This window comes from Chroicocephalus ridibundus, chromosome 7 (assembly GCF_963924245.1).
Source record: "Chroicocephalus ridibundus chromosome 7, bChrRid1.1, whole genome shotgun sequence".
NCBI classification, from domain to species: domain Eukaryota; kingdom Metazoa; phylum Chordata; class Aves; order Charadriiformes; family Laridae; genus Chroicocephalus; species Chroicocephalus ridibundus.
The window spans coordinates 25,339,727-25,411,815 of NC_086290.1; the positions used below are offsets into that span (position 1 = coordinate 25,339,727).

Consider the following 72,089-nt stretch of genomic DNA (forward strand, 5'->3'; position numbering starts at 1 on the left):
GAAAGAGAATTCAAAATATTCTCCAGTATTTTACTGGCCCATGCAAACATGTTCCGTTATCTGATCAGTAGTATAAACAAGACCAAGAAAACACCTTTAGGTAAACAGAGAGGGTTTGTTCTGCCCTGAACACAGCATTTAAGGAATTATCCACAATTCTTTATCCACACTTACTTCTGTGACTGCTCATCCTGCATGATTCTCCCTGAGAAAAACGCTCACTGTTTACATTACTGAGAATGGGCTCTAGCTTACAAATTGCAATGATTTACTTAGCCTCTGACAGCCTTTGCCACATTTGCTGTCTGTGGACTGCTGTCCAAAGATAACTTTAGGCACTAGGCCAGGTTTTACGGCATGCTTGTAAGTTCATCAGGCATCATGACAGTCACATACAGGCATAAAAGATGAAGCCAATCCAGAGCCATCATAAGAAATGGCAACAACTTAATAAATACCCAATTTACTGCTTGTAAGCACTGCTTTAAAGTAGTACCGACTCACAACTGAGAGGCCATTATAAATTGGTTTTAAGCACGCCAATTCATAAGTGGGACTCCCAAAGTATTACAAAATTGAGTAGCATGAGCTACTATTTGGTGCTTCTCGGGGAGAGGCCTACAAGTAGTGAGAAAGCAAAAACTGCCAGCAACCTGTATTTGTAGAAGAACTGCAAAGACAGACAAGCTGTTAGTTTGCCTCATTAGCCACCACTCCCTGGCCAGAACACAAAAAGCCATTCGTTTTTTGGCACAAGATGGAGGTACAAACCAGATGAAGCAGTCTAATCCTGAACTACCACTTTGGTTTTATGTATTATTGGTGCTGTTACTGCTCAGAAAATTGCCTCTGGAGGCAGACTGAATCAACGTTTTCTGTATTTCAATGCAACATCAAAAAAAAAAAAAAAAGCCCTTAATTCATTATGGTATCTTCATCTCTCTAATAGGAGGCTCCATGCAATCCAACAAAGCATTGAATGGATTAATGTGATAGAAATAACAAAATGGTTTCTGCTCTAGCAGACGCCATTGGATCTCCATCCCTGCCATCAGGTCATGGACAAGTCACAGACACAAGGCACGTTTAAAGGAAATCAAGCAATATTCAAGAGTTGATTTCATAAGATAAATGCGTCAGGCAAATATAAATATCCACGACAAAAGAAGCAAATGATACAGGGCCAGATCCACTATTGCACTGTATTGTATACAATCTTGAATTACAGGATTCAACATCTACACTGCAGTAAATTTATCAGAAAAGCTTATAATCACTCTTAACTGCATTTTTTGTTAATGTTCCGGATACTTCTACCTAAGTAGGACAAGAAACTATTAAATACTACTGTTTGGTACTTCACGTGTTGCATTAGCATTCTAACAGCCAGTAAAGTGATTTAGTGTGACATACGGTCCAAGTACTTTTTAAACCAATAAAGACATGTATTGTGTTCATTGCTGACCGATTGCGAGTATATCTGTAAAGACAGAAGCCCTACTTTTTCCTCTCCTTTTTCCTGAGCGCTGAAACAAACTATCCCTGCCTTCTTTTTTCTCCTTTGCACACCGTGACACAGGTGCCCCTTTCCAGATCATCACACAGCTGAGGAGAGACAAGGTGCACTAGTACGAAGGCCCACAGCTGTTAAATCACAGTTTAAGCCCCCCAGGTGAGGCTCTGCCCACACACCAGCCAGCAGCTGTGCTAATAAAGCCAGTGCTTCTGTAGGTTTCTGCTACCTCCCGTTTTAGCCCCACAGCCAAGCAGCCAAGTCCCCACTGCCATCATGGAATGGTTTAGGTTGGAAGGGACCTTAAAGATCATCTAGTTCCACCCTCCCCTGCCCTGGGCAGGGACACCTCCAGGGATGGGGCAGCCACAACCTCCCCAGGCAACCTGTTCCAGTGCCTCACCACCCTCACAGTAAAGAATTTCTTCCTAATATCCAATCTAAACCTCCCCTCTTTCAGTTTGAAGCCATTACCCCTCGTCCTATCACTACATGCCCTTGTAAAAAGTCCCTCTTCAGCTTTCCTGCAGGCCCCCTGCAGGTACTGGTAGGCCACAATAAGGTCTCCCCGGAGCCTTCTCTTCTCCAGGCTGAACAACCCCAACTCTCTCAGCCTGTCCTCGCAGGAGGGGTGCTCCAGCCCTCTGAGCATCTTTGTGCCCCTCCTCTGGACCCGCTCCAACAGGTCCATGTCCTTCTGCTGTTGGGGACCCCAGAGCCGGACGCAGTACTCCGGGGGGGTCTCACCGGAGGGGGCCCCCGCTCCTCACAGGCCTCCGCCCGCCTGGCCCGGACCCAGACGGGGACCGCGGCGAGGGCAAGCGCGCTGTTCACCGAGCGGGCCGACCCCAGGCCGCCCTTCCCCGCCGCAGTGCCAACACCGATGCGGGGGCACCTTTCGGCCTCGCTGCCGGAGCGCACACGCCGCCCGCGGCAGGGCCCCTGCCGTCCCAGCCACCGCCGCCCGCCCCCTCACACCCACCGCTGCCCCCGCTCCCCTCACGGCTTCCCGCCCCGCGGGCTAGCGAACACCACCCCCCGTAAGCGACACCACCGTACCTGTCCGAGGCTGGGCTCCTCCGGGAAGCGAGCGGGCACCCGAGGCATAGTGGCAGCGGAGGGGCCGCCTCAGGGGCTCCGACCCCGCCGGCGGGGGCCGGGCTGCTCCGGGCACCCCCCGCCCCTCTCCTTCGGAGCCGCCCTCTCCTCCGCCCCGTCGCCGCTGCGTGGGGCTGGGACGGGAGGAGACACCCACCCCTTCGGGCACCTCCTCCCGGCCGCGCGGCGAAGGAGGCCGCGGCCTGGGCAGGGGCCGGGGGAGCTGGCGTGGCGGGAAATGGCGGCCGGACCGGGCCGGGCTGAGGCGAGCTGAGGAGCGGGGGGACGACGAGGGCCGCGGCCATGAGGCTGCTGCGCGCCCTGCTGCGCGGCGCCTCCGCGGGCAGCGCCTCCCCAGTCAGCATCCCGCAGCAGGTGGACTTCTACTCCCGCTTCTCCCCTTCGCCGCTCTCCATGAAGCAGTTCCTGGACTTCGGTGAGTCCCTGCCGCCCCCGCCGCCCTGCCCGCAGGCGCTTGTGAGGAGCGGGGCGGCTCCGGCGCGGCCATGAGCTTTTCTCCCCCCCTTCCCCGTGTTAGCGCTGCCGCGCTCCCCCGCTGTTGCTTATCACTTCTTAACGCTGTCCCTTTCGGCAGAAAAACGCTCTGCTTCCTTCCGGGAGAAGGGCAGCCCGATCGGCTCCTTCCCCGGAGACGGGAACTGTGGCAAGGTTGAAATTCAGCCGAAAAAAACTCCCCGTGTGTTTGGCATCACAGAAGTAGTTTGTTTTGTTCTGCAAAGCCTGCGGTGTCGGGGGAGGGCGGGGACGGTTCTGACAACCGGTGCTGTTGTCGGAAAGGTGAGAGCTGTCAATCCTTTTGCAAGCTGGCAGCACGCAGCCTGCTGAGGCATAGCCGACGGGAGAAACGCTTAACCTCAGCCGGCCCCGAGGAGCTGAAACGGCCATCGCTCCCCCCCAGCCCCATGTCTGTGCCCTGCAAAAACACCTTACCCGAATGTCGTTGCTTTAGAAGATGTGCGAGAGGAGGAGCAGGACGCAAACACCAAGAGCCATGCCGGAGGACTGGGAATCTAGCCTTCAAAATGAGTAAATCGGTAACAGGATACTCCCTCGGTCCTGTGCTCCGCACCAAAGCCACTGGCAGGGCGGCCGGGTTTGGCTGACTGCTTGGAAACAAAAGGGATCGCAGGAATTGTTCTGTTCGGCTTCAAAGCAAAGACTACACAGAGGAGGGTCTTGTAAATCACACCGAGAAACCCTTTCAAAGCCTGGGGATGGAGCATAATACATTCTGTTTCTCTACCCAAGTCACTCTCGTGCATAAATGTTTACATAAATGTTGTATATAAGCATTTAACTAGTTAATAGTGGTATTGCTTTTTACATTTTTGTAAGTAAAACGCAACTGAGAACTAATCCCAGAACCCCAGACTTCGTATAAGGAGGAAGACTTCCAAAGAAAAGTTTTTCTTAACTATCCACTGTCACTTCCTCCATCTACTCAATGTTTTATACATTTCAATAAAATGTATCCGTTATTTAAAACCCCAGATTTGTACAGGAACCCCACCATATGTTCTGTTGCTACCATGCTTTTATGCAAAGAATCTTGCAATTCAGAGTTTGTTTTGACCTGCACTATTTTGCCACTAAAATACCAACAAAATAATGTTTACCTTAATATCAGTGTTTGTTTTCGAGGCACAGTATTTCCTCACCAAAAGTTAGGCTACTTTTTTGCTGTTAGTACCTGAACATAAGGTAAGGTAATATTGAAAAATTTCTTTTTCCCCCTCTCTTTTGCTTAAGGATTTAATAACTGATAGTAAAAACTAATAATAAAGGCAAAAAGAGTAGAGTGCAACACTGAGACAGTATTTGTCCGTAAGACATTCTGTAGCTATTATAATATGATAGTGTTTTCAGTGGGGGTTTTTTTGTCTCCTTTCTCTAGAGTGAGAGCAGCCAAAGAGGAAATCATAAAATCTAGTAATACTAACTTTTAAAAAAAAAGTCTGCTTCTAGTTCCTTCAGGTTTTGATTTAGCAAATGAAATATTCCGTAAGCAAATATAGGTCTGGATCATACACATCAGTCATATCTTGGGTTATAAGCGCATAGTATTTTATGTAGGAGTTTTATCCATCCTTTGCCTAGATCAACCATAGCTGCACAGGGAAACAAAGTCATTTGCCCATTCACTGAAGTCTTGCTTACCCTAATTTGACCCAGGCTTGGTCAAATATGGAGGCCTCCAGATAAAAAATTAATTGGTGGAATGTCATTTGCTGAGTATATGAGGCATTTGAAGATTATCTTTACATTCTAATACCTTCAGTCTGACTTGTTTATGGAATTTTACCTGAGAAAAGGGAAAGGCCAGTAACAGTCATGCCTGAAACACAATCTCACTAGGGAGAAGAATGAAAGGTTTCTGGGCAGAGGTATGTAGACAATGCACAATACTGGTAAGTGTCACTGGGGAGGAATTCCTTGTAAGCTGTTCATTTTTTTATTAAGTTAACTGGCATTCTCTTATCAGTGTAATTTATGACTTACCAGAGTCTGGATACATTAAACTAAACTACTCCATTTCGATTTGGTGAAGACTTTTCATGTTTAAGACACTTCTAGTGTCCTCTTTTTCCACGTCCCTTCCTTTAATCTTCTTCCCAAACTCCCCCTTGCCAAATGGAAGGAGTGAACTGAGCAGAAACACCAGAGTTAATTTTTAGGAGTTACCTGTTGTGAAACACCAAGCCTGAGGTATGTACTCACTGGAGCAGATGAACAGGTTAGGAAGTTCAGATGCTGTTCACATGACACTCTTGAAGTCTAGAAAGAAGTCTGGCCGAGGATAAAGTACATCATTTCTTAGCCTCTTCCCTACTGCCCACCCTCCTTTCTCACCTGGTAAAAAGAGCATTGTGGGAATAAATTTAGGTCTTGATATTAATAACCACATTTAATTGCCACCCACACAGATGACACCTGTCCTTATAAAAGGACACGCCAGTTATCAACAGGTGCAGTAATTTAACTTCTAGCTTTTAAAAATGTAAAAATTTTAAAAAGTAAATGTATGGGAGAACTACTACCGTAATGACTAAGCACAGCAGCTGTCCTACTTTCATTTCTCTCTCAGTATTCATGTGAGTTCATTCATCTGTCTTCTGTTCCTCTGAGACAGTGAATTTAAACTACAACAGATCTAGCTGAAAATGAGATAAATATTACAAAATTTACTTTCTGAAAGTGTTCCAATATGAGTTATGGTAATTCAGTAAGATCAGTGATCAAGCAGGCCGTATGGGACCGTGATACTTTCTCAGGCATCCTTCCTATAGGTTCTTGTGCTGGTTTCATTTGCCTCTCGGACATGCTCGGAATGACATACTGTTTGATCAGTGCAAGTTACAGTCGATGTTTGCTGCAAATAAAGTGAACAATTTGCATGGATAGAAGCAATATTTAAAGTTGAATGCTATGTGTTTGCAACTATTGCACTAGTTACTCTTTATGTATTGAAGATTCTTGTTACTGCAACAGGGATGGTAGGTTTCAATATGAGTTTACATTTTGAAATATAAATGGGCCTCTGCCATGAAAGAAACATTGGCTTACCAGACTTGCCAAGTCAACTTTAAAGCAAAACCACAGACCTCTTATGCAAGAAAGTAAGAGTATGTGTAGTTCTGTACCATAAGTACTGACTTTATTCTGATGTTGTCATATATTTATTTTGGTCTTAGGATCTGAAAATGCTTGTGAAAAGACTTCATTTATGTTTCTGCGACAGGAGTTGCCTGTGAGATTGGCAAACATAATGAAGGAAATAAGCCTGCTTCCAGACAACCTCCTAAGAACACCTTCAGTTCAGCTGGTGCAGAGCTGGTAAGAACAGTGTCATTTCGTACCTTTAAGGGTGACCTTCTGCATGTACACAAGTTGGAGGAACTCATTCTTTTCTATAGAAAGAACATTTCATGTGCTTGTTGCATGAACATCACTTATTTAGACTAAATACCCCAATGTGACATAAATCAGAAACTAACCTTACAGACTTGGAAAAAACCTTTAGGCGCAATTAGAGAACTCACAAGGGAATTAAAAATGATTAAATATTGCAAATAGTCACGTATGAGAATTCAGTAAAACCAAAAATACACCAGAACAATGGTTGACAGGAAGCTTAGCTAAAATGAAGAAGTTAGTTGAAGAAACCAACAGAAGCAGGCAAATGCACAAAATGCTTGCAAAATATAGTAGAAACCATTTAAAAGACAGGTTATTGCAGACTGAGAGTAAAGGTGTAGAAAATATGAAGAAAGAGCAATAGGAAGCTCCCAAAGCCAAAATACGTAAAATAACAGAAAGAACATGAGGCTAATAAAATAAAAAAGACATCCTTTGAAAAGTTAAATTTGCTTTCAAGTAAGGAACTTACACATAAGCATAAACTTTGTACGGTGAAAGCAAAACAGAGAGATTGCTTGGCAACTGCTAAAGGCACGTGGCTATCTGGAAAGGCTTTTAAAGAGAATGGAGAATCTGCCAGTGAGTAAGTGGGATTGATTAGATGACTGAATATAAAAAGAGCTATCAATCAAGATGAAGGCTCTTAATGAAACAGGAATGCTTAAATTCTCATGATACTAAATGACATTGATCAAATGGGAAATTAATTCCACTTGGCCAAATGCAAAGTAGAGCACAGAGAGGAACCTCCTCTCCCTGTATCCTTGCGTGCTTACAATGGAAAAAGAAATTTTGATGCTACTGGGGATATTTTTCTGAATATGTCATTTGATGGGCAAGAAGGCAAATAGTGTTAGGAACTAAGTAACAAATGGGGAGGAATATAATTGTACCACTGTGTTAGCCCGTTATTCCTCTGAATTGCGTGCACTTTCAGTTGCTCCATCCTGAACAGAAAAGACCAAGAGGGATAATCAGAGGGTTGGAACAATTTCTACGTGAGGAGAAACCAAATAGAATTCTTCAGCTTGGAAAATACACATTTAAGGAAAGAGATGGCAGAAATACTTAAATCGTGAACAAGCTGGGAAGATTTTCTAATAACAGGAACTCACTGGGGCTGCAAATAAGTGATCACCTACTGGGTTTAAAACACAAGGAAGATCTTTTATGCATTCTAATTAAATTGGGGAATTCATTGCTCTGGAGATTTTGGAATGAAACATTATGAATAGATTCAAAAGGATCTAACAAAATTCACAGGGGTTATGACAGTGGGATATATCAAATACAATGATTTGGAAACAACCAACCTTGGAAGACCATAAATTGCTAACCAAAGGTATCTGGGGAGGCATATTAGAATTGGTCTTTTTCATGTTTCTTTCGTTTAAAGGTATGTCCAAAGCCTTCAGGAGATCCTTGACTTTAAGGACAAAAGCTCAGAAGATTCAGGGGCTGTTCATAGGTAAGGATTTGCTGTCACATCTGTTGATATTCTGTTAATATTATGTAGAAGGACTAGCAAGAGAATAATAGCTTAAGAAAAATTTAATCTATCTGTAATCTTTATGTAAGAATCGCAGTAACGTAACCCCATGTCCCTAAAAGGAGGGTACATTAAAACATGAAACAAAGCACTTTTATGTTGTAGCATCCTGGTCAAGGCTTTTTTTGTTACACTGAAGAAGCTATGAATATGTTAAAACTTGATGAAATGTTTACCAGTTCCTTATTTGTAATGTTGGAACAGATGTATGGAACTTTTCACCTGTAGAGTAGGTTTGGCTGAGCATAACTGCCTTTTGACAGGCATGGGATGATCTGTATGAAAGTGGTTGGCACAGTTTTCTCTTTTTCTTGGCAGTAATAAAGATAATTAATAATAATTTTATAAATAATCAATAGTGGTTGATTACTGATTGTTTCAATGCTAGTTGCTTGAAATATGCTGTAAAGACTGACCTATCTTCTTATTGCTGTAGGCAGACCTGTGATATTTCTGTACATAACTGTCTTCACGTTTGTAGGCAGATACTCTGTTTGCCAGAGTATTAAATTCATTTGAAAGTGAAATACTAAAAATGTGTTAATTTTAGTTTTACAGATACTGTGATAAAAATCCGGAATCGACACAATGATGTAATTCCTACGATGGCTCAAGGAGTAATAGAGTACAAGGAAAGCTTTGGCATTGATCCAGTGACCTCACAGAATGTGCAGTATTTTTTAGACCGTTTCTACATGAGTCGCATTTCAATTAGAATGCTCCTTAATCAACACTGTAAGTGCTATTGTTGAAAGGAGGGGAAATGACACCTGTATTATGTCGGTATATTTTCCTTTATTTTTAAGTGCTTAATATGTACTTAAGTCCTTCTTAGGAGTACGCCATTTGCCTTGCTATTTATAAACTCATTCTTGATACAATTCTTAAAATATTTATTAGTAGTAGGTTTTCAAGTAGGGTGAAGATTGGAATTATATATTGCCTATAAATTTCTGTTTAGCAAAACTGAAGACACCATCTAAAAATGTAAAATTATATTGGGTATTAAATAGTATTTTCTTTTTTGGCAGCGTTACTGTTTGGTGGGAAAATTAATCCAGCTCATCCAAAACATATTGGAAGCATTGATCCTACCTGCAATGTTGTTGAAGTTATTAAAGGTAAATTCATCAGATAAGAACAAGAATCCTGAAAACTTACAGGAATGTCTATACCGAGAGCCAATACATGTATTGATATTCATGTTTTGTTCTTTCCTACCTGGAGCCAAAGTTTCATTTAAAGTGTAATACAGTTTTGTCACTTTTCCCTATAAACCCAGTTTTTATGAGAAAATACAAAATCTCCCTGACAGTGCACAGTGTTTTCAATTTTTGTTTTTCTTTTTGGCGAACTGAAAAGGGGAAAAAAAAAGTGGAGGAGGAAATCTAACTTTCTGTGTTTTTATTATAGATGGCTATGAAAGTGCCAAGAGTCTTTGTGATTTATATTACATGAGCTCTCCCGAACTCATCCTTGAAGAGCTGAATGGTAAGCGAATATGGGATGAGGCACTCTTGAATTTAGCGATGACTCCTTCTAAAGTCACTGGTGGTGAAATGTTCTCCTTCTGCTTTTCATATAGTTAACGTGTTCTCTCTATCTACTGTGATAAATAATTATTTGGGGTGGTTTTTTTTGGTTTTAAATTTGGCAGAAGGCTTTCTCTATTCCCCCCTTTAATTAGAAAACTGAAACCAGTAGAAAAGTTTTTGGCAGTATTGATATAGCAGATTCTAGCAGCCTCCTTCCCTCCCTAAGGTTTCTTGTATGTCTTCACCCTACACTGTCTATTGCATCTCACCCTCTCTGCACTTCTTGTGGCACTTCTAAGATTTATATTAAACATTCAGTTCTTATTTCTCTTGCTTATTCAGCTATTATGTTCTTGTAGTTGTAGATCAATATAGTACACTCAAGTTGTGGTAAAAGTTATTTGAACCCCTTGGTTGTGACTTGAAAAAACACTTTACAGCTGTGTTGCTATGAATGGAGAGGTCAGCTGTTGTCCTCATAGTCCTGCTGAATGCTAAAGAGCCTTTCGGACACAACTCACTGGCATACTTTTAAAGACACCAAATGCCAAGTTCGGACAGACCTACAAAAACAAGCAATCAGAATTGCTTCTACAAGTAATTGTGAAAGCCAAAGTGCAGCCACAGTAACTTGGCCTATGAAGCTAAAGGCAAAGAAAGTGTGGCCTTGACTACACATTCCGTATCTTTCCTTCCTGCTGTACAAAACCTGGCATTCTGTATCTAGGTTAAAAGGTTTACCTCTCTCCATCTTTGGAGAAACTAAAATAGTTCAGTTTTTATAAAGTTTTTATAGAGGGGTGACCTTTGCTCAATGGATTGTGAAGGTGAGTTAAACCTGATCCAGGCCAAAAGCACATTCCTTGCCCATGGCTGAGAGTGGAGACCATTAATTAAACCATAGATATGGGATCTGGGCGTGGAGGCATGGAGGGAAGTGGTTACCCTGAGGAGGGGAACCCGACATATTTCAGAGTGTGATTTTTATTTTTTCCTCCTGCCCCTCTTTTATTTTTACTGGGTGGGTAATTTGTTCTAGATATTTTGACATCACTAATCTTCAACATTTGTGTTCATAAAGCACTGCACTGGTCACTAACACAGTCTGGTGCGAAATTATTAATTTGTTGAACTCAAAGAACCTTAAGAACAACCTTTCCTTAATTTTTGATATAATGAACACGCTCCCATGATATATTTTCTATAATTTATTCTTTAAAAAAAGTTTGAAAACTATACCAGTTTTATAGACAGAATTGCCTATATAATTTTTGTTAAGGTTTCTTGTTAGAAATCAGCTCATTTCTAAATAAATCCAAGAATAAGCTGTGCTGTAGTTACTATTTGGTGCATTGCAGGACTGTAAGATAATTCAGGTTGGGAGGGACCTCAGGAGGTTTGTAGCCTGACCTCATGCTTCAAGCAGGGACAGCCACAAGGTCAGACCAGGTTGCTCAGGATTTTATCCAGTTTGGTCTTACAAATCCTCCAAGGATGACAACTACGTAGCATCTCTGGGCAGGCTGTTTCAATGTTTAATTGTCATGGTGAAAATGTTTTTGTCTCTATCCAGTCTGGACCTCTCTTACTTCATCTTTAACTCACTGTTTCTTGTTCTCCCACCACCTGAAGATCCTAATCCTATCTTCACGATAAACTCCTCATAGATATTAGACAGCAATTACTATGTGCCCTAACCAGTGATGCCACAGTGGGTTTTAAGATTAATTTCTGAAGCAGCAAGCACCTTTGAAAAACTTGAGTATGACTTACACATTAACATACAACTTCTCAGAGGAGATTTCTGTTCAAACTTTCCTTCTCTTGTAAATTCTCTCAACAACACGAAAATACATTTTGAATTACTGCAGGAATGAATAAAAGATACTGAGTTTGCTATTTAATCATTTACACTCTCTCTTCTCCAGCTAAATCAACAGGACAGCCCATGCAAGTGGTGTATGTGCCATCACATCTCTATCACATGGTTTTCGAGCTTTTCAAGGTCTGTGCACTTACCATTACACAATTCTTTTATACACCTTTGTTTAGTGAGATTGTATTTGTTTGCCTTTTGAACCAATTCTAGGTAGCAGCATGTTTTTGCAAGTGCAAACCTGTCGCTATTTGACTGCAAGAAGATACCTAAATTGTACTCTTTAGACAAACAGTAACTGCATGGAAAACCAACAGCTTTGGAAGATGTATCTCCTTTGCCTAGCCACTGAATACGTCTGACATCTTCGGAGTAGACAGCTTTGTAAAAATATCTTAAAATGTATAAAGACATTACTTAATAAAAGCGAGTGAGAATAAGATGATACACAATTCTGGGGACATCTTCAAACCTGGTATAATGTGTAATGGGTCTTATAGAGCTTTCCTCAAGTTCTAGTCCTAGACTTTTTCTTGATCCTTGTGTCATATTGCATGTACTATGCATTATAAATAAACTATGAACAAATAAAACTGCACATTAAGATACTCTTTGTTCTCAAAAAATAAATATTTGAAGTCTGCGTAGTCTAATATAAATACTGATACTGAATATACTGGAAATACTAAAAATCCCTATTCTAAACCCATATACATTTATCCTGATTTTGAAATATGTGATAAAAATAACTTTCCTAAATTGATGTTTTAAGATAATATACCGAAGTGGTAAGAACGGGATTTAAGTTGTACTTGAAAATTGCAGAATGCAATGAGAGCCACCATGGAACATAACGCTGATCGATGCATTTATCCGCCAATTCATGTACACGTCACGTTGGGAAATGAGGATTTAACTGTGAAGGTACCCACTTTTTCCATTCTTTTGAGAGTTATTTTGATTGTTGGTTTTTTTTCCTTGTCATAGGGAGCATATTACTAACTTTAGCTGGTGATCAGGTTCCAACAATAGATTGCATTTGATGATGTAGTATATAAGGAACAAGACCATTATGGAATTTCACATACTGCCTCAGTAGGAAATGCATAGAGTTTGCACAGTCACACTGAAGGCTCTGCAATAGAATTCTCTGCTATTGTCACACTCCTGTCTTGCCCAGCTTATAAGCAACCATGACTAAAAATGAAGTAGCATCTTTATACGATTATAATATCAGCATTTTCTGTGTGACAATGACAGAGCTGTACAGTTGTGAAACAACTGATTAAAGCAAAATAAGCATTGTATTTTATTTATTCCATGCAAATCGAACCTCCCTGAAGTACAGTTTGCAGAGTAATTTCTTCTTTTTCTGTACAACATCCATGTTGTATGTCAGAAACCAACTACAAGCACTGGCTTTTTCATAGGTCTAACTAAACCATAGTAAAAAACTTTTCTGACTTACTCCTTCCGTAATAGTTTTAACAGATTGTATTTAACTGGCAGTATTCCTAAGGAATAAAGAAAAAAATACACAGATCCTGGCACTTGCTAAAAGGTATAGATGCTGCCTTTGGACAAAATTAAGTTATGAGCAAGATAAAAGCAATGCACAATTTAAGTAGAATTTTCTCGCTTCCAAGAAATTATGAATACTTCTTATGGTAGTATTTTATTTAAACGGTTTGGATAAGGGATGAAAGGAAATGATTCCTCTCTCTGATCATCGCTGTAGCTGAGGTATGAGAATTTAAGAAAATTCGTTAATTTAATAGGGACAACTTATATAGTGTGCTTTACCTGAACTTTCTCTGGATCATTGTTTGAGAGAAGCTGTCTTTTATAAAAATGTATTCAGGGACATAATGCTACGTGTTCCTTCTTGTTCCAGATGAGTGATCGTGGTGGAGGTGTTCCTATGAGGAAAATCGACAGACTGTTTAACTACATGTATTCAACAGCACCACGTCCACGTGTTGAGACGTCACGAGCTACACCTTTGGTATGCAAATCTTTTATACCTTCTCATCTTGGATATGTTTAATTGTCACGAAAGAAACCACTCAGCCAAAGCTATGAAGTACTGATTTTATAGATACAAAGAGTATCACCATTTCTATCTTATAGCTTAACTCACATATTTTTCTGGAAATAACTGGAAAATTGCATAAAATTCTGAAATACTAAAAATTATTTAAACTTGTTCAAGATTCTCTTTTTGTCTACCAAATAAAAAGATCAGCTACATCAAGCAGAACACTTAGCTATGCTGCGTGCACTGCAGTAAGGACAGGACTCTGAATTCTTGTTGTGGCCACGCCACTGAATGAAAGGAAAAATAATTACAGCCATGATTTCGGACCAAGTTCATGGTTTCATTTGTACTGTTTAGTGAGTTGTACCATCCCCCAGCAAGGATGAAGGTATGCAGATGTGACAGGGCATATAAAAAATCTACTTTGGTCTTTTAAGAACTTAATATATGCACAAGAAATAAAGCCTTAGGTCTCAGTAAGAAGCTGTGAACAGCTTTCCTGTATTCATTCTCTCACATTGCATCATTCAGTATGGTTTTTTTAAATGTATATAGTGTTCTCCATCTAGATGACTGCAACTCATTAAACACTAGATCTTTACAAGAAAAGTGCTGTGTATGTTCACTGAGAGATAAGCTCTAAAATGTCATAGATTAAAAAAAATATATACTTAACACTTCAGGGCTATGTCCTGCTACTGCAGACAGGGCCTGACAGAATTTTAGCGTAAGCTACAAATTCATAGATGCTGCTTCTTGGATCTTTTTTATATATATACTGATGATGAAACGTATCTGACTTAAGTACTCAGTGTTCTTAAGATTAGCAGCTCCATGAGGCATAAGACAGACTCAGTACGGTTTTCTCTAATGGTGTTATCATTTCTTGAAAAAGCTCCCATAATACAAGAATTGTTACCTAGCAGCCCTGTCTGACAAAGGAATAAAACTGTTTTCTCACAATCATCCATGCATTCTTCAGTTTCTGGGGTGTATATTAGTTCTGCGGGGCATAATAGTTTAACATTTCAACTCCTTCCCTTACTGTCAAACATGATGCTTACTTACCTATTAAGTTAAAACAGAAAACACCAGTGATTGCTGCAATTAATGAAAATGCACTTTTTCTCCTGGATCAGGCTGGATTTGGTTATGGCTTACCTATTTCACGCCTGTATGCACAGTACTTCCAAGGAGACCTGAAACTGTATTCCTTAGAAGGCTATGGTACAGATGCAGTTATTTACATAAAGGTAGGATTTAACACTTTACCATTTTAAATTTACGCACAACTCTACCTGCTAATGGAACTCCTTGTTCTGTTACTGTTAACTTTGATTAAAAAGAATAGTCAGCTACAGTCTTCTCCACTTACAGGCCTTATCAACAGAATCAATTGAAAGACTTCCTGTATATAACAAAGCAGCCTGGAAACATTATAAAGCAAACCACGAAGCAGATGATTGGTGCGTGCCAAGCAGTGAGCCAAAGGACATGACCACTTTCCGCAGTATATAGCGTTTTCCTCAACAGTTCATAAGAAGTAGGTATGACGGTAAAGGGAATTTAAAAGACCTGGCTTACACCAAGATGCTGAGCCACATTTGATATGTGAAAATAAGTGGAGTAACAGTGGTGTAACTCTTTTTTGGAATAAAAAAACCCCACAAACAAAACCCAGGAAAAACCCCAAACTGTACACACTTTTAAATTCTAAGCGAGAAGGTCACACTTAATTTGTTCCACTTTCTATTTATGACTACTTTCAGTAGCTAAATCAACGGAGCAGTTAATTTCAGGTTTTATAGGGACCAATATAATCTCTTTCGTATCTGGTGAGAAATGTATTAATTCATGTAACTACAAAATTGTTTTAATAGAAGAACTATTGAAAGAGCTCACCAGAGCATTTTTTCATTATAGAATATTAATAAAAAACTCATGCAAGAAATACTGAGGAGTTCAGTGCTGTACCTTTGCACCTGTATGGCACTTTCTCTTCTTTTATCTTAAGCATGCTGAAGCCTAATTTTGCAAAGTTAGATATGTCGCCTACACACCTTGCCTACATCAAGGTTTTCTGCAGCTGTAGAAATCACACTTAGGTCTGTAGGGATAAAAAAAAAAAAAAAAAGGCAAAAAAAACCCAATTAAAACAAAATTCTAGCTGCTACCACTGGTATAATGTATCTCAGGTATGTGGTATCAGTCATATTTCTTTGGTTGTAATGTGAATATTTAATACATGTGAAAAACATACCTTGCCACGATCATTGTGAATTAGCAAATAATGTTGGCTTGTGTACAGTAAAGATACGCTATCTTGCATTTGCTTTTCTTTCTGTAGGTAATACCAAAACGCAGTATCACTGTTCTAGCCCTAGTTAAGATCTCAGACTCTGGGGTACGTCAGGTTACAGCTGTAAATGGAAACTATTTTAATAAACAGATTTTTTAAAAATTTGCTCTCAGTAGGGCACCTCTATTACTTTGACAACAGAAACTGCCTTCTCAGGAGTATTTACGAAAAAGTGGAATTAACAGTTTTTGAAAATACCTTTATATTTGTGGTGTGCTTCTGGCCTCGTTTATGTAATAACTGGAAGTCACACTGTAGCGTAAATAAGGTAAGCAGATGCTGTTTATCAGTCAAAGGCAAACTGTCAAACCATTCTGGGGAAGACAGAGAGGGGAATGGATATTACATTTCAGGTACAAAATCCTTCTTTTATTAAAGGATTCAATTTCTTTTAGCGCCTATTGTGCCAGCTTTGTTCAAATCGTATACACCTATGTTGTACCTCGATCCCTGTCATTCCTGAACATTTTAGGAATGATGCACTTAAAGACGCTAAAAGCTAATCCTTTTCTCAGTTAATTCAGTGCATGTAATTCTGTGATTTTTGCTGTGCAGCAGACATGCATAATCCCTCTCAGAAAGAATAAGCCTGAATTTCGCTAGTTTATTAGCTCTGCACAGAGCAGAAGGTGACACCACAAGTGAAGGCAAGAGCTGGTATGTTAGAAATTGAAGTCATGCTCTTCTAGTTGTAGCTGAGCCAGATGAAAGGTTATTAATTACCTGCTACCTCCCCCCAGCCTACTTACGCCAAACACTAAAATGGTTTTATACCCTGGTCAAGCTAATGTAGGTCACTTTAATGGGAGTGATTTACAGAATGGGCTACATACACAGACCGACACTGAGGGAGGATTAGTCTAGTTTAATTGCCGCCAGAACAGTACAGGTACCTGCTCCACCCAAGCCTGTGGGCACTTTGAGAGGTCCCTGTTTTTCTTTACGAGGATGTGAGGTGGTGACTGGCAACCTTTCAATCTGCCTGGCTACAAGCGAGGAGAAGCTGTAACTGTTCTCTTCCTTCGACCCTGGAAAGAGGATGTATGTGAGAAATTCCACACATTGCCAAACAGGGCCTGTGCAGAAGTTAGAGGGGACGCCTGCAGCTATTGCTTTTGCTAAGCTAAAGCTGAAAGTTACAGCAAGGGATTTTAAAAACCTCAACGCTCAACTGTTCATTCTAGCTTTTATGCTAAGTTTTAAATATTTAACAAGCTTAGTTGAACTGATTTTCGTAATATCTGAGAACTACAAGAGATGTTTCTGATGAAAAGCTAGCACAGCTTGTTTTTTAGAAAGTCTATTGAAGTATTTTGCGTGGTATTATTGAAATAAAATCTCTTTCATGCTCTCAGCTAGCTACTGATTGAATTCCAATTATTAGAACAACTTCCTGTGTACTTATATTTGTATCTTCTCACCTGCCACCCCAAATGATTGTGGTGAAAACAGAATTGTTGGGTTTTTTTACTTTTTTTTTTTTTACTTTATGATGTTTAACCCTACATAGATTACTTCTGATTTAAATAGAAGTTCAGAAGCTAATTTTTATGTTTAATATTTTCATTACTGTAGCAAAATCACTGCTAGCACACTGGTTAAGTTGAAGTGAATCACTGTAGAAAATCAGTATAACAGCTCAGCTATCAAAATGCTGAGATTAATAGTTTTGTATGCAAATGAGCTCAGTCTTGCACTGTAAAATTAATCTTGGTTTGTGTTAATTTAATTTTTTGAAGAATCACTACATTTATTCATTAAAGCTATTTTAAAAAATTAAGCTTTCAGTTGGGTGATTGTGTGGCTTGGTACTAAGCTAGTTGCATGGAGCGAGCCTTCGCGTGTCGCATCTGACAGATGTTAAATGCTCCGGTCTGTGATAATCAATGTTCTTATGCTCAGGTGCAGGGTGAGTTTAGCATCCCTGCTGCGGCCCCTGTTTAACTACAACAGCTCTGCACACAGGCAAACCTTTGAAAACATTATTTCCTGAGAAACAAGCTCTTCACAGGGTGCGATGTACAGTTCAGTATGCTTAAAGGAAATAAGGTAATACATCATTATATCAATATTCTCTGTTCTAGCTGAAAGCACTTAATTGAAACATAAACTTCCTTGACCGAATTAATCAAAGGGTGGTTTTACGTATGTGATCCTCAGCATTTGATCATTCCGTACTTCTAATTCCATTCTCTTTTATCAGTAGGGCAGCATTCCTCTCCGGCTCAGGGTCTGCAAGTTTGGAATGCAAACTCAAAGCTACTGGAAACAAAGTAGATAAGTTAAATCTTGACCAAATAATTGTTTCTTAATGCACAAACCTGAAAACAGAACCTCTTTTAAAAAGTAATTATTACCAAGATTTTCAAACTTTATTTTGGAAATGCATAGTGTGCAGAAGCATTTCCACACAGCCCTTTTGATGAAATTCATAAGACATTTATACAAAAAAAAATAACAACTGTGAAACATCAACAGTGAAGTTCATTCATTTAATTAAAATGAAAAACAGTCCATAGATTTAAAGGAGAACTTGGTCCACATAAAGGAATTAATGTAAGTTTTGTTCTAGCCCATTCTATGGTGGAATTGATATTTAAGCTAGTCTATGTTTCTAGAATAATCTAATTAAAGGAAGTGCTGTTGTAGTATCTCTAGAAAATAGTATGTAAATATACAAAACACCAATTCATGTTCTAAACTATTCTGAGAATCAAATCCTCCTTTAAAGAGAAATAATCTGTAGTCTACAATCAGAACATTTAAATACAATGCCGAAACCCAGTGCTTCAGTGATAATTTTTCCTTCAGCTCTTACCTCTGTATTTTAAGTTTGAAAAACAGTATAGTTTAAAATTAGCAAATATATAAATTTGGTCCGCAAAAATCTTGTAGCAGGTAGAAAAGAGAAATACATGTATTGCAAATTGATCTTATTCATAGCATAAATCTATAAAACTATGCATTATTTAGGAAAAATAGGTTAAAAAGATCTTATTTATAGGTTTAAACCTTGTCCCAACACCATACAGGTAGTGTACAGAAAACTTAATATGCTTAGTGTATGGAGTTTGTGAAAACCACGTAATATTTCTTGTTATTTTCTCAGTAAATTGCAACACATAGAATTCAAAAACAATGTGCTACTACAGTGAACTTTGAACGAAAATCCCAGAAATACAAGAATTTAAACAAAATAATCCATAAATTTGAAATACATGCTTTCTTTTTAAATTAATTTGACATTACCGTTTTCTTAAACTTAATTTTTACTATACATCTTTAGTGGCAACAGATAAACAGACTGTCACAGACTGAATTTGTTGGCAGGATTTTTCTATTGTCCCTCTATCAGATTCAGCTCTATCAAATGCTAGTTGACTAATGTTGGAATGATTTTTAATACAGTATTTACTTTTCGCAAACATCAATTTCAATGAAGAGGGCATATGAGGTCTCAGAAGCACAAATATTACTTAAGGCAGAAAGTTAAATTATTGTCTATTAGCACAGGCAGAGTGAACTAGGAATAAAAAAAACCTGAAAATTATTTCATTTTATTGGGTTGTAATGGGGAGGGACAATAATTAAAAAGTAAAAAACCACCTATGTTAAACTGTTGCACTTTCCCTCCTCCCTCAATTGTACAATTATATACAAATCCGCTGAACTTCCTCAAGATGAAGCAAATCTGTGCTAAAATAAAACAGGGTGATTTTAGCAGCTTGATTCGAGAGTGGCTACCACTCTGCCAGTCTTGCGAACTTCTCTCTCCTTCTTTTGAACCTTTTCCTTCTGCTTTTCCAGTTTTTCTTGTGTTTTTCTAATATCCTTAATTTTTTTCTTTATTGTTGATCGGTCATTTTGACTGGAAACTCCCAAAGCCTTTGAGGGGGGAGGAAAAAAGAAAATACCTCATAATTAATTTTCCCAATAGCACTGTCAACAGTGCTTGCGCATGAACAGTTAAAGGAAGCGTTACTCAGTTTGCTGCAAGATAGCCTGTTTACTTGAAAAATAAAGACTAAAGTCCTCAAGAGCATTGTAAATTATCATCTGGCTAACAAGGAAGTAAAGAAACAAGGGGCTACTCTTGTGAAATAACGGCTTCTCCTTGCGTTTTACAAACTCATAGGCACCTGAGAATTTCCAGCAAATAGCATAATAAGTAGCAGTCTCAAAATATTTTTCTAGCTCTTTTTATACAGGAGGATTTCATATTCGGTAACTACTTTTTAATTTTTAATAGTAAGGATTTTAAAGTGTATTATTTAAAGTGTATTCAGTAAGGAAACCGGACACTTGGATTTTTGATCAGCAGGTGGCAGTACCCGATTCCAAGTTCCAGACAGCGCTCGCTCATCCTCTGTGGAACTCCCAGGGGCATTAGGTGGGAATTAAGCTTTAAGCATCAACATCCAAAGTTCCCCAAATAGAGACAGTCATTTGACAGACCAGTAACAGGTATTTCCTCTGCACCCAAGGAAATATTTATTTAACAAAATACAGGACATTCAGTGCTGCACGTCTACTCTAAAATGCAGGTATATTTTGGAGACTGAAGTTAAGACGCTTTCTTTTCCCTCCCCAAACCACCTAGATCCTGCTATTGATCACGAACAATAATTTGCCTTATGCCAGACCAGACGCGTGAACCTCGTTTTTGTCACACATCTTGCCTGTCCAAAATGCAATCTGGTAATCTAATGAGAAAGAAAAACAGAGGAGTTTTCTAGCACTGTAAGGGATACACACCATGCAGCTTCCACAACTAAAATGGCAAGAAAAGACTCAAAGGAAAGATTTAGAACAGATTTTTTCCAGCAGGAGTAAAACCCAATGACATTTAATAGGTCACCAGGTAAGACTTCCCATTTGAAGAAGAGATGTGGAAGAAACAGATTTCTAGAACTGGAGCCTGCAATTCTATGCATTTGAATTGGGTGGATCTTGCTTTGGTATGACCTTACGCTGAGATTGGTGATGGAGGTATCAAAGGTATCAAGCTCCTTTGTGGAATTATGCTTACTTTGATTTCCTCAAGATGCAAACAAGGAAGAAATACTCGGTATTTTTCTGACTAAAAATGGCTTGTCTTCAATTGTACCATCAATTACTAAACTCTCATCTAACTGTATAGTCACCAAGTATTTCAAAAAGCAAAACTCAATCCCTTAAAAAGCCAGGAAAACAGGCAAATAAGACTTTGTAGGTTAAAAACATGTCTGAATAAGCCATGAGATTTATACAGTTACAAGTCTATTCTGGAATATTCACATACCTTTAACTTCTCACTGTCGAGCTGCATTAACTGCTGTCCATCTATGTTCATAGCCGTGAACTCCGTAATATACTGCTCCATGTTCATTCCTATTAACCAGTGGCATACTTGCTGGGTGGTCCATTCGGAAATAGGTCTACTGTGCCATTGATTTTGCTTTCCTGTTGTCGAAAATTCATCGTCTAATGCCTAACCAATTGAGAAAAGTCACCGTCAGCAATGTTTTACTTGATTATACATTGAATTTGAGTTGCCAATTGCGTTTGATTAACAAAATGCATTATTAAACATACTCTGGCTTCAAAATGACTTAAGTTCTTGAGATCACAGTTTATAGGCAGCTTGCCCAAGAGTTTGCTATAAACAAAACCACACCACAACATTCAACACAAGTCAGAAATAGAGAACATAAATGGTTTTCTTAAGAAAAAAAAATACATATAGCAAAGCATTCACTTAAATTTGATGTATCCTAACAAGGAACAAGCTTCCTCAGTTAGCTGGTTGTCAATCCCAGTGTTAAGATACTGCCTGACACAGCATCAGGAAGGATCAAGCAGCACTTCAAACGTATTATCGACTGTTGTTAAGTGAAGGAAATCCAGAATAAAGGCAATTCTAGCAGTCAGTAAGTCTGGCAACAATTCCAGGTACAGTTTTACTAAATTCAGTGCTTTTCTAAGAAGAGAAGACTGTTTAGTCTTTCACCTAATGCCATCACGTCAACATTTTAAAGGGTCTGCCTAGTAGAAGACCGTTTCAGAAACATAAGAGCTTGTAGCCTTCCACTGAAAATGCACTTTGCCAGCTCAGAGAGCTTTTGAAGCTCCCTGCTTCAGTTTCAGTTGGCTTCTGAGGGGAAAAAGGTACCGCTGTTCGTCCTGAAGCACTCCATTACTTCACCACAAAAGAAAAGCTACATAAAACAGAGCTCAGTGTGTGTACAGAAGAAATTCCAGTGCGAGACTTGAATTGGTAACATCAGTTACCTGAAGTTTTATTAACTATCCAAAATGATCTCTCACTAGCTCATAATTGAGTACGGGCTGCGTTAGACTTGCAGGTGGCTCCACGAGGCAGCTTCCAAGCTCATTCATATTCGCAAAACAGTGGAAAATATGCCCACTTTTTTCAGCCAGCCTTCTACGCATCACTTGTAAACAGAACACCCAGAATTAAGCATCTTTCTAGTGATGGATTTGAGATGCTACTCTGTAAGTTCCAGGTGAACAACTACAGCTCCCAACCGGAGGGATCTCCCAAAATCCAGCTCCCTTGTTTGTTGGAAAATCTGGGAGAGTTGATTGAATGTAACAAAATAATTCTGGCAATTGCAAGGGAAAGGCAGTGAGACGTAGGCCTGACACACGATCCGACCATACAGGAAACTGGATCTGAGAGCAAAACAGGAATGCACGTCTGAGGAGAAACATACAATTTTAAAAATTCTGATGTATCAGAGGACTACACGGGATTAGAGACAGTTTTGCGTTTCCCAATCTGTGACACGAAAGGAGAGTGGTTACATTAGGAGGCAGTGCAGATAAATAGGGACAAGTGTGTGGAGCAGTACAGTTTGTGCCGAGGTCCTAAAATCCATATAAGCATTTCAAAGGACTTTCACGTTGGAATAGCTCTAGTCTGTTCACACCGACTCAATGGCCACGAGCAGCTGGAATACACCGGGAACACTGCTGGAGCACAGCTGATGTGATTTCCAAGATGAATCCAAGTAAGGCACGTGGGGATGATCAGATGATTTACTTAAAAAATGAACTCCTAATCCAAATTAAAATGCTTTTGTAGATATAAGAAGCGTGAACACATCCATCTTCCTGATGTGCAAAAGCATAGCCATTTTTGCAAAATAACAGCAAAGGTTTTGCTGGAAGCGTTCTATACAGCATCTGTATCAGGACAACTGCGGCACAGCGAGTTTTCTATCCAAGCTATCAAGCTTGAGATGCTTCGCACAGAGAAAGAAGATTCATTGTATAAATTACTAAAGGAATTCCAAAATGCTTGTTTATTTTTTAGTAGTTTTAGATAACAGTACTCCTCAACCTGATACTGTAATACAAAGTACATACTGCTAAGTTTTTGTCTCATGCTAGTTCATGAATAAAACACACAAAAAAGGGGAAGCTTTTTAAGTTTCAAGTTTGACCTGTATTCTCAGGGTCGTGTGTGGTTTATCAGCAGCAAGAAATACCGAAAAATATATTGCCACATAAATATTTTTTTAGATATGGTGTGTGAGAGTGTATTTTCCTCTCTCTCCCTCCTCCCTCCTTGCCTTACACTGAGAAATGTGTAAAATGTTTTATTCTGGTTGGAATTAGCTCACTAGTTTTATTTAACCTGTGCTAGCCATGCAACAACTTGCTTCTGTAATTTCAGAGTGTAAAGTACTTGAAGAAGGCGTACTCCTGTTAGAGAGGCCCAGATTCATTCATTTCGCCAGGGGAATGCAGTCAGTCCTCTGCCAGAATTTAGGGGGCTCTTTGCACCAGTTCCTCTAAGGAGCACAGATTAGAGCCGCCAACAGACTGGACCAGCGAGGAGTCCTCCAGACTGTGCTACTGATCCCAAACTGGGCTTTCAGCATCATCAGTTGCTAACAGGCTCCTGCTACCTCATATTGGTAAAGACACAAGGCTAAACCCCAGAGAAGTTCTACCAAAAGCTGAATCTGTGTTAAAACGCTTAGATGTCATCTCCTCACTGAAGTGAAGGTGAACAGGAAGATATTTAATCCTGTATAATTTGAAATTTTCACTACTGCACAAGTGAAAAGCACAGGTTTAACTTTTTTTCAAAATACCAACAGGAAAGTGAGAAGCGTGGAAGATGAAGAACACTGATTTCTGAGTAATACTTATTGGTCATTAAATAACAGTTGTTTGGGTTTTCTTCCCCAACTGTTTACCATCCTTCCAGAGGCAGAGGGACTGTCCCAAGGTGTTTGTACATCAGAGTTACAGTCCCCAAAGAGTTACAGCACGTGCGCATACACACGATCAGCTGCAAATTCAGAAAACAGAACTAAAACTACTTACAAGGTATGGAGCATGAGAAAAACATGTGCTCCTGTGATTCAGAAAGCAAGGACAGAAATACTGGAGGCTCTAAAGATAAAAATACAAGCCCCAAGAAAACCCCAATGCCATCACACCATGTAACACAGTAAGAGCTGTAGAAGGGTAGGAGGGGTTACCAGCTGGCTTGCTAACCAGCTGGGAGCTGTAACCAGCTGGCTGCCGACAACCTACCTCTCGCCACACAGTCACATCCCCAAACTGCCTGTGAGCACCAGCCCAGCAGAGGCAGACTCCTCAGCCCTCCTCCTGTCTAGATTTCTAACGGGCATTTCCATGTCCTGTCTACCAACGATCCCAGGATTTGCAGGGCAGCAGCCCGTTCCCCTGCCAGCAGGGGTTGTTACACAGCATGATCCCTGCTGCGTGTTCATGAACCCATCTGAACAAGCAGCACCAGGTAGAAATTCTATTTGTAAAGGGCATAAGTTAAGGATTTTAAATACCCAAAATTGCCATAAGATTGGTTACTCATTGTTTTCCCAGACCTCAAGGTATTGTACTACTAATTAAAAACCCCCAGGAACACAACTACCTATTTTTCTTCACACGCACCGCTTTTAAAAAGAGAAACCAGCTCAGAGTTTGCTTATCATTATCCTCAGAACAGACCCTGATAACCAATGTAATTACTGAAAAGGTATAAACAACTTTCATTGGTCATACACATAAGCAACATATGAACTAGAGAGAACACTAGAATCAGACTCATCTGTAAGAAGGCTTAAATCATCCCTTTACACGTGGACAATTAGTAATAGACAACTTTCATTTGAGTTTTAGAACCAGAAGTTTGCTGAAAGTTGTAACACTGATCTAAGAACAATATTCAAGAAGATATTTAGTTAAAATTTTACTATTTATACTGCTTGAAAGTTTTAGAAACACATAGTCCGTTCATGAACCATTCCATTCAAAAAACTGCAGGGAGCACTTGCAAGGATAGATATTAACTGAAGTTCTTCTCATTTTCATTAGGTCTATGACTCATCTCTGATAATAATCTGGAAGAAATTAATCCACTACTGAAACCTGTAAACTAGTTATACGATTTTTGACAACCCAGATTTTTATGTTAGTGATTTCATATTTATAACAATGATGTAAGGCTGTTCTGACTTTCTGCATATTACTAGACTATTTTAAGATTTTCACCAAAGCCTGGGTTAAGATAGCTAATAACAAACCTCCCAGATTCATGAACCACCATTTAATTTTTTATTCTTTCCCCCCCCAAACATTTCACTACCAGTTTAGCAAGCCCTCTAACTCATTTCTGATGATTGTGTTCAACTTTCAACGACTCCTCCTAGTCTATAAAGGATTTCATTTATAAAGATGCCCATCAGTCAACCCATCAGTCAAACACCAAATGAGACAGTATCTCAGAACGTTACCTAAGTGTGGTCTTTAGGTTTCAGCTGTAGCCAAAGGAGTTAGTTCTCCAGGGGAATGAAGACTGACTTTCAGGTATCTATTTTTCACCTATATATCAGAATCACTGCCTTCTGCCCCCTTGCCCCCACCCCGCCTCATTTGTTTGTTTTTCTTTAGATGAAATTTTATGGTAAAACAAACCTGCACAGCTGTGAAGGCAAGGTCAAAAACATTGCAGTTTTCATTCACGAGGAAGTTGCTTTAAATTAGTGGAACAGAAAGGTGTTACATTTAAAATTAAAAACCGCAATTTGATCAGAGAGAGTTCATTCCGATTTTTATGCTATAACTAGGATCAGAACACAAAGGCTGATACAGCATCTACTAGTTCACGTCCTTAGTTCAGCAACAGCTTACGATTCTTTACAGTGCTCTTCAACACTCAAATACGGAGACAGCCATCTAGTTTCACATGACACAAATCCGTTTCTATCAAACATGCTGAAGTGTGAACAACGACATCAACAAGACACATATACACACTCTGAAACTCACCTCATTTGAAGAGAAGGTTAAAGTGTGTGAACGACCTGACAGATTTGGTTCTGTCACTAACCCTGAAAGTTCACAACTTGGCTTGCTATGGTATGTATCATCTATCACAATTCTACTCTGCAAACAAGTGGAAATAATGTTTTATTAACTCACTCCTTTGAAAAGCAGGTCATAAGGTGACATTCTAGTAATTCTGATTTTTGGTAAAAAAATACTATAACTCGGTTATCTTTAGATCACATATGAAACGCACTCACTCTATCAAGCATCTGACTTGTTAAACTTCTGAATTTGAAAACCCAGTAACAAATTTAAAGCAATATCCCCAATAAAGCACCTTGTGTGGAGAATCAGCCGTAACCTGAAACGGTGTTAAAGTCCACAAGGAAATACATGCGGTTACTTTTGCAGCAGGCATCCTGTACTCAGGGAGAAGCAATTTAAAATTCATTTGGTGGAATTATTCGTGCTGAATTTGTGTCCAACTGAAAACTACACAAGCACTATGAATGCACTTCAGGAGGGGCCGTTCTGTTGGCGAGAAAAATCAGTCCCAATTGTTTATGGTCATTGAGATTTCCATGGCACAGAAGTGCCCCCATAAATTACAAAGTTTCTGAAAATGAGAAGTAGGTTTAGACTTCATAGTTACCCACTATCTAACCACTGTAGTTGGCAGGGAAACAAACAGTCTGTCTTTGCCTGACAGTTCATTGAGAACTGGAATAGCCAGGGGCTTTCGGCAGCTTGCAGATCAGGGTTTAAATTAGTTCATGAATAGAAAATACAGAGCTTGCCTAAGGACAAGCTTTCCCAAAACTTTAAATTCTGATTTAAGATACTGTATTGTATTGCTGCTCATTGTAACAGCTTTCAGGAGGGTGGTGAAACATTGGGAACAACTCTCAGGTTTCCCAGAGAGGTGGTAGATGCCCCATCCCTGGAAACATTCCAGGTCAGGCTGGATGGGGCTCCGAGCAACCTGGCCTAGTTGAAGATGTCCCTGCTCATGGCAGGGGTTTGGACTAGAAGACCTTTAAAGGTCCCTTCCAACCCAAACTATTCTACGATTCTATTTTGAGGTGGCTGCATTTGAGGCACAGAATCATGTCATCTGAAAATTACCTTGATATGAAAAATACCACATAGGTGTAAAATACCTTTAGAAGAAATTTTGTAATACGTGGACTGTATCAAGCTATGTAAACTCTTCTTTAAAGCACCAAACAGTGTAAAACCACTATAATAAAGCCGAACATTTCAGAAGTTAAACAATTACTCAGATGTCTTTACAGAAAATGGTTAAACACTGTAAATCCAGAGTAATTATGCAGTTTGACAGCCTTAATAAATTACTTTTGAAATAGAAAATTCTTCTGAAATAAAAGATTTTGAAAAAAATTATTCTTTCAATAAATTAATCAAGTACTATTAGTTTAAAAAAAAAAAGTAACAAATTAAAATTTAGGTTAGAAATACCACTAATATAAGAACTGTAGTATTGAAAGAATGTAAAAATCATCATAGCATTTACTGTTTACATTCAGTTATTGCACTTAGTCTGTGTTTAAAGGAAGCTTTTAGACCTGTAATGCCCGCCTTGGCATCTAAAACCAGCAGGGTCTGGGTTCAAACTAATCCAGCAGCCAGCACCCGTACGCCTTAGTCAGGCACCTGAGCAACTCCAGCTGAAGACCACGAGAACAAGAGATGCTACACCTGAAAACTTCACAGCTGGTTTGGTCGGAAAACCTTTCTAAAGAATACTAATATATTGTGTTTCCCAGAATATTTTCTGATTTGATTACCTCCATTTCCATCTCATATCCTGACCTCTATGGTATTTTTCTTTAGAGTGAAAAATAATTCTGCCAAAAGCATGCCTCCTACTTTTGCCTTTCTAAACTCTATTCCTCAGCGCTACTCTTTGCTGCCTACAAACAGTAAGCAATTATTTACCATTATTTTCTCTAATTTTCACTAAGTCTCTAATCAAATACCTATACTTTGTAAGGATGCCATACTGTATCCCTATATGCAGAAATAACTGGAGATCCTAAATTAAGCTGATGTTAAAGACATTTTTCTTCAGTAACTTTTGCTCCTGTAAGAGAACTATGTTTTTGCAATTGTCTTCATTGAGCACTTCTGTATTTGTATTTTCTGATTTCAGTTTAACCTGAACTCTAAATTTTATAGATAATTCTATTTTTGTTTTGGGGGTGGATACTTGAACTTTGCATTCCTTTTTACTGTAAATTACTGATACAAATTTCTAGTCTTTAATAAAAAAAAAAAAGGAAAAAAGTAAAGAAAACCAAAAAACAAGGAAAAAACCCACCCCCAACAAACAAAAAAAAACCCAACCACAACTTGAGTTTTCCTACTACCTTTTCATGCAGTGTGGTATGCATGTACATGACTGAAAAATGGTGTTCCATGTATATTGTTCATTAGTTACGTTATATTTTAGGGACTTCTTCAGTCTTTCAGATGTTAAAAAGTATTACCAGAAACAACAGAATACTTTGTCCATCAACCTATTCTCAAATTAATTTCAACACAAACTGAAAATCTATTTAGGAACCTTTCCTTTAGCCACCCTGAGTTCACTCTTTCTACCTTTGCAGAGCAATTCAGAAACAAAATTGTGCCAAAAAAAAAAAAAAGACAGGATAATATTTGAGCAAAATACTTAATGAGACCTTAGAAAAAAATACAAAGAAAACATAGCCAAAAGTAAAGCATCCCAGCACCAGCTGTAAGGTTTTCTCCTGCCCCTGCTCCTATTCAGTTTAAAGTAGTAGTACTTTCCTTTTAAGGATTTAGAGCCAGTTGCAAATATTTTTGATTCCTGAAGAGCAAAGAATTTGGACAGAAGAGGTTTTACAGGTATGATTCCTAAGATTTAAGGTACTAGGATATAAATAGTTCACACCAATGTGTTCTTCCTTGCAATGCAAATGAACCACTGCATACAAGCTTACAGAAGCTAAATAATGCTCTGGAAAAATAATGAATACGAAACGTATGTATGTGTTTGGTTTGTATCAGGAAATGGGACTAAATTAAGGGGCAGATTATGTAAAGGGACTAATTTAAGAACTGTGCAATTTAGAAATCTTATAAGGCTAAACAGTCTGCAGACACCCAGATCATGGGATTTTAGTTCTTGTATTTCTAGTTTTCGCAAGCAACATGAAGTTGTTTAATTACTTTGCCAAATTATTATTTTAAGACTAACTTCAGTATCATTTTAAGAAAAAGATAATCCTTCTAGGTACATCAATTCATAGAGGTGAATTTTGCAGAAACAGAAAACAGTTAAAATAATTATACTCCTTGCACCATCGATATTAAAACACAACTACAGAAATCATACACAATGCAAAAAAATAGGAGATTTTTAAATGACAGAGTTCTCATTTTAGGGTTTCTACTTTTACCTGCTCTTTAAGAAATGCTTTAGTCTGATCACATGGGATACTACAGACATAAAATCAATAAATATTATGGAATTAATATCAAGAAAAAGGAGTATTCTTTCCTTAAATTCTGGGAAGATGATTTTGTCTCTGCTGTTATGTTGCTTTGCAACAAGACGCACCGCTGAGTGCTCAAGTACATTTCTTTCTCAGTTTCAACATCTTTTCACAGTGAGGTTTACCAGCCAAAGCCTTATTGTAGTGCAAACTTCATGTTCAACTGCAGGTTAAGATCTACAAATATTAGTCATTCCAAGCGGTAGCTCCTGTTACATGACCATCTTTATAGAAGACCCTAAACACTGCAAAGTGAAAACAGCCTGACTTCAGAGAGGCCGAGTATGATCTTAGGATCAATTAATGTATGAGAATCTGTTCTGTAATAGGGTCGGCTTTCTACCGTTTTACAAAAGACTTGTGTATTGTTCCAGCTGCTGGTTTGCAACTGGCACTAAGGAAAAGAAAAGAGCAGTGAGCAGCCATTACACACTGGAGCATGAGAAGGAAACAAAAAATAAAACAGTGGACAAGAAACCAGGTGGAAGGTTAAAGTGATAATCAACTTGGATAAAGTATACAATGATGAGGAGAAAAGGCTCTTATTTCAGGGCAATGTGGAAAGGAAGAGAGGCCCAAATCTGGTAAGATCTAGACCTTTTTGATTGCCAAAAAAAGCGTCTATATAAACACATTAAGGGGTGCTTAAGCACATTATGGGTGCTTATAATAGAAATGCAGCAGTGGGACTTTTACTACACTCAGAAAAATTATCTAAATCAGACAGAAAGGAGGAATGAAGAGGGGAAGAATGGGTGCTTCTGAACCAATGACTTTGAAAGCTAAACCACTGAACGTTTATCTGTACAGAAAACACCTCCTTCTAGCTTTGCTACAGCCTATTAAGATGATCAACCATGCACTCCTATTTAATCAAAGCTGTACCAAAGTGTACACATACCCCCTTCAACATGGACCTTGCAGTCCCAAGATCCTTGGGTTATTTACAGAAACATCTCTTGACCACTACGTTCTTCAACAGAAGCAAACAATGCAGGAGCTGTAAATACACAAGGCTGACACACACTGGACAGTAAAGTGTCATTCTACTTCAGAGATTCAAAAGTCCCTACTCTTCTTAAGTTCCTGTGTTATAGCAAGGTACTGTATGGTTCTGAAACTAATTTCTCTATTTTTTATAAACTATGTACGCAGACAGCTTAATCCTGTCACAGGGACTGAAATTCATACTAAAAAAAACCAGAAAGTAATTTAAAAAAATGTGTTATAACAGCTTTTTAGTGCAATCAGCACCTGGAAACGCGGAAGGCCAACTTGTTATCTGCCATGTATGCAAAGTACCACTGACTTCATGGACTACAACCTGTCAAGTTTCTCCTCTAGATTTGTAACTCATTTCTCTCTAATAACACAAAGGAAAAGGAAAAAGTGAAAGGGTATTTTAGACAACCAAAGTGAAGAAAAAGTGTGAAACTCAAGGAAAAAACCCTAGCTTATGAGGTTACTCAAATAGCTACAATTTTGTATCTGACAAAATCCAAAGGAAACAAGAATGAAGATGTTAGTAAGACTGTTACTAACAGTCTTACACTGAAAAAGGTTTCGACAAAATATTTGGACAGTGCACACGTTAAACTTCTTACTTTTTACAGACATTTCTTTCAAACAGTTTAAAGACAGTAACTTCATGGTTATAGACTGAACTGCGTAGCCTCACTCTGAAGATCTGGTTAAAAGGCTTTTAATTATTAGAACATTATCAGTTACTCAGAAGCAGTTTCCTAGAAGAGACAGTGTTCTACCGATGTATCTCTTGGCTTTCAATGTTAAATTCGTTAATGAAACCATCCACCTGTCTGGTACTCCACCCCTCCATCGCAGTATGGTAGGAACTGGCTGGCCAACCACCTGGGAAGCTGACCTCTATTTATGTACGCTTCCTCCAAGTATTAAGACTGTATTAGACAGGGAAACGGATTTGGCTTTTAAAAGTATACTGTCCTAAAGCTAGCATCACTTTTAGCATTATAAACCAGTGAAAAAACAGACCCTGTGATTGCTTCTTAGACGCTACTTTAGCCTGAAGAGCCTCCACTGATGCTTCAACTGAACGCTCGCACAGTCTATGAAGTCTCAGACTTCTGCAGGAACGTTTGTAAGAGGTGATGCGGTCAAGGACTAAGTCATCAAGCTTCCACGTACTAAGCACTGGTGTTTTTAACTTTATCAAGATGCAACGCTTAAAATATTCAGAGCACAAATTAGTCATCTTTACCTTGCTTCTGTTCTTCTCCTGACCATGTTCAGAGCTGTCCTGCCCGCCCTGAGGAACGTGCAGGCTGCTACTGGAAATCTGAGGCTCTTTGTGGCTGTCTCCAAACCAAGAGAAAGGCATGCAAGTAGGAACAGGCGAATCCGAATCCGACGCAGACAGATTGTTGCCAGAGTCGTCCAACAGTTCTCGGGAACCTCTGAAATAAGTCGATTAAATTGTGTTTAAACAACAACAGCAAAAAAACCCCACGCTGCCTCCCAAATACACAACCAATCCCCCCAAAACCACCAACAAACTCAAAACACACACCCCTCCTTTTTACCCCTTTCACAGCAAATTTGGTACTTAAAATGAAAACTGATACTTGCCTTTAAACTTCCATGCAATTTAAGAGCTTTTGCAGTATTTCGCACAACAATTTAACAATTTCAAATGACTTGCTAATTTAATTTACTCAACAGTCATCTTCCCAAGCAAAATACAGGTTTTATATTTAAGATGGGGTACAATGTGTTCATCTTATAAGTCACTTTAAAATGTAACTCTGCTTTACTGTTTCCTCTATACTATTCTATGTATTTTTCTTATTTCATGAGATTAGAAGCTCATCTCCACATCATTATATTAATCTTCACAGAATTTTGCCACTGTTACACTTGAACATACTTTAAGGTCAAACAGTAGTGATAGTTTTAAAGAAATTCTGAAGTTAAAAATTTTAGGAATGCAGCATGTATGTATTAAACAAACAAAACAACTACCTGCTATCCAGAGAGCCTCTTAGATTTTCTTTTTCTTGTTTCTTGCCCTTGCCTCCAGATTTCCGTAAGCCACTGAAGTGAAAAAAACACAATTTTCATAAAGCGTTTACATTTACAGTGTAACTTACACAGCATGATTTTACAGATTATGCATGCAATTAGAAAAGTACTGTGATTCGTGTTTTATTTAAGAACCACAACGGAGTTATGAAAGTACCTTTCAAAGACCACATATAATCAAAATAAAAACAGAAAATGCTCAAAGAAACTTAGCATATAGTGGATACCACTAAGAGGAAGAACGGATTTTTTTTGCTATATAAACGTTCATATGCAATACAGAGTGACTTGAACTACAATCTCTGTGTGCAAAATAAGTTATCATTTTTGCTATATGTTAAGATTTATTTGTTGCAGTACCAGTCTGAGTCTTTGATGTCAGCTGGCTTCAACAAGCTTTATGCCTGGCTCCAAAGGAGCAAGGCTTATTGCAAGATTTAGCAACTGTTCTCTCAAATCCTCAGAGATCAGTTTGTATTTCCAGATATTATGCAGCTTGCACTTTTGTTTCTTTTTCCCCCCTGTTCGCAATCCTGTCTCCAAGGAATAGTTCAGTAAGCAGCTACTATAGTTACTATAGTTAACTATAGCTACCCCATATAACAGCACCTCTACTGCAGAAGGAATCAAGGCAAGACAGGTATCTATTTTAGCCTGTAACACCAGTGGGCCGTAACATTCATCTCTAGGGTCCAACAATATTTCAGCATAAAACTACGCCTGAATTCACAATTTAATTACCAGAGAAATTGTGCATTCAGATAAAAACCTGAAGAACCCCAAGAAATTCTTTGAGGGGAAAATGTACAGATAAATAAAATCAAAATGTGGTGGAAAAAACATGAATGCAACATTACAAATTCAAGATGAAAAAGGCTGTCCAGTGGTGTTGCTATGAAGTAACATTATTGAATTTCCTCAACACTTTTTTATTTAGAGAACACGATATTGTCCAAAAAGTAACACCGAAAACAATTTTTTTTTCCAAATGAACACAAGTAAAATCTTACCCAAAATCTGGAAATCTCCTTTTGGACTTCCCTGATGATGTTCCTTCATTTGTTTCTGCTGTCTTGTCTTCATTTTTCTTTTCTTCTGCTTTTCACAGAGGGGCAAAAAATAAAAATGTTATTCTAAAAATACTCGCAAGTTTCAAGTACTTATGATGATGCTTCTAAGTAAATAAGATACTGAAACCTGAACAACCATTAAAATTCGCATTCACACATGCGGATACTCTCTATGGCATCTTCCCATCATTCTGGGGATTTAAAAATGGCAACACAGCAGTCGCTTATGACTGATCAAAAATACTGCTTTTGATAAACAGTATATATATATAAATATATATATATACACACACACACACACACACACTGTCTACAGAAAGATAAAACTTACCGCAGTATTTTGCTTCAATGAATTACAAACAAAAGCTAGTTTAAGATAGGTTTAGAAAAATGCTACCTCTTTCTTTTGCAAAGCATCAACTTCAAAATACACCAACAAGTTAGCCGGTATAAGATGCATGAAAGAAATTCAGTTTTAAAGCAACAGTTGAGCAAGTACAGCATCTAATCACCCTTTATTACACTTGAAGTATTATAAGATGTTCCTTTTGCATTTTTTCTGGTTCAGCAGCTAGTCCAGGCTCACTACTTGGAACACAGGCTACCTACGGAAGCTGCTAGCTCCAGAAAGTGTGTCTAACCAGCACGATAGCCAGCACCCGGAGAGCAGACAGATCCTAACAAGCAGAGTTTCTTGGAAACAGTATACAAACAGTGACTATTCTTTCTAAAGAAGTCATTGTGACTTCGAAGCTCCTCCAAGACTCCGGTATTTTCAAGACTGGAATACAACCTGCTAGGATCCAATTTTTCACCAGAGGGAGCACGTTCAATTGCAGTTAGTCAAATATTAAATTAAGTGACAAACTCAAACATCACACTACACCTTCCCACAGATTGTGATAGATTACTGCAAGTCCTGAATGTACTTCTTTTTAAATTCTCAGGTTACTGGATTATTTTTTTTAAATAATTGAAATATGTTTTGTACTGCAAACCAGGCGTTTCATAACTAAGCTGCCTATGAAAGACACACAGCCTGTTTTTTATGAGACAAAGTAGGTTTTAAGTTCTGTCTTTAAGACAACTCCTGACATAAGTAACGTATACAGATGCCTTCAAGGATCATAAAAAACAAAAACTGTGTTTATTACACAAAACTATGGACAAATCCCCACGACCCCATCAGCTAATAATCCTTCCTGAAACATATGTTTCTGATCCACATCAGAACTTTATCTATTAATTAACTGCTCTTTCTAAATGTGTAACATCCAACAAATTATAACTACCAGTTAAACTGGTTATTTTTCCTGTCATCTTAAATACAAAACCAGGAGAATTAATTTTAATATTGACATTTGTTTCCACCTCTCTCTCCAGAGGTAATATTTTAGGAAAAGAGGTAATTTCTAAAATGGACTACAATAGATTAAAATATAGACTGATCCATGAACGGATGTGAAGGTAATAGAAAGGATTTTTTTCAATGAAATAATAGGTAGACATTTAAATATGGTTAGAAAGCAACAATCTAGCAGAAAGTAGCATTTAGTGTCATTATGCCTACAAAGAGCGGGCTTTCAATACTAATCCTCATCTTTGATGTACTGCATTAATTAGCTCTTCCAGTGACTCTGCCAATTTTAAGAAAATGTTTGCAATGCCTCAGCCATCACAAAAAATTTGTAGAAAAAAAGGCAAAATCACTCATACCTTAGGTACTTGTTTTGATAGGATTAAAAAACCAAAAAACCACAAACCAAAACACACCAACCAAAATGAAACAAAAAGAAGCTGGGGTAGACTATTTTTGTTTAAGACGTTATGGAAACACACAAAATGAGAAGAGTATAGAACAAATCCTGTTTTCATGGTTATCAAAAGAAAGGTTTTGTCTGAGCCGTACAGAAGAGTCAGGAAGTATAATCTGCCTTTATATATTGTGCTAGCTGACTAAAGCAAATATCAAGCATTTCAAATATTTTATCTTATCCCTTATTCAATTATTCTTAAGAAAAAAAGCCAAATATGTCCATCAAAAATGATCAGTAGTGACTAGGCTGATTATAATACTCTTAACCTTTTCCTAGAAAGAAATATTCTAAGAGGACAAGACGAATAATGCAGTAATTCCCACAACATTCAGAAGCCATATCTTGTTTAAACACCCGGATAATACCTGGAAGCACAAAGCCAACGTGGAATTTTTCTGGGAGTCGGGAAGTCAGTCAAACTTACTCTCTGATACATTCCTCCTTATGAGGCTAGTGTTTTGCAGAAATGTGCTAGGACCTTTACTGACCATCCACAGTCCACGACTTAGCTCCCGCTCCCCTCTAGCTTACGTCAAGGCAACCATTCAGACTCTGGATTTATCGGTTTGGGCTTTTACCAATCTGACATAGACCTATTCCTTTCTGTAACTGTCTAATTGAAGCAGCATTTATTCTGCAGGCACCTTTTGGATCCTTGGCGCCATAAATTATTTTAGAAATGTTGAGTTTTTGCAGAAATTTGGTAACTAACTTGTTGCAGATGAAGGAATTAAAAGATAGATGAGCCTATTTCAGAACATACTACTGTTGTATCAAAATCTTTCACTGAGTAAAAATAGAATACAATGAACTTGCACAGCTTTTTGCTAACTTCAAACTTTCCTGAAGAGTTAACAAGTGGTTTCAGAACAGGTAGTTTTGTAGTCAACTCGTTTTCCCCTTATTGTTCAATATTCATTCATATCTACAATCCGTAATACTTAAACTCCAAAGGATTAAAATAATAGTAAACCCGTAAGCCTTACCCTTGGCCTCTTTCCCTTTCCCTTTTGCTTCTTTTTGCTTAACATTCTTGGGATACCCTTGAGGAGAATTTGGAGCCATCTCTTCAGGAGGAGGTGAACGAGTGGTGGTTGTGCTATTTTCGTTGCTTGGTTTGTGTACTGGAGAAGAGTGTGTGGAAGCAGAAGGACTTGACTCTAGAGGACTTTCTGTGCTTTCTGTTTGTTCAAGCTTTTCACTCTTTCGATCTATGTCATCCAGGCGCGGGAGAGTTAATTTTTCACTTGTTTCTAAGGTCTTGGTTAGGTACACAGTGGAAAGTTCTCTGCTGAGAACGGTGTCTTCTGAATCGTCATCCTTCAACAAATTCAGAAGTTATTTGATGGTAAGTATGACATATAATCATTTGCTATCTAATCTTTTAGAAGGATGCAAGGATATGCGATGCTACACACAAACGTACTCAGTTCAGAAAATTTTAACTTAATCTCTTGTAGACATCATCTAAATCACATGAAGCCGATTTTATAGGCTGTCCTTTTTCCATCCCATACAGATCCTTCTACACATCCCGAATCATCTTTCTCTATCCGAGTCAGAAGCATTCTGGTACATCTTGACCATTTCAATCCAACACAATCACGCTTCAGTCTAACTGAAGTAGTTCAGCCTTCTCCCTCTATGACAGGCTCTCTCATATACCGACTACATACACCTCAATTCTACAACCATTTTCCAGAAATGTGCTAGAACATTTTACTGGTATACTTTTTGTGGACTTAAATGACTATTCATGGAATAATGAAGCATTTCAGAAGTGTTTAGTTTTTGAAGAGGTTTGGTAACTAACTTGTTTCAGATGAAGAAATTAGAAGATAGATAAGCATATCTCATAACATACCACTGTCACTGTATCAAAATCTTTCAGTAAGTAGAATACGACAAGCTTGCATACTTCTTTGCTAACTTCAAATTAACTGAGATCACGTATGCAATATGAACCCAAACAGGGTTTTTCACTTGATACAGCATAAAAATATAGTGCTTTGGCATTTGAATGAAGCATGGACAACACTTACAATTGCAAATACAGCTAAAACCAAACATGCGTTCAGGCTCACAAATGCATAATTATCTACTGATATCAGTACCTGTAGATTTGCAGTCTGTTGTCCAGCCCCTAGAGATTCCTTCAGCTTTGATCGAGAAGGTGGCTGGCGTTTTACTTTCAAAGCAAGCTGAGCTTTTGCTTTGTGGGCACTGGTGTCTAATCTTGGAGTATCCCCAACAAAAGCATCAAAATCTGCAACAAATATGTACTACTTAAAACCAAACAACACAACAACTGGTAGGCAAATTCTCCAACCCACTGTCAAGAAAAATATTCAGAAGTTAAATCACAATTATTCTACCTGTTAATCATTACAATATGAAAATACTGGTTTATATAATACTACAATATTTTAACATATTATGATAGCAATTCTAATTAATTTGAAATACATTTCTACCCAATTTCTTCAATTAAAAAAAAAAATCCTTCAAGATATATTTGTTACCACGGCTTAAAACCTGAACTTTATTCTCAAATACATGAGAATTTGTGCCCCAAATGTATCTTCCTATCCTTGTTCTTTAAGATAGAAACTCTTTACAAAGCACCTAAACATCTACCAAATCTTTTTAAAATACGTTTCTCATTTGAGCCACCATCTGATATTTTATAGTATTCTGGGCATAAAATTACAAGACCAAAAAAAAAAATCATGGCACATTTTTGTGTAAATCATAGCTTAAAATCAATAGGATTTTCATTGACATATCCCAGTGTTTTAGTCCCACTAACTTTATCAGTTTCGCTAATAGAGAATCTGAGGGACAGTGAAGATGGATCTCTCTCCATCTATCCCCTCCTTCCCCCAGCATTTAAGAATACTACAATACTGAAAATGTTGGGGGACCTAAACAAAAACATCCACACTGGTTCAGGTCAAACATTTACCCAGTCAGTAGGAAACAGCAAACACTTCTTTTAACAACAAAAAAAACAGTACACATATAACTCCTCCTAATTTGTGTTAAATGCAAATCAAAGAGCCTACAATCTACTTACCAGAAACTAACGTATCTGAAGAATTTAGTCTTTCTTCTATTGATTCTTTTTCATTTCCTTCTCTTATCTTTGACTGTTCATTATATTGGCCTGGATTTTGACAGCCATCTTCCAATAAACTGTCACCTCCAAACATAGACGGCATTCTCTCATATACTTTTAACTTACTTTCAAGCTCTGAAATCTGCAAGAATTAAAATTCAGAAGTGAGATAAACTTCTGCATTCTCGGAGAGTTGTATTTCAAAATATAATACTGCTTTACTTTTTCCTGATATATTTTCAGCTGTTCTGCGTATTTCTGGTCTCTTTCTTCAAGTAGCCTTGAATGATCCTCTTCTTTTTTCATAAATTCTATTTCTCTGGTGAAAGAAACATATACATATATATGAAAAAGTAATATATAGAAGTGTAGAAAAATACATAAAATAGAAATATGCACAGCTGCATTTACTAAAAATCATTCTGATAGTAAACATTGAAAAAAATCAGTCTGTAAGGTGTAACTGATTCATTAATCTTGTAGCATCACAAAATGACCTATGTATTTGTATGCTTCTACTTTCTTCAAAAGAAAATACACATGACAGTATAATTTACTCTGGGCTGAGAAAGGATGCGTTGCAACACTTTTTCTACAAAGCTACAACCATCTCTTTACCTTTAAAGGTGGCAAGCAAGTTGCGTATACATTTAAAGAGTGCACGAATCGAACATTACATCTTACTCTCTTCCACAAAGATACATGCACACACAGTATTTTCCTTCCTAAATCTATGGTAGAATTCTTTGTAGGAAAATAAATTGCATTTCAAGTTTCCACTTGGTTCAAATTGCAATGGCTGGGTTTTACAAAAAGAAACAATGATTACAAGAAGGAAGCAAAAATAAAAGCTGCTTTTTCCTGCAAGTCAGATGGAATAACGTACAAAACCAGAAAATAAGTGTAGAACACCTACACAAAACGCAAAAGCTTCAGGGACAGTCAAAAGGAGCAATGGGAATTTGCTAAGCAGCGAGGAAATGGCAACTAGCATGTTAGCAGTCATCTTAACGTACTTTTGAACTTCCATGTGGATAAGCTTGGGAGGAAAGGGGAAAGGAGACCTTTAAAAACGCTCACCAAACTGCGCAAAAATGCACTGTGAAAAGTAACATTTCTGGATGTAGACTACAGAGCAAAAGATCATGCAAAGTACCTTTAAAAATAAGTAGTAAGTGGAGAAATTGGGGACAAGAGAATTACATGCTTACAGTGACTATCAAAAGCAACAGTTGTTTTCGGTATTATCAAGACACTTCTACAAGTATTTTGCAATTAGCTCTTATTTAGCTAAGAGGAAAAAACACAGACCAGATAGACACAAACACACAACAACAGCGTTCAAGTCTTACACAGGCGTATCTAATAAGCAGTATTACCTCTACAAAAAAATCCAAACCTGTTAACAGATTGAACCTACTGTTTTCATGCTGCCATTCTGATGTTCTAGATACATATCCCAAACTCTTAATTTTTCTCAGAATTCCTTTTACTCCCCCTACAAGATACCGAATCACACGTATCTGGCTCTTATTGTATATCCTTTGATGCGTACCCCCTCTGGAACATTTAAGTTGGTCAAAGCTAGAGGGTTTTTCACAAACAGCAAAAGGTATTGCCAAATAACTCATGCCGAATTTCAAGTAGTCCTTCCAAAAGTATAGACACATTACAGTTGTTTTAAAAATTTGTTATTAAAATATTAAATTTTTCCCCTAAGCTTCGAATCAAAAGCAGCAGCGGCAAAATTTTTGGAGAACCTTTAAAGAAGCTGGTGACTTAATGTATGAAAGAATTTAGCATGTATAGCCCACGGCTTCCCTAAACTCTGACAAATAAAAAGTGTGTTAAGCAAATCCCAACCCTAGGCATGGTTGTCAGCTTTCTCCATAATGTAAAAAACATACAAGCAAGAAAGAGACCTGGTATTTTGGGGTACTTACTTTTGTTGGTAATCTTTTAGCAATTTCTTGGCCTTGCTGTATTTCTTTTCAAGGGCATCACATTGTTCTTGAGTTCCTTTAAGATGTTCATTTACTGTTTTGCATAAACTCTGTGCCTCTAACCAGTAGGTCTCTAACTTCTTAATTTTCTCTTTGCTTTCGTCTAAGTTTTGCTGAAGTTGGGCTCGACTCAGTTTCCATTCATTTTTTTCTGCTTCAACAACTTTTAACTGAAAAGATTAATACTTAAAGAATTAATCTAAACTAAAAGATGGAATACAAAAAACCAGTTGTTTATACATGTTTAACCAGAGAATAGCAAATAAAATAATTTAAATAATAAATAAAAAAATTATCAGTAATATTAAAACAAGACACTGAACTTCTAAAGAGATCATATCAACTCTTCCAACCCTTGCTATTCCAAGTAAGTTTAGAACTCAAACCCAAGAGTCTTTTACTACTTCCCCATTTATATTGCTTCTTTTTAAAGAGATAAAATGAGTAAGATCTTTAACGTCAGCTTACGTTGACTTGTTCGAGACCTCACCATCTCTCAATACCTCTGGAGAGGCCTATTTTGATTACTTTCAAAGGCAACTGGAGATAGAGAGTCTTAACCTGTGTAAGACAAGCCCTCTGTCCTACTGCTTTGTTACCAACAGCTTTTTGAATAAAGCTAATGAGACCAGTTGATTTTCTCTTGTACTTTATAAGGCACCGGTCTTCCTAATAAATGATGATATACCCATGGTTTGCTTTCCTGGGGCTAAAAACACCAAACGCTTCCTCAACAAAGGAAAGGGGTGGGGGCCCTGCAGCTTTTCATCATCTACAATATAAAAGAGAATGTTAACGTGAAGTTCTCCAGGTCCTGGAGGGGCAAGCAGGGAGGACACCGCTTGGTTTGTCCACGCCTCCTTTTTTGGGGACATCATTTACGCTGAGGAAACCACTGCTTTTGAAGCCAGTCAAGATCACCTGCTGATGGAACACAGATGTTGAAAGGACCAAGAATTTCCTCGATTAAAAATGGGGCAGTAAGTTGTACTAATGCCAACATTTTTAACAGCTTTGTAGCAATCCAGTTGGGCCAAATTTCACAAATACTGGAAGGAGGAGGAGCACTGCCAGAAATTAAAACCAGAACTGTCTTAAGAACACAAAGTTGGTTTTGGCTGCCTTGCCCCTCTACGCTTGGAGGTCTGAGCACAAGAAAAATAGGTACTATTAGTAAAAGTTATTGCAATCTGAAGCACTATCCCCTCCCCCTGCAATGTGCTGCAACCTGTCCTGGGGTACGCATTTCTCATCGAGGCAACACGGAAGGGCAATGGAGTAAAAGAAGCTGCTCGCCTACTACAAATGTTTCCAGAAAAAGGCCACGTGCAGATCTCCATCAGAGTAAAAAAGCAGCAAAAAGAACCAATCCTCACCAAAAAACCTCCCCAGAGCACATCAGAACTTTGAGGAGGGAAACAGAGGAAAAAGGGTAACAGAAATAACTTTCTGGTAACAGATAGTCAGCCACAAATCATTAACTGTACGTGCCAAATCTATACTCAAGTAAGACAAGTTCTGTCTGCTGAAAATGTTCTCTTACTTGTTTGGGAGCTTGTTTCATACAGTAATCCATTATATTCAGTTCTACTCTAAGCAGTAATACTGAAGCATTAATTTTATAATGGCACAGGGGGGAGTTTATGGTTGAGGGGTTTTTTTGGGGTTTTGTTTTTGTTTTTAGAATTTGAGGGCAGCTCTTCAGCTTAGGAATACTTGTCTTTCATAACGCAGAGTACACAGAGCCCAAGGCCTAAAACAGATCTCTGCCTTCTGCATTCAGCCTATTCTTGGTAAAATTTGTAGGTAGAAATAAAGAAAAAACCCAAAATAACCGTCACCAAAAAATAATATTCTTTGAAAACTTACTTTCTCCTTCAGTTGATTCACTTCAGCTATTGTTACTGCGTGTTTTAGCTGTAGCTGAAACAAACAAACAAACAAAAATTCTATAAGCACACACAAAATTACACTTGAAACGCTAGTTTTAAGTAGTTGTCCGTGATCCCCTTCTTCCTCCAACCATTTTTATAGTAGCATAAAGTCAACTTAATTATTTGTCAGCTACAGGAGAAGTTACCATGAGCCTTTGTTAAAAAAAAAAAGCTGAACTCAAATTAAAACGAAAAAAGTTCCATGGTATTCTATTTGCTACAAAAACCAATACATGACCACCTACAGGTAAATTCTCACATTGTTTTCTACTCATTAAGAAAAGTAAGGAGCTTAAAATAATGTTTCAATGTGCCAGGAGAATGAAAAGGCAGCAATGCACTTATGATGACAACTGGTAAGTAAAAATTTAACAGTACTAAATATTTTTACTTATCAGCATTTACAATAACAATAAACATGCTGGCTTTGTTTTAAAATTAAGCCTCGTATTTCACACCACAAGTCTTCATAGGATTATTAGAAATGGATAAAGACTACACCTAAGCCAAATGTAGATTATTGTTAACACATCTTAAGAAAACAGCACACACACAAGCACAAAAGTGCATTTTTTTGACAACTGTTAGTTATTTCTTGTATCTCACTTTCCATCTGCAACCCTGGGGGGATTATTCATTTTTTTTTGGCAAGGCATAGTGCACCAAACACACATTAAAGCAAATGAATCCATGACTATCCTTTATTCAGATTATGTTAATAACAGCATAGTAATGATCCTAGCTGAGAATTTAATTGTATCCCAAGTAAATATAGCGCTTATAAAAAGATGCTGTAGCCTGCTGCTATGTGTTCTATCCTAGAAAAACCATAAATGTTCTCTAGTGATCAATAGCCTGAAATTTCAATTTCCTCAATGACATCATCAATGTTATCAAGAGAGCGAACTGAGGTCTGCAAAATACATGCAATGTTATCAAGAGAGCAAAAAGAGGTCTGCAAAATACTGATGCTTTATAAAAATAAGCTGATGGAGGCACAAATGGCATCTGACAAAACAGTTTATTTGCAGTATAATTTTCTCCTCCAGAGTGAAAATGACAGGGACTTAAATCTGCCAAAGAGGCCCAGATGTGTTTTTCTTGTCTTCTTAAAGAACATCTGACCACAACACCCCCCCAGCTAAAGCCATTCTACTATGCAGCACATAAATGTGAAGTCCAATGGGCCAAAGAAGAACTAAGACAAGCATCATGTCTATTTAATGCAATGTTCAACAGCACAAGGAGGGAGGTGGTGTTGGGTTCCAATGCCCGTTTCCAAGGACTTATTTAATTTAAATCAAAGGTCCATTTAATATAAGTACATATAGGGAAGCTGGGATCAGAAAACTACAGAAAAGCTACAGTTCAAGGGACATTTACCAGACAGATTTATTGGCTATGTTGGGAAAACAAACCCAAAACCACAACGAGAGGGATATGAAGGAGATTATATCCAAATCTTATGAAGTTCAGGTGCTCTCCAGTGCATCACAAAGAATATTTAAGAAACTGCTACCACACCTCTTTAAATTTAAGAAGTGACTGTGCTGAATCCATATCCAGTGATAAACCTATATCTTCGTTTTCAGGAAGATCAAAAACTTCTACAGATTTTCCATGTAAATGTGACTCATATGTATCGTCATCGTCATCATAGTCATCGTCCTGACAAAACAGGAAAATCATGACATTCTGTAACACACACACACATTCTGCATTATGGCAGCAGCAATTACAAAAGCCCACAACCAAGGAATCCAAACAGATGCAAACCTTTTCTCAACTAGTTATTATTCCTTTTTAGTTTCTTATACCTAGGATAAGCTTTAAAGCAAACACTGTCATCAAAGTGCCGCAAAAGAGAGCTAAGCCATGCATAAAACAATCAGAGACAGCTGATACTTAAAAATATCTTTTGGATTATTGATAAATTGCAAGTATAGCAAGTTCAGATAATCATGTGTCTTGATAATAGCAATGTATGAGGTTTGTATTTTCCATTTTTAACAAGTTGCCTGTTTTATACTTTTTTTGCTTCAACTTGATTCAAAAAACATTTACTCCATTTGCAGAAGTTACTGCATGTAGCAGTAATCATGTACTTTTCAGAATATGTAAGTATGTACGATGTTTCACCTGCTCTGTGTCATCATGAACATAGTGCTGCTCATACAGGCATCTCTCTTGCTCTAAGGTCTCACTGATGAGGCGGGCTACTTCACTCTGAGTCCCTGGCTTCTCTCTCCCAATCAGAAACCTACAGAAGAAAAACAAATTACCTTGCAGCAAAAAGCTTAAGATATGCTTAAGAAATTAGGTTTGCTACATTGTCACCTTCCACGTCACCTTTGTAAAACTTTCAGGTTACGGTTTTGTATTCTCCATTAATGAAACACAACAAAAAAGAAAGTATCATTTCACAGAAAACATACATACCTCACTGTGCCTTTGGTGTTTTTTAATACAGTGGCTGCAAAGAACTGAGTAACTCCCACTAGACTTATGCCATCAACCTCAACAATCTGATCATTTACTTGAATTCTGCAAAATAAATAAAAGCTTAGCTACCAGTTCAATAGAAACATTTTGGCTTGATAGATTTTTGACATGACAAGTATCACTTAAAACTCACTAGTATTTATAATGAGAAATTCCGAGTCCTAAGAAATTCATTGCTTAAAACCAATCTCCTGATCCTCAGTTACGATGGAGATCACCAATGAAAATTTACACGGTATTTGTCTTTATATTTTTTATACTATCTACACAATGATTGGTGTCCTGGGGCGACAACATGATTTTGTGGCACTTTTACACGTGGGCCAATTCTAAGCTTTTCTCATATATGCTGCAAGCAGATCTATGCTTATTTTGCAAAAACGTCCTACATTAAACAAGACCTGTTTTTAAAAAAATTAATATAAAGCAGGAAAGTAGTATTTGTTCAGCTGCATTCAGCTTCTGTACTTTTATTCACAGTATCCAGCATATCCAATGAAAATGACTGGGCTCAGTTAGAAATTTGTAAAAAGCGTAATCAATTCAATGAAAAACTCACCGTCCGTCCCTCTGAGCAGCTCCCCCATCTGTTATCGTTTTTACGAAAATACCTAGTTTTTCCAGTCCCTGATCAGCACCAACTCCCATTCCAATAATACTGATGCCCAGACCACTGTCACCTAAGGGATTCAGAAATCTAACGTTAGCTGCATAAGACAAGATGTAACACTTAGCAGTAGTGAGCTGTTTCAAAGCATTCCAAGTCCTTCCACACAAGAGAGATGAAAATTCACTTAAAAAAAAAGAAAAAAGAAAGAAAAAAGAAAAAAAGACAACAACGTATTTTCTATCTAGATACTACTTGAAGCCTTTTTGTTCTATAATTATGATTGCCTGTTAGATTCAAAGCTTCATGGTATCTGGAGAAGACAGCAAGATTTATGAAATGTATACATTTTGGTGCAGATCTGTCACTCAGTAATGTAGCGTTCCTGACTCACTATTTAGTATGACCACTTGCACTTAGGAGAGGCCTGTCCAGTTAACATGCACTAAATTCAACAGAACTAGCCACAAATGGAAGCCTGAACACACATTCAAAAATTCAAGACCTAAATTCAGGGAAAATACAATTTAAAGTTGTTTTCTTCTGTGTGTACAGTGTCTCTTTCAAACATTCAGGGTTTGATTTGCACCTTTTTCAATTTCCACAGGAAACACTTCCATTTTTTCCACCCTTTTCTCCAGTTCATACTCAGCTGAGGCTGCCACAGGGTCAACTTCTTCATTACGTCTATCGTAGTCTTCATTTGAGTAAGTACTAAAAACCTAAGAAAGGTAGCAGAAAACTTTTTTTAGTGCTTTGACACCCCCTTCCAAACATGAAAAGCAGTAAGGAAATTAGTGATTTCAGGGATCCAATTTTTTAAACAACTATCAATTTAATAAATACTGCTGATGTAAGACAGTTTCCAACTTGCTCAGAAGTAACATTTTAGAAGTTTCAAAACAATTCCTTAAACACTTTTTGTGTTGTAAGTGCACCAAATAGTTAGAAGTAGTAAGTCATGGAAATCAGTCATCTCCTCTTTGATATAGTGTGAATTTTTTTTTTTTTTGGACTACATTCCCCCAAATCCTTCTTCCTCTCTTCTTCCCTCCCCCCACCACACACCATCTGCCAATTGCAATGCTTCAAACAGATGTGGGTTTCTGATTTTGCAAGGGAATCACAGTTTCCCAGGAAAAGGAAATGCCTTGTTACATACATTACTATTTTTAGTAATCACTCTAGCTGAATTCTAAACTGTTAAAAATAAAAGATAAACAAAAAACACGAATTAAGACAGAAATCTAGAAAGGAAGAATGAGCTACATGTAACAGCGTTTTCTTATTAGCATGTTCATTAATTGTATTTAAATTCCTAAGTTAGGAAAAAAAAGAAAAAAAAAAAACACACCCCATGTATCTGAAAACCAAGGTTTATCTGCTTAAGTTTTTGCAGGCACCGAGTGTTTTACTCCACATCACTGTATGATAAAAACCAGTTATGGACTGCAGCTGCAGCGGCCATCTCCCTAATCAAGAACATGTAGTGCTGACACAAAGTTAATTTACACTGGCCTACGAAGTTTTTGCAACTTTTGCATTTTCCCACAAAGACTACCTAGACAGGTAACTGCAATCACGCAAATAAGACAGAATTAACTGTAATTAGCTGTATTTAACATTTTCCTGGTGCATTTACATCCGCTAGCATATGGTGTCAGCTCTGCATGGCAGTAGCCTCAGACACAGGAAAATGGGCATTGAAACAAGACTACCAAAAAGCAACTCGTATAAGTCAGTATTTATAATTTAAAATTATAAATTTTATATTATAAATATAATTTAAAATTACAAAATTAAGCTCCCCATGGGGAGCTTAATGCTTCACCTCCAGGCTACAGCTGGAGGGCAGTTTCACAACCTCTTCGCCAAATCCTGCAAAACAGCTACTCCAGAAACATGGCACGGCCATATAGCAGTCCAGTAAGTGCCATATAGCAGTCCAGTAAGTAAGCAAGATTAGATCCACTTGGCTGAAAGGGAAGGAAGAAACCACTCTCGGAAGTCTTATGTTTCCCCCAGTAAAAGAACCTTCCTCAAAAGTTGTTCTCCCTAAGTCTTGCACAAAGGCAAATAAACTGATAAACTCCTTGGGACTATCATACAGGCACCAGTGGGCAACAACTGGACACGGAAAGATGCGAAGGGCTGCACTTACAGGATCTGCCCTCCATAAACTTTACAGAAAAATCTGCAAAATAGACAAAGAAAGACATCCAAATGGTCTCAAGTATCCTCACCTTATCCTTTATCCTTATCCTTTTATCAAAAAAAAAGGTGGCTAAGTGCTTTAAATTAATCTACCTCCTCGCATCAGTCAACAGGACACGAAGCAGAAGCACTTCATGAAACGTTATTTATTGTCCCTTTGGAACAAGACCAGTCTAGTCTGGTTCCTTTCCATCTCAACAGAAAAATCAGTCTCTCTCAAACTGTAGTCAAGTTATAATAAGATGATTTTTAAGCTAATAATAAAAACGAAGTTCATGATTGGTCAAATGATAACTTGTTAATGAGAATATTTGAGTTCTTGAGAACAAATCAAACATTGGGGCACAAAAAAAAGTCATTTGCTTCTTTATAAGTGTACATATGATCTAGCACAAACACATCTATGCAAATGAATACTACTAATATTTATGCACACTAGCTTTTTAAGAAAAACCTATCTTAAATCAATTCTGACTAATCCACTAAGAGAAAGAATTCATACTTTTCTATTAGTGACAGACGACAAGTGTGTAAGAATGTTTATTCTAAAAACTATAACAATTAAGACAGGATAGACCCATTTCGAAATAGTAAGAAATACCCACCCTGACTTCAGAAAAATAATTTTGAGGAAAAAAACATGAATTTACAAAGAACAGAGGAAATGCAAAACAGATATATGACCAGAAGCCAAACACAGCAATAACAAAAAGAGAAGCAAGAGCACGTTAAGAAAACCATGGCCAAAGAGTCAAGGGCAAAAGACAGAAATTTTTATTGTGTACATGCGGAATCATAACAAGGTATTCATCTTTTATGAGACGGAAACAGTAAAATTGTTGATACTGATACAGAAAACACAGAACTGCTCAGCAAGTTGTTCTTGCCAAGTAGCAAAAGTAACGTTAAACACTGTTGAAATGCGTATAACAAATAATATAAGTTACAAGTTACACAGTTTAGAAGATTGATGAGAAAGCTAAACACAGTTCATCCCTGCACTGTGCCTGGCAGGGTTTAGGCACTGAATCAAACACATTAGGGACAAAAGAAATTCTAATCTTACTATTTAGAAGCCACCGCTAGCCACAGATTGTAAAATTATTAGCGCACAAGTGGTATTTTTAAAAGATATGCTTTAGTAAACACAAGTTATTGTCTCAACATAGGAGAAACCAGATAAATTTTACTGTGCAAACCATGTGAATTTCACAAGCCTTTTACCACAGCTTGTTATAAATCCAGAAGGTTAAGCTAAGATTAATAACTTCTGGATCCTGTCAAGCTAATAAATGATGAAGAACCCTGCTACTTAACAAAAGGATTTCTTTTTACACTCAAGGCCTCTTTTCCTTAGAATGAATAAAAATAATTTTAATCCAGAAAAGTTCTGACAGATGGATGAATTTTTTAAATATTTTTTTAATGAAATTGTTAAGATACATAACCAGGAATTTTCAAATATATACTTAGTCCTTAGACAGCAAATATATTTATTTGGAGACAGAATGAACTGCATCCTTCACACCAGGAAAACGAATCACTTTGTGAATGCAAAGCTCAGTTTGCCTCCTTCTATGAAGATGTGAATATCAACATCATCAAGATCAGCACTGAAAGAAACCCAAGGCAGCCTACTGTCCAAAAGATCCTACCGTTCAGTTCCCGTTACTGTGCAGAACTAAAACATCTCCATTATATCATCTTAGTGCTATCCCAGAAGAACAACAATGACCTTGCTTCATTCAAACTCTTAGCCGTACATAAAAACCTCTACTTAAGAGCTACGTTAGTTTCAGCAGGATGTTAATTTTGTTAGAGGGCAAACACTCACGCAAACACTTAGTGAATTAGATGACTACGGAGTCATAAAACACAGTCCAAAGACCTGCACTCCCATATTCATTTCTAGTAGATAGATTTGTTTGTGCCTGATCAAAAGCAGAACATTAAAAAAAGTAATTAAACAGTAAGATTAAGAAATCAATAACTGCCCGGAAGGGCTCCCAACTAACTGGGACAGAAGCAATACCACCATCTCTTTAAAATTCCCCTGTAATATTGCAGTATTTGTTGGAAAGCCTCACGCCAGTGACCCCTAACAGCCGAGAGAGGCAGCAAAGTGTCCCTGAGCCCCTGCCTGGACACCATCCCAAGCAATGACCGCACCACCTGCGTACTCTTTCTTCTGAAACACCGCTCTTACTTTGAGCAGGTGAGATTACTGGCACTCGATAACGCCATCCATTCAAAACACAAGTTACAGCTCAGGGAAAGTTATCTAGTAGTGAACGGTCTCAGCTCTCCAAACGGATCACCTTTGCGATGCCCGGCAAAACATGAAGTGCCCAGGCAAACATGAATAATCACCTGAAACAGCAGCACTGAAGGAGGCCTGAAGTATAATGTACACTTCACAGTTTACTCGTGCAATCTCCCTCTTCAGTTAAAGAGGACATCTCACTACCGCTACCCGCACTCTTCCCTGTTTCTGAAAGCTACACGATTAGTATTTTATTACCACTACTTGTTATATTTTAAGTGAAAGGTTACTGTGCCTGATATTTAAGTCAATTCATGCTATCGAATCCTTTAATCGGCAAACAGAAATACCTTGCCTACTTTTTTTTTTTTAACCACTTACTTACACTTTAACTCTTCCTTCGAAAAGTATTCAGAATGGTTGGTAACTGTTGAACAGATTAATATTATAGGCCATTACACCCAATGTTTTTGTTACCAAAGAGATGGACAGGCACACTTATGTGCTGCGCACACTTATGCACTTGATCCTGTAGCTGTGCATGACTTAAATCAAAAACTCCAACCCAATCAGTTTAAATAAAGGCATAAGTGCAACCTTGCTTCAGATCCACAGCACAGACAATTTCATACAGACAATTTCATCATAAATAAAACAGTTTTTTACCAGTCTCAATATTCTCTATTTAGTTCTCAAGGAAACCTGTAAAATTTATTCTCCAGTTCTGTATTTCACTTGCGGTAGCAAAGGCACTGAAGCCAGCCAGGGAGCAAGAAAGCCAGCACGGTATCTCTTTCAGCCAGGTTATGCTATCGACTCCAGAAGGAGAAACACCCTTTCACTTTCAGGTATTTCATTTTTAAATCCCAGTGTAAGGAACACTGAAGACAGAGAAAAGCATCCATTCAGATTTGGTGCACTGATTTGATTTCATTTCAAACATTCACAGCAGAAGTTGAGAGACAATCCACCTTCTCCCTCCACGGAAGCTCTGCTGGGACCTGCTGGCACTCCACTGTCTCAGCTGGAGTGGCACTGCTCTCTCACTCACAAAGAGACGGAAAGACTCCAAACAAACAGGATATGACCAGAAGAGGCAAAAAACTACTCACAACAAAGGGAGGGCACCCCCCAAAAATCCTTGCTCCTGAAAGATTTTGTATATAAAGAAAGTGATTCAATTACGGTCATCCATAAGCTTCACACGTGTCTTGGTACCACCAATGCATGCCTGGCAATCCAAAGGTTTAGATATGTGTATTTATTTAGTATTCACCAAAACAAAAATTTTGACCTGACCAAATCTAAATAGCAAGCAAATTGGTGATAGAAACTTCAAAAGGATAACAATGAAGACAAAACTGGTCCACCTGGCTGTTTTCTAAAGGCCATAAGAAGAAACAACAAGATAACCCTGCCATACCAGAGCAACTCAATTAACTAATCTGCAGTAATACTAGCAATGATCTAGGTCTGGACAGGAGGATCGTCTCACTATACCAAGACACATCAGAGGGTGATGGAGGAAAATGATTGAGAAATAAATCTAAAGAACTTTGCATGATGCCTTTTGGAATAACGCTTTAATACTCAATAAAAATTCCCCCCTCCTGTTCCCCACAGCTATTCTCAGAGCAAAACACAGCACAGGCGGGACATTCGTCGTTATCACCTAACATTATGTCAAAAAGAACAAGTAACTTAAACTAAAGCTGCAGCCCTGCCATCGGCGAGGGCACAAATCTGCAACTCTGATACACGTGCTAATTTGTCCGCAAACCAAGCAGTATTTTAAAAATACCTTTCAAAATATCTCTCTCTTCCCTCTTTCCCTGGATTTCCCTCTCAAATCCAAGAGGAACTGCTAGAAAGTTAAGAGGGACTGAAAAAGGAGCAAGGACGGAGAGGTGATCCTCAGTGTCACCTCACCTGGCACCCATAACCTCAGCATTCTCTCATTTGTCTATAGTTTTACAGCATCCTCAAGCAGATCAAACAGGGCAGCTGGTATGTCATATAACCGCATTTGGTTAAAAATACACTGAGGTGTTAATGTAAAGAGTCATGCTGGTTCAGCAGTGAGCCAGTGCATAAAAAGCTTTTTTTTTTTACTTTTTCCATTCTGTTTAGATTTCTGCCCTACAGCACCATACCCTTGCACCGTACTCTCATCCAAAAACTCTCCAAATGCCAATCAATCTACCATTGTAAAACTTACATATCGAATATTTCCTAAAAATCCAAACAGAAGATGTATGATTAAAAAAAAAAAAAAAGCCAAAGAAAGCTCGAGCTGAAAGTGCTTCTTTCAGGAGAGCTGAACAAAGGTCACGGAATCAAAACATAACAAGGACCAGAAAGGCATCATAAATACTGGATACGGAGCTTTCTAAAACCAGGTAAATCTATAGACGGAATTGAATGTATTTAGGCTTAATAAACGTTTAACTTTCATGAAAACTGGCATTTCAGTAAGAGTTTAAAGATTATCTTTCCTCAAAAGAGGAAGCCTTCCCCCACCTAAATAAGAAAATTTTCACACGTGTGAAAATATGTATCTTCTTCCTCCATGTTTTTAACATCTCCTACTGTTAAGTTAGCCAGCAGGAAATGCCATACTCTCAGATGCAGACAGAATACAACAGGGTTACTTTTTGTGAAAAATCATTGAAAGGTACTGTGGAGAGTTTAAGTTTGAGATAAAAATATGAAGAACAGTTGCTACGACGTTAAGCTACCAACATTGTAATGTTGATGCAAGTGATACAACAGAGCTTCAAAACAATTAAAATCTGAGTTACAACAAACTGTCATTGCAAAAGATCCTGAACAAAGCACAATGGAAACACACTTACATTAATTATTTGTGGCAAGAAAAAAAAGCAGATGACTTCCCACATACAAGTCAATTCTGTTTAAATCTACTCCCAAATCAAATCTCTGTTTCCCTAGATGAACCTACATCCACGTCACATAGTTGTTCCACAGAAGTATTTTACTGAAGTGCTTGACCAATGGCTGACAAACAATTGACCATTTATGCAGTCATCAATTCTCTAATTACTGAAGAAATGCCAGGGTTTGGGCATCTTCCACCGGTTGTTGTATTTTGTATGCCTTTCTGTGTATGATATCCTAAGTATAGAAGTTACATCCTCTGATTGATTTTTGAGCTGTATGAAGCTGAGGCACTACTCTGCAACATTTTGCTAAAACAACGTTCAGGAGACTACACATTGACCTAGAAAAATTGTGCATCTCCTGAAAGTGGTAAGCATTTACAGACACGCCGTTATACAGGAAATCTAATTCAAATGTATCCTCATTTGCTGCTTCATTAACTTCCCCAGTAATCAGCTCTGTACTAAAAAGATTGAAGAGTATGCCAGTCTGAACACGATTACCGTTTGTGTCCCAGCTATACATAAAACAGCTCTATTCCGATGTGCAGGACAAACAGCAATCCTAGGAAGGATTTCCATATTCTCTCAGGAGCAGCTCATACTTGGCTGCTCAGGAAAACACACAAGCTATGAAACCGCTTTCAGTTTCCTTATTTAAGAAGTAAGTTTAAACTTCTGCTCAACTGTGACAAATAGAAAAGTAAAGTCTTTATGAAAGGTTTGGGTTTTGTTTGGTTTTTTTAAACTGTGTTCTTGCCAATCCTAAAAGAAAGTATTATTCACAAAAAGCTGGGAACAGACACTCCCATGCAATATAAACTGGATAACGCTGCTAATTAAACAGACTTACGGAAGCAAATAGCAGCTGCACTACCTTTTCAGTTTACCTGAGCTACAGAATTCCCGAAGATCATAAATGGTTGCAGAAGTTAGTCACAGAGCTATTAAAGGTTTCGAGGACAAAGTTTGACACAGTCAGAGGTAAAATCATATCAAGTCGTCAATTTGGAAATAGGCATTTGTTTTCCCAATGGAAAGTTTCAAAATTACAAGTGTCAAACAGCAGTCATTACATTTATGTTAATTAAAGCCTTTCAAGGTAATCACATAATTGAAAGTGAGTTTAATCTCTACATTACAAAAGCAAAGTGAAATATAAAGGGATGACAGCACAGTGGTGTTGTCAGTACCTGATGTGGTATTTGCACTGTCTGTAATGTGGACTGTTTACACAGTTTATTCAGAAAACTTCAGGACAAAGACAAATTCAGCTCCCTTGCAAATACTTTGGACAGCTGAGTGTGCTTTACATTCCTCACTGGCTTCATATGCGGCAACAAGGGACTAAAAATAGCTCAGGTACCATAACACAAACCCAGTCTGTGAAGTTCTGCTAATAACTGTACAGTATCACTCTCTTCACTACTGCGGGAAAAACAAGCAACCGAGACATAACGTTCCGTAAGGTCTGCAGAGATCAAACAGCAGCAGGACTCAAAGAGTTGGGTCACCCATGGCAAGTAAGAAATCTTCCCAGACGTCATTTACCACCAGCTTCTCCAAAATTGAAACGTTTATTTTAAACAGTCTCAGCTACGCTTATTTCCACAGGCACAGGGCAACTCAAAATAACAGAATATTTGCGTAATTATGTTCCACCTTTCCTGAAATTATCAGATCAAATTATGTTCTTAAGCCCCACTACAGATGTCAACAATTACAGACCTCCAGCATGGGTCAGATGCAGTGCTAACAGCATTAGCTGCCTTATACATCCCCCGGGAGCTCCGCAGTCACCTTCTTTTACTCAAAAGCTTTGCCAATCTTACAACCGACTACAAACTTTGCAACAGAGATATTAACCAAGTTCTCTTTGCTGCTGCAGCATAAATGCTGGTCTTTGTGTAAGTTATATCCATCACCTACACACATCTCCAGCTTCCCTTCTGGGTCTATCCCGTACAATGGTCAGAGCTCCATCACAGCAGAACCCTGACAATCTGAGAACGTGCTTTTTCTTACCCAAACACTTTCTGAATGTTTTCAATTCTCCAACTTTATCAGACACCTGCTAAACAGCCACTGTGAAAGACAGCGACGGTTTCTTTATAATCACTACAGAAGCGCAGAGGGAAAACAGCGAGAATGCCAAGGCCAGCCTGGCCTCCCTCAGGAGCATTTCAGAGGAGGAGAAACACAGACCTTCTCCTCTCGTGGCTATGGATGCCTGGAACAGCCCTCACATTTCAGTCAAACTTACTAGTCTAAATAAAGCTGAAGAAAAGAAGCTACTAGGAGACATTTCTCACTACGGCACCGCTCTAAGCTGTGGCAGGGACCAAGAATAATCTTTTGCTACCACTCAGGATTATTTTTTTTCCTCTTCCAATTTAAGATGCGCTAAAATCTACACATAAAGCCAAACAAGAGACATTTCGTCTGTGAGGTGAAGTGGGATTTTTCTAAAAAGTTAATGAGATATTAAAGGTACGTTATGAAAAAGAATTTTGGGCAATTGCAAAGAAAGTTGGAATTCTTCATTTCACAGAGCACAGAAGCCAGAAACCATGTACCAGGCAGGACTCATTCCCACAAAATATCATAGAAAATATGAAGCAAAAAGGCAGACAAGGGGAAAGAAATCATTGCTTAGGCATGAGGAACAGAGGGGAAAAAGCTATTGAAAACGACATACAGAAAGAGATTTCTGCGCCCATTGCAGGAAAGATATAGTCAAGTTTCACTGAAATAGCATCAAGGAAGAAAAGAATCACAAGCTTCAATTTTAGGGCCTTAAAAAGAAAATTCACCATATTGCTATTAAGTACAGTTTGTTCTGCCAATCCAAGTGGGGCATTATGGTAAGAACTATGTTATTTTTAATGGAAAACGGCTAACAGTTGCTACTAACCCTTCATCTCTCTGTTTTGTAATGGATAATCTGGTACAGGTCGGTTCCTGTGGCTTTCCAAGAAGCAGCTGTAATTGAACAGTGCTAGTTCCCAAAACCTGAGTTTTGTCTACAGGCGAGCTTCTGTGGCAGTTGGCACTGAGATTTCTACTAATGCTCTCAACTAAGTCTGGCACAGACATAGCAGCAAAGGCAGGAAAAGTCTGTTACAGCCGCTGCTTCAGTAGGATTGCAGCAACGATCAGTAAAACCCTGCCTACAGCAGAAAACCAGCAGTCACTCAACCAGCACGCATTTGCAGTCGACTCTACAGGGCACTTTTCCTCAGATGCTCAGTGCACAAATGCAAGGGGAAATGGACTGATGCCCCTCCGGCTCTCTCACAGCCCTCATCACGCTCGTTATGCAGTTTCCAATAGCGGCACTCTCGCCCCCACTTCGGCGCTCCAGGTCACCGCCAAAGCAGCATCAGCTACAAGAAAGCCATATAAAGTCAGCCTCGCTATGGAGAGACTATAAAAAAAAACCCACATGCGACAAAACTTGTATTTTACCACACCCCAAACATTTTCTGGGGTACGGCGCTGGTGTGTGTTTAGCAAACTGGGAAATTACAGCTCTGTGCTGCAGGAAGTACAGGAGTCAACAGAATTTTTACATCCCTCTGATGAGTAAAAGCAAGTCCTGACTCTGTATGAACAAAGTGTAAAAGCTGTTTATTAAAGATTATATTTTTCATTCATGTAATAGCAGAAGAAGAGAACTATGCTTAAGAAAGCCTGGAGAGTCTCCCATTCCATTCTGATCTGCATCTCCCAATCCTCCTCTCAAACTTTAAGAGGGACTAGAATAACTGAAGTCTGCAACAAGACTATGGGTAAACATGGTTTGAGTTGTGGAATGACTTATTTTGCAGGTATTTTTAGTGAGGGAAGATCAGACACCTAAATCTTTTTGTTAGCATTGTGACTTACAGTACTCCTCATCATCCAGTCTGCTCTGTAACTTCTACTTCCGCAACTTCCTACCTCCAAAATGCTCATGCTAACACTCCTACAGCTTGTTCACCAAGTCAGTATAAAAAAACCAACCAACATATATATGGTTATTACTAGAGAGAATCCTAAAATCTTAATTAACAGGAATCAGTCATTTGATATTTTCTCAAGTTAACTCTGAAAACAAGTCTGAAGTTAAATCTGAAAGTTTTCTTGGGGGGTGTGCGTGTTGTTTTGTTTGGGTTTTTTGAAACTTTTGTATAAAAAGTAAAACTGAAAAAATCCTTCCTTCAATTTTAAACAAATAAAGGCAGGTATTAAAGATATATGTTGGTATCTATTCCTAAAAGCTTAGTGTTCCTGAAAACGTCCAATAAGTAAAATCTCACGTGTTTCACTATGCTGACTATCTCAGGAAGCTGCTGTGATTCAGAAATGACTCGTGACTAATTTATAGATTTTCTGAACAAGAGAGAAGTTCTAACTTCTCTCTTACTCAGTTTTGAATAAAACCCACAAACTTACACTTTTCAAAGGGTTTTTAAGAGCTTTGAAAAAAACACCACAAAAATTTATTTCCTGGGCATTTTTTACCGCAAAACAATAAAAAAAAATAAAGAAAATTCAAGCGTACTTACCTTGATAGGAGCTGTTGAGAACTTGACTTTTCGGTCTGGCTCAGGATCTTCCTCTTCAGAAAGTCCAGGAAACTCCTCATATTCACTGTCATACATATACTCCTCCTCCTCCTCCTCTCCCTCCAAAATTTCTTTGCCTTCAGGCCCTTGATTTTCTGGCTCTGTATCCCTGTCATCATCAAAAGCTGCATTCTCTATTCCATAAGCACTGAAGTTCTCGCTCTGCTTTCCCACCACTTGCTCCTCTTCTTCAGTATCTCCTTCCTGCTCTAGAACATCCTGTACTCGTGTTACTGGATCATCTCTCACAGACATCCCATCTCTTTCTTTTTCCCAACTGGTCTTGCTGCCTTCCGTGAACTCTTCTACCACTTCCAAGGAGCAGTCACTCCTCTTCCCTTCCTGTACTTGACGTTGGAGCGACTGATCCTCTTGAACAACATGATCTTTCTCCAAACCTTCTTTTTCATGCCCTGAGGTTTCATCTTGTGCAACCAGCTCTGCGCAAGTGCCCTCCATGGGTGAAACCTGGGAGAGAACACCATCTGATCTCCGCTGAGCCTCCTGACCAGGCATACTGCCCATATCCCAGGGGCTTCTCTCAAGTACCTGTTCCTCTCTTTTGTCTTTTCCAAGTGCCTCACCCAGCTCATCTCTGAGGATCACAAGCACTTTGGCGGATGCAGCCTTCTCTGGACCTCCTTCATCAACAGCAGATGAATACAAACTGTGGTGGCCTCTCAAAGGGTCCTCATTCGGAGGACTACCATTTTTGGAGATTTCTTTGGATTCTTCAGTATCACTGTCACCCAGAAAGCTTTCCAGCCTCCTAGAAATGGGCCCTGCATTCAGGAAGGAGGATTTGGAAGCACTATTGATGTGTTGCTGCTTCAACTCCTCATTACCTTGATTTTCAACTTTCTCCAGGGCAACTGGAAGACTTGCTTCTGTACTAAAACTGAAGTGGTCTGCCACATTGCTGCAATCAGAAGCTGAACCACGTCTCCTCTTATCCTCACTTTTTTCACATTTGCTGGGCGAATACCTGTCCACTGAGCTCCGTTGTTTTATATTTCTCTCAAATAGCTTCCTGGTCTCCGAAAATTTTTCTGCCAGGGCAACTTTGTCCAAGTCTGCCTCATCGTTGCTACGGATGACCTTGTCAGCAGCAGAAGGCACAGAGAGCGAATCCACAGGGCTGCCGCAGGGGCTGGTACTTGTATTAAGAAGATTATTTTTTTGGACAATGAGGAAAGATGGGCTACCTGGAGAAGGTCCGTATTCTGCCGCTGTGGCCCGGCTGATCAGTTTGGTCTCAGCAGGTGGACTGCTTTCACACGAGGGTGTGGAAGAAGAGCCTCCCATCTGCAGAAACATATTTTTGATCTTGTGTACTCTATTGCCATAAGTGGCAGCTCTGCCTCGACTGTGTGGGTCATTTCCCCCCCCATTGGCAGAGGTACTCAGCTTCTGATGCAAGCCTGTTTTGTTGGAAGCGTTCTCAGGATTGTTTACGCCATCAAAAGAGCATTTGATAGCATGGAAATCGGATTTATAGGCATTTCGGTGTGGAGAAGCACTTCTTAAAGTCCTTTCCCCTTTGCCTTCGGTTTTCATCATTGTCAAGAGAGAAAGCTGTCCCGACTCCTGAGGAAGAATGGGAAGGACGGCTCGCAAGCACAAAGCTTCCACTCTCCAACGCCAGGCAGGGCAGATCCCAGAGCGGCTCCGGAAAGCAGCCTTTCACTCGGCCGGCCTGCCCGCTCGCACTGAAAGGGGAGTATTAGGTGGAGAGAAAGAAATCACAGCGCGTCAAACGGCCACATCGGGCCACGTTATCCCCGGCGCGGACGGCGGTCTCCGGAGAGCCATCTGCGGAGAGACGGAGAGTTTGCATTAACTCGGGGCCTCGCCAGCGTGTGACACGAATCCGAAACCGGCGCTGGGCACCGCCGCCCTACACCTCCCCGCGGGATAAAGCCCATTGTGTCCGCCGGGACCCGGCCGCTACCCCCCACCCGGGCACCGACCTGGCGGCTGCGGCTGGGGATGCGGCGGCGCGGCCGCCCCCGCCCTCCCCTCCCGCCAACGGCCGTCCCGGGCCGGGCCGGGCCGGGCCGGGCCGGGCGGCGGGGGAGGGGGCAGCGCCCGGCCCTTCCTGCCGGGCCGGGGAAGGCTGGACCCGGGCCGGACCCCGCCGCACGCAGCACGGCTCGGCGAGGCTGAGGGGCCCGGAACGGGATGGGGGGGGGCGGGGAGGGAAGCCGCAAGTTTCGGCCCCAAGTTGGGGCTTCCGCGGGGCCTGCGGGGCACAAAGCCACCCCGCCACCTCGCCCCAAACTTTCCGAGCCAGCCTACCTGGGGGCGGGGGTCCCGCCGCCTCCTTCCCCTCAGCCCTCCCGGCCGCCCAGCGGCCGCGTACACCACGCCATCATTATTATCCTCCTCCTCCGCCACCCTCCTTCCTTCCCACCCCCCCGACCCGCCGCCGCCCGGCGCTCCTCACTCCACCTTCCTCCCGCCCCCGCGGCGGCGCTCCAAACCGCCCGCCCGCCCCGCTCTCGCGCTGCCGGGCGCCCTCCTCCGCGCTGTGTGTCGGGCCCGCCCGCGCGCGCTCGCGCTCACACAAAGAGAGGGAGCGGCGGGCGCGCCCTTGTTCCGCTCGGCGTGAGGGAAGAGAGGGGCTGGGGGGGGGCGGCGGCGGCGGCGGGCCCGGCCCGAGGGAAGCGCCTCCCGCGCCGGGATATACCACGCCATAGCGGGATGCGGGTTTTGGGTGATACCATGTCGGGAGGCGAGCGGGGACGGGGCCGCCCCGCCGCTGCCCGGGCCGTGAGCAGGGAAAGCGGCGCCGCTGGGTGCGGGTCGGTCACCGGCCCCGCCGGCGGCAGGGGGGGAACCGCCGCGGCTGCCGCTGGGGAGGGCGGAGCGGGGGGTGCGGGTCCCTGAGGAAGCGTGGCGGTGGCGGGGCTGCGCGCTGTGTTCAAAGCGCGGGCGGGGGCTGCGGCGGCCGCCCCGGCTGGGGGTCAGCCGCCCACGACCGAGGCTCTCAGAGCTGGAAGTCCCAGCGGTGCGGTCTGAAAAAGGAAATTCCTCTTAAAAATCGTGGTTTTAGCCCCTCCTGAACAGGCGTCGAGCCCAAGCAAAGGCAGAGCGCCGAGGCAAGGCGGCTACCCGCCTCTGAGCCCGCAGCGCCGACTGAGGGCAAGTCGGTGGGTACCCGGCAGCCGTCTGCGCAGGAGGAGGGGGTGAGCCCGCCGTCATCCCTCGGCGGCTCACCGGGATGTCAGTCCCTGCAGCTCCCCGCCACCGAGGAAAGGAGGCCCGCCATCGGGAGCCTGAGGCAGTAATTAGAATCACAGAACCGCCTGGGTTGGAAGGGACCTTTCAGATCATCCAGTCCAACCATTAACCCAACTCTGACAAAAACCATCACTAAACCCTATCTCTAAGCACTGTGTCTGCCCGGCTTTTAAATACCTCCAGGGATGGTGCCTCAACCACTTCCCTGGGCAGCCTCTTCCAATGCTTAATAACCCTTTCAGTGCCAAAATTTTTCCTAATATCCAGTCTAAACCTCCCCTGGCACAACTTGAGGCCGTTTCTTTTTGTCCTGTCGGCTGTGCCTTGCGAGAAGAGACCGATCCCCATCTCTCTACAGCCTCCTTTCAGGCAGTTGCAGAGAGTGATAAGGTCTCCACTCAGTCTCCTTTTCTGTAGGCTAAATTACTGCCGTTTGGCAAGCAGTTGGCGTGGAGCCAGTTCTCTTGTTCGTTAGTCCAAATAAAAGCACTGTATTCAACCTTTTTATCAGTTAAAGAAGACAGAATTTGTGTGACTGTCCGGTTTCTAAGGCACCTACCTCCAAGGAGCATGGATAAAAGTCACGCAAAATAATTAGGAGAGCACTAAAGAGCACTGGTAGTTACCAATTACTTGGTAACTGCTGTTTCCAAATTGTGTGACAATTATTTAGAAGTCTAAATACTTCACTCTTTTCAAAGAATTGTTTCACTGGTTATTACTCAAATCAATGGTGAAATTTATACCTTCTCCCTGGCATCCCAACTGGGAATCACAATGCCCAGAGTATTTCACAACTTGATACAAAATCAGTGATAAAGTTTCAAATTAGCCTTCATCACGATTTTGCAATAAAAAGGAAATCTTATTGATACATTTTTCTGACGCTTCATTTTTCTAATACAAAGCAGGGACAAAAGTGTTGAGACTTTCTTCTGTGTTTTCATGCATTGCAGGGTCAATGGCATTTCACTGAGACCTGCCATTAGCAGTCTTAGAGGTGCCTGGAAACACCATTTCGATTGAAATTTTAATACAGATAGTTTCACTGTAAAAGCAACAAATATTTTGAGAATATGCAGGTCATATCTAGAACAAGTAGCGGTGATTTTTCTCCCACATTCTCGTCAGATAGTCCTTCCTAGAGCGTTTGTGGGTTGGGTTGAAATTGCAGGACTTCACCATCACCTTTCAATAAACAGGGCTGCAAGAGAATGCCAAGCCAGTGTTTCTTTCCCAAACCAAAGGTAAGGACAAGGTTGCTCAGCAGTTTGAACACTGTAGGCAAAGAACGTTCTGCTTGCTGCTCAGGGAGGTTGGCAGTACGTAGGCGACTGTTCAAAGAGGACAACGGCAGAGCTCAGGAACAACATAATAACAAAGCCCGAAGCGGCTCTAAATCGTGCCCAGGAAAGTCGGAGGCCTTTGTGCTGGCTAAAATAGGCTGGAGCAGGAAGATGCTCCTGTGTTTTGAATCTTCCCATGCTTGAGAAACCAGGAATTGTAATCACAGACCTTGAAAACAGATTTAACTGCATCAAAGGACTCTTATTTCATTATAATTTCCTATCGTAACTCGGAAAGCATACAGGTTAGTTTGGCTAGCCGTGCTGCTTAGGAAGGACAATATTTATCAGGGTCAATTGGTTTCTAGTGAGGAAAGACTCTGAATTGCATTCTAGGTGAACTGATGTGAAAGAAATAATAGAGTTGTTTACAGAAATAATGATTAAAAAGGTCAGAAGAATGCAAGATAAAGAACTCTGGAATTTGAGCAAGGAATCTGGGAAGGTGACGTAGTTTATGATTTCATCATAGCGAATAACTGCAATAAAACCTGGGAAGAGTGTCTTACATGTTCAGTCCGCGGTGATTTCCTTGAAAGATTGTGAAACAACCGTGAGTAAGCGAATGGTTTGTACCGAGCAAGAAGCATCTACATTTTGTCATCTAAGCTTATTAAAAAAATATAGGCTTCAAAGGGGGCCTTGGTAGCCTAAAATCTTCTTGGGGAAAAAGAGAAGTAGCGTTGCAGTATATGAACGCATGAATCTAATGAAGACAGACAAAGAGGAAAGCGTTTCCAAGAAAAAAGATAAAATTGAGGCTACCTCTGCAAACCCAGTTGCTCAAACTGCCACTGAGGTACAGTTTATTTCAGTGCTCACTCTGATTACAGAGGCATATATGTGCAAAAGGAATCCATTTCGGTGGTCATCAGAGAGTGATTAAACATCTCCTGAACAGAACAGTGTTCCTGTGACTACTCTCCTCTTGGCTTAACTGTTTCTAAATCCCTCTCCTACTGCACAGGCATGTCTGTGCTTATGGTTTGGGGGCAATGGTGGCAGAGGAAGAGCAGACATTTCCTATGAGTACATCGAAAGAGTGTCTAAACCAGAACTGCGCAAGGAAAAAGACTCTCAGGAGGTCTGGATGAGAGCGATATTCTGTTATTGGTGTGAAATTTCCCTGTAAGAAAGATCCAATAAATATATAGACGAGCTTAGATAAACTGTCATTTTTTAAATGGTTTATATTCTTTCAGCTTGTAAGGATAGCCATCCTTTTAGACGTCAGTTGAATGATTAGTGTAACTAAAATGGTCTTTAGTGGTCTGGGTTAATATTTATTGATACTGATAGATTCAATTACTGCTGTTCATTCAAGACGAGCACAAGAAACCATTAAGTACATGTTCTACCCCAAACAAGTTTGAAAGCGGTATCATCACCCAGTTAATATACTTTAATCAACTCACGAAAATTTTGATCTTAAGCCTTTTTTAGAAGTTAAAAAACTTGAGCAAGCAATGCTTTGGCTGGGGGCGGAATGGTAAAGCTCCTTCTCTCTCTGTTGCTGCTTTACTGCTGCCTACAACTTCCTGGGCAGAATACGGCCGAGAAGGAGTAAGTGGCTCCCAGGATGAGGAGAGCTCAGCAGCCGCTATAACAGTACAACGTTGTTAAAGCCGGACATCAGCTGAGCTGGAGGAGCCAGCGTGAGACAAAACCACATCTCCAGCACTCATTGCAAAACTTACTTCTCTGAGCTTCTACTCTTGAAAAGTTATCTGTTTTACCCATGTTTTTATCACATGGTTCAAAATGCAGTCTCACCAAATTTGTATTTAGTCTGTTTAACGTGAGTTAAATCAGCAGTTTTAAGTAGAACGTGTCAGTGGGGTTTTTTTAATAGTTTCGCAAAAAGCTAGGAATAGAAGGAATAATGAAGCATTCAGAGGTCCACAACAATTTCTGTAGATTTTTAAAGTTATATTTTAAGAAAATGTTTTTCTGTCATTTAGGAGTTATTAAAATGTTCTGGAAGTTTTCAGTCATACTCAGTATAATTTGAACAGCAATTCTGAGTTTCAAATAGAGCACCTTCTATAAGTTTGGTAGGCAATTCTGTGATGTCTATCATCAGAATTAAGAAAGCAATCTGTAATTTCAGAAGACTGTACTTTACTTACGTTAAATACAAAACTAAAATAATAAAGTAGCATTTTAAACTCATTACTTTGTAGCACTTCACAAAAATAAAACAGAACTAAAGTCCAAAATGTTATTTAACGGTCAATAGCATTTGATCAATGAAGGATAAGCAAAAAAGTTTCAGAGCAGATGCGGAGACAAGTGATTTGGTAAAGGCAGAGCAGCAACGCCTGCAGACAGATATGGAACAAAAAACTGCAAGAAAAAAGCTCAGGGTCTAAATATGGTCAAATCCATGAATGACATTTCCAGGGCTTAAGGGCTGGACCAGCCAGGCTGCCCTACGGTACCATGTGAAATAAGGATGTGAAGATATCCTAGAGGAAAGTGACAAACAAAAACCAGACCACCCCTCGTGCGGGGGTTACAGTATGTAATGGTAAACTAGGGCAGATTTCGGAATGGGATTCCCCGAACAGCTTGCATTTTGTGTAGAACATTACAGTTGCACAGCAGGATCCTAAATACTACAAGTGCTGTGGATGAAGAAACGCCCTAAAGACAGGAGCTAATTAAATTTGACTCAGTTCCATTCAAATTGTGCTGGATAATGCGGCAATGACTTTAGTGCCTGCCAGCAGCGCCACAGAGAAAGCCTGAGACATCATTGTGTCCGCCTTTGCCATTGTATATGGTGATATATATGTTCAACATTTATTTTCATTTCTAAAATTGGATCCACAGTGGGTTTGGTAGGGCCTACTCCAGGTTTTGTTTCTCTTTCCTCAAACTGCTCCCCAGCACATTCGAGCAGCAGTTGGTAAGAATCCAGTAGCTCAAGCTGTAGTGGCTAACAGCAATGCCGGAATCCTGCAGCTTTATTTTTGGTTTCTCCTGCTGTTGCCACCTCTGAGCCTCCCCTATCCTCCCATTCCATTGCCAGCTGAGCCAATTTATGAAGAAAAATCCCTTTGAATAGAGCTATGCTTACTGGAGGATAACATATTTTATAGGCCTAATATGAAATATGTATCCTATAACTAGCACTTTGATCAAGAAAAAAATTTACTAGTAGTACAAACCTTAAAAAGGTTTATTTTCAGTGCAAGTAATTAAAAAACCCTATACTGTTGCGGCAAACTCTGGGTAGAAAACTATCATATTAACAAGGCATCAATACGCAAGACTCAAGTTCTCAGCTCATTGCAGTAATATTTATGCCACAGCGAATTTTAAACGTGGGATATGAAGTGGAATTTTAGAAAGAGAAGCAGCTCCAGCAAAGGAGGGCTGCCCTCTCTCATTCCCAAACACGTCTGTCACACAAAGCTCCAGGGAGGGGCCAGGGTGAATAACACACCAGCATCTATCTTGCTGGGTTACTTTCATACATCAGTATTTTCTTTGCTGCTTGTTCATTAAGAGGTAGGTCCTTCAAGGATAGGGCTGTCTGCAGAAGGGTGAACTTAATTAATGACTAGTTCCATCACTTCCTTCTATAGCCCACCCAGGATGCTGTTCCCCAGAAATGCTGTGAATTAATACCCTGACCACATATTCTGGCCACAGAACCACAAATGTTAAATGAAGGTTGGTGGAACATCGCTGAAACCTACACTGAGTGCAGCTGGCCAGCCAGCACACGTTACTGATGGTCTTTGCAAACTGAGGAGGGTTCCTTACATTACAGCTCCGAGACACGCTGGAGATGATAACACTAAAAGAATCTCTTAATTCCTGAGTCTCCAGAATCTCCTAAGCCTCAAGGTAAAATATTGGCAGTTTAATTTCAAAGTTGCATTAAAAGAAAGGAGTCTTTATTGCCAGGAAGGCTGAACAGAAGACGCTTGAGACTTTCCTCACCTTACAAGCCCCATTCCTGAAGTGTCCAAACCATCAAAGCTACTTGCCACATTGGCAGAACAGGGGAGGAAAGAAACGAGCATGTTGTAGAATTGTGTGAAATGGTGGTTCCAGACCATGCTGGGTTTCTCAGGCACAATAAGCAGATGTTGGTGTGACAAGGAGGGAGGGGTCTTAATAACAGCATCCCACCGAAAGGTGTTGGAACAGAAAAGTCCATCACTGCATTTTTCAGCCTGATAACCAGAGTACTGCTGACGCAGCTTTATCGAATTTACAGGATTTTCGGAAATAAAGTTTGCGGCTATTGTTGATTTTACTAATTTCCAGTGCAAGGAAGCTTACGCTGTTGTACTCTCTGTGTGCCTCTGAGCGTCTCCTGCTCTGCAAGGACTTTTGAAAACTGGCCAACTGGTTCGGCCAGATTTGACACAGGCTGAGAGTTTTCAACAATAATTACGTTCCTGCCAGTTTTGTGAAAATACGCAGCCGGGGAGAGAGAGAGAGAGGAGAAAGAAAGACCTTGCAAGATCAACCAAGGGAAAGGTTACAGCAAGACATCACCCCCTATAAGCCACTAGAGAATCCAGCATAAGCCACACAAGACTGAAACCTGATGAATGTATTAGTCACAAGAAAAGCCTTATTTTGAAGTTGCATCTTTTTTGAAGCCAAAGTCAGTGAACCAAGAGACACACATTAGGAGGGTAACTGGCATCGTCAGTCCTGGAGCTCACAGCACCATTTCTCATTCTGATGGGCTAGTTTCTCTCCGACCAAGCATTTTATAAAAAAATGAAAGTGTTCCTCTACAGTAAAAGTGCAATCCCTGATCCATATTATAATCAGGAACACTATGAAAATCATGTGAAATAAATCCTGTCCACACACAACTATGATCACTTTAAAAACAATTTAAATAACATTACACATCTATGTTGTTTCAGAGCATTATTTAAAATGCCCCGTTAAAATGTCTGTATCATGGCTATACCTATTTATGTATACATAATGCACTTATGAATGTAGTTTTGAGTTAAGAGATAACCTAAAATCTTTTGACATTATGTCCTTATAAGGTATTTTAATTTTAATATTCAGATTCCCTAGTCTTTTTAAAAAAACTGTAGTTATATATAAGCAAAGAGAGAAGTATATAGACTAGAGTTTAGATTACAGTCTCAAGCTAAACCAATACAGTTTGAAAGCAAACCAGAAGTATTCTAACTGCGTACCTTTTATATTGAAGCAGTAGTTACGTTAGAAAAAGCAAAAAAGGAGAAGCATGATCTTACACATAGGTGAGCTATTTCCTTCAATTATCAATAAATTCAGTTTCCTTCAATTATCAAATAAGTAAGGCAGTATTTTGAAATTCTGCCAGTCCAAGTATTGCTTGGACTATCTAGGTTTAGAATATATATATATATATATAAAAAATCAATGTTACAAAGCCAGAAGAAAAATAGTAAACAAATTGAACTTCAAAAATTCAGTTGGTTTTAAAACAGGTAAGTCTGAAGGATAATTGTGTCAAATAAAATAAAAACAAAAGGAGGAGATAAAACAGGCCATAAAATTGAGGTATATGGTATAAATTGCACAAAAAAGGGAAAATCATTTTAATCTGGTACCTATCAGGGCAATTTCCATGATGATTCCTCCTAGCGTATTAGGAAATGTGCATTTTGCAAGCCTTATGTAGACAGAAAATAAGAATTAGTCCCCCACTACTAGATATATCTGTAGATATGTTGGAAATGTGAGAGAAAGGCATTAAAAAGGCATTTTATGCAAATACTAAATTCACATCAACATTTTCAGAGAAATAATAATTATTTTCCAAATCTGTGAATCTGTAAAATAGCTGTAAGGGTAAAAATAAGTCAAATTTAGAGCTTATTTTGACATTTCCAAATCAAAACATCCAGTTTTTATTTTGAAAATAAAGTTGTCATTTAAAAATATTTTTAGAGTACAAAATAACTATAAAGTGAAACATTTAGGCTAAATAAAATATTTTGCATTAACAGAAACCTATTATATTTTTTTTTAGAAAAATAGAAAAAACTGCATTTCTCTTCTGCTGAACCTTTTTTGCCCCCTCATTTTTAATTTAGCTTTTGAATCCACTAATACATTGCACAGATGTACCAAGAAATAGCAAACTTATGACTGAAGTTTTTCCGACCATAACCCCTAAAGCACGTGGAAAAAAAAGAAGCCTGAATTCCCCAAATCCAAGCAAACAAGTGATCTCTCAGAAACAATCACCCAGTTTCGTGCAGCTCTAAGATGACTGAAAAAAATAGTGCCTGGTGAATAGAAGGCATTAACTCCACCTGCACTGGAGAAAGACCTGCCAACCGCCCGTTCAAAAACCTCATCTAATTTAAAAATTGCTCTCAGACCTTTGCCTTCAAGTGTTGCTTTTAGAATAGCTTTAAGAACAGTATTAGAAACTGGTGGATTGTCACTGTTTGAGCGATTGCTACTAAGCGCTTCGCTTTGACAGTATATTGATTCAATCAGACACATATAAGATGCGTATCAGTACTCTCTGGGAAGGTGAACAAAGTGCTCCTTTGCTTTTCTTGGTAGGCTGAAGGTTCTAAATTCACAGGAGCCGAAACCAGACTGGCTGATTTCCTAGGCATCACAGCTGGAGCTATTTCAGAATTTGCTTCCTAGTTTTTCTGACAGCAAAGTTGCCAGCTTGTTTTGCACTTCTTATTTTTGGAACAGAAGGATGAGAGGTGATTCGCTGTGACTTTTTAATGTAGGAAATACCACTGAGAGGTAACTCCTAACCTGAGGGACTCTCAGCTAAACATGCTTTAGAAAAAAACTGTTAAAAAGATTGCTCCTGTATCATTCTTAGTGTTACTCTTCCAGCAAAAGTCAATGGGGATGTACCTGTATAAGGGATAAAACATTTCATAGAATCACAGAACTGCCTCGGTTGGAAGGGACCTTTCAGATCATCCAGTCCAACCATCAGCCCAACTCTGACAAAAACCATCACTAAACCCTATCTCTAAGCACTGTGTCTGCCCGGCTTTTAAATACCTCCAGGGATGGCGCCTCAAACACGTCCCTGGGCAGCCTCTTCCAATGCTTAATAACCCTTTCAGTACCAAAATTTTTCCTAATATCCAGTCTAAACCTCCTCTGGCACAACTTGGGGCCGTTTCCTCTTGTCCTATCGCCTGTTCCTTGGGAGAAGAGACGGATCCTCATCTCCCTACACCCTCCTTTCAGGCAGTTGTTGCTGTATCTTTATTTAAGTTACAAAGTACTGCTGCTAGTGGCCATAAAGCAAGTTACTGCCTTCAAAAGATTCTGTTCCTGCATTTCGTACCTCCTTACACCATGATCCTTAATATTTTCATTAACACTTTAAACAAGAACAATGTCTTGGCAATTAATCTAACGTACGCTGAAATAATTGAAAAACCATCTTCCTTCTGAAATTAACGCGGTTTTGATGAGGTTCATGAGTAGAATCCTTAACAGCCACCCCTCAGACTCACTTGGTGTATCTTTGCCTCCAAGCCAGCGCTTGCAATATCATCTCTAACGCTGACGAGCATCGCTAACGAGCTGGCAAGCCTGCAGCCTTCCTCCAGCACTCGGAGGGCAGGTCTCAAATGTCACAGCACAGGAAGCAAACCCAGGCGGTTCTCAAGGACGGCTAGGCTGAATCATAGGAAAGGAAAGAGAGCTTCACTTTCATTATAGACTCTCTCCACGCTGAGGTTTAAACCTCTAATAGCGGAGTCACAGGCTGAGCCTGAAAAGTTGTATTTTACTATGGTCATAACAACTGCAGTTTAGGTTACAGAAAAGCTGGTTGCAGCAACTTGGTTTAAACATGAAAATTAAACCACAGGACTGCTCACATGGATGTCTTATGGGGTGAGTAGATGAGTACGGCAAAACATCACAAGACGTAACAGGAAGGACGGTAGAATCAACAGAATATTTGCCTTGAGGCGCAATGTAGATCTGATATATTTATTATACCCATAGCTCTAGGTGTACATTCACATGCCAAACACCGGAGAGCCGGAGATCACAGCCTTGTGGTAAAGTGTGCCGGCAAAGTAAATTACGCCTGTGTTTGTAATCACATCGTTCCAAAGACCGGTAGCATAATGAGGCTTTGGAAGTGTCTGTCCACACACTTAGACCTACCAGCAAAAAAAGCACGTCCTTGTGCGCTGCTGATCTGTCCCGTTTCCAGGTCACACAACAAGCCGGTGTGCCTTTGGGAGGCCAGGGTTGAAAGCATCGAGGGGCACTGGATGATTTCGGCTGTGAACCTTTCCACCAAGTCATTCGCCAGCGCTTGGGCTGACATTCCGAACCACTAAGCACTTTTAAGCAGCTGCCCATTTCTTAATATCAGAAATAGTCAGAAAATATTTCTTGCTCCCTAGCTCCTAAGTTTCTTCCCAAAATTACTTCTGTCTGAGACGCAGACTAGGCAACATTCAGTTCTGCAGTAATAAAAGCTCAATAACTTGTCTACTTTTGCTTTATTTGATAAATATGAGTTTTTTCGTATTGTTATTTTTCAGCACTTATTTTCTGACCGAAAAGGCTGCCCAGTACAGCTTAAAGTTGGAATTTTAAATTAATAAAATACATGCAGGGTAATTTCTGGGTTGTTTTACTCTCATTGATTTGATCTTTTTTCTCTGCTGTAAGAGCTTTGCACACAAGGGTCCAACTACCCAGATTTTCAGGAAGAGTAAAAGAATCAGTTCCATAAACATAGCAAAACCCTTGAAAACTATTTCAAAAATAGTATCTTTCAAGCATGTGTGAAATACACAAAAGGCACATGATCATAGAATCGTGGAATGGTTTGGGTTGGAAGGGACCTTGAAGACCATCTAGTTCCAACTCCCCTGCCATGGGCAGGGACACCTCCCACTAGACCAGGTTGCTCATGATGTGGAAAAGAAGTTGAAATGAAATAAATGGCAATATGCCATGCTCTACTAATGAAATAAGCTGATTTACTTAACATTCAATTCACATTAGACTTTACAGATGTTCAAAATACCAGCAAGTTAACTCTACTGGAACTAGGTGCTGCAGATGCGTCCTCACCACATGGTAGTGCTCCTCACGCGCCACAAAGGGTTCACTGAGGCAGAAGCTGGTTCTGTGGGTGTAGATTGTGTCCTTCACTCCCACCTCAGGTGACGGGAATGGGCATGGCTCTGCTGACACTGGGACCACTCGTAGACAGCAGGAAGAAACTGGACTCTTCCTTTCTGTGGTACAGGGAAGTTTAGAAAAAGTACAGGATGGGAGTGCAGGAGATGTAAAGTATTCTCTTTAAACTTGCTTGGTTGCTATCACAGTGAGATATAAAGCCCTTATTAGATGTCACTCGGTGAGAGCTACGTAGCTTGTTCATTGTCCTGCTTAGCTTATTCCTAGGCAATAAAGCTTATAGTCATACAAAGTTGGTATTGTGCTACATCCCAAAGTTTCTTTTGTACTGTAATGCAGATGTATGTACCCTGTCTCTCTCTCTATATATATATAAAAGAGGAATTCTCTAAGTCATCCCCTCTTTAAAATAAGATACTGTGACTCAAACCTCCTTCAAATCAGTGCAAAAATACCTAGTGACCCATTTGTCATAGTGATGTTCATGTGAAAAAAACTGTA

The 72,089-nt window shown here is 39.6% G+C and overlaps 2 protein-coding genes across 7 annotated transcripts; one reads left to right on the forward strand and one right to left on the reverse strand.

Annotated features, from left to right (window-relative positions):
• Positions 1-2,777: 2,777 nt before the first annotated feature.
• PDK1 (pyruvate dehydrogenase kinase 1) lies at positions 2,778-17,687 on the forward strand. Of its 3 annotated transcripts, XM_063340752.1 has the most exons (12): positions 2,908-3,047; positions 3,436-3,666; positions 6,372-6,466; positions 7,947-8,018; positions 8,650-8,834; positions 9,131-9,220; positions 9,513-9,590; positions 11,563-11,639; positions 12,336-12,434; positions 13,405-13,515; positions 14,688-14,801; positions 14,926-17,687. In XM_063340752.1, the coding sequence occupies exons 2-12, from the start codon at positions 3,535-3,537 to the stop codon at positions 15,064-15,066; spliced, it is 1,194 nt and encodes a 397-aa protein (XP_063196822.1). In that variant the 5' UTR covers positions 2,908-3,047; positions 3,436-3,534; the 3' UTR covers positions 15,067-17,687. The 3 variants fall into 3 exon arrangements, with proteins under 3 accessions (XP_063196821.1, XP_063196822.1, XP_063196824.1); XM_063340751.1 differs by lacking the exon at positions 3,436-3,666 and having other exon boundaries at positions 2,778-3,047; positions 6,325-6,466; XM_063340754.1 differs by lacking the exon at positions 3,436-3,666 and having other exon boundaries at positions 2,910-3,047.
• LOC134518243 (neurabin-1-like) lies at positions 17,370-60,301 on the reverse strand. Of its 4 annotated transcripts, none has more exons than XM_063340745.1 (19): positions 60,154-60,301; positions 57,796-59,667; positions 46,458-46,590; positions 45,821-45,941; positions 45,199-45,303; positions 44,899-45,019; positions 44,284-44,427; positions 42,695-42,748; positions 40,766-40,995; positions 39,045-39,141; positions 38,781-38,964; positions 37,819-37,970; positions 36,691-37,024; positions 33,828-33,912; positions 32,758-32,829; positions 31,997-32,192; positions 26,219-26,335; positions 21,189-21,377; positions 17,370-19,792 (listed from the first exon to the last, which is right to left on the reverse strand). In XM_063340745.1, exons 2-19 carry the CDS (start codon positions 59,413-59,415, stop codon positions 19,625-19,627), a joined length of 4,122 nt encoding a protein of 1,373 aa, XP_063196815.1. In that variant the 5' UTR covers positions 59,416-59,667; positions 60,154-60,301; the 3' UTR covers positions 17,370-19,624. The 4 variants fall into 4 exon arrangements, with proteins under 4 accessions (XP_063196815.1, XP_063196814.1, XP_063196817.1 ...); XM_063340744.1 differs by having other exon boundaries at positions 33,828-33,915; XM_063340747.1 differs by lacking the exon at positions 26,219-26,335.
• Between the last annotated feature and the right edge of the window lie 11,788 nt (positions 60,302-72,089).

Excerpts from the sequence above, each read along its gene's own strand:
- LOC134518243 (XM_063340744.1), bottom strand. The coding sequence starts at position 59,415 with ATGATGAAAACCGAAGGCAAAGGGGAAAGGACTTTAAGAAGTGCTTCT. Across the intron at positions 45,942-46,457 it reads TCCTGTGGAAATTGAAAAAG|GTGACAGTGGTCTGGGCATC; the intron begins GTGCAAATCAAA and ends TGAATCCCTTAG. Across the intron at positions 26,336-31,996 it reads AGGAGAAGAACAGAAGCAAG|AGTAGAATTGTGATAGATGA; the intron begins GTAAAGATGACT and ends ACTTGTTTGCAG.
- PDK1 (XM_063340751.1), top strand. The coding sequence starts at position 2,915 with ATGAGGCTGCTGCGCGCCCTGCTGCGCGGCGCCTCCGCGGGCAGCGCC. Across the intron at positions 3,048-6,324 it reads GAAGCAGTTCCTGGACTTCG|GATCTGAAAATGCTTGTGAA; the intron begins GTGAGTCCCTGC and ends TTTTGGTCTTAG. Across the intron at positions 13,516-14,687 it reads CGTCACGAGCTACACCTTTG|GCTGGATTTGGTTATGGCTT; the intron begins GTATGCAAATCT and ends CTCCTGGATCAG.